General features: G+C 49.6%; 2 protein-coding genes across 2 annotated transcripts; one reads left to right on the top strand and one right to left on the bottom strand.

Moving 5' to 3' along the window:
* Positions 1-22,682: 22,682 nt before the first annotated feature.
* Positions 22,683-26,049, top strand: LOC123079520 (vacuolar protein sorting-associated protein 36). Its single transcript, XM_044502293.1, has 8 exons — positions 22,683-23,379; positions 23,525-23,725; positions 24,365-24,458; positions 24,539-24,596; positions 24,795-24,864; positions 25,165-25,300; positions 25,383-25,467; positions 25,608-26,049. Exons 1-8 carry the CDS (start codon positions 22,738-22,740, stop codon positions 25,663-25,665), a joined length of 1,344 nt encoding a protein of 447 aa, XP_044358228.1. The 5' UTR covers positions 22,683-22,737; the 3' UTR covers positions 25,666-26,049.
* A 7,144-nt stretch (positions 26,050-33,193) lies between these two features.
* LOC543336 (ADP-ribosylation factor 2) lies at positions 33,194-36,289 on the bottom strand. The gene is made up of 7 exons (XM_044502292.1): positions 36,048-36,289; positions 35,439-35,594; positions 35,049-35,119; positions 34,736-34,855; positions 34,350-34,468; positions 33,859-33,940; positions 33,194-33,491 (listed from the first exon to the last, which is right to left on the bottom strand). Exons 1-7 carry the CDS (start codon positions 36,280-36,282, stop codon positions 33,486-33,488), a joined length of 789 nt encoding a protein of 262 aa, XP_044358227.1. The 5' UTR covers positions 36,283-36,289; the 3' UTR covers positions 33,194-33,485.
* Positions 36,290-71,438: the final 35,149 nt, after the last annotated feature.

Below are 71,438 nucleotides of genomic sequence, written 5' to 3'. Positions count from 1 at the left end.
AGTCGTGTGCTGTGTGGATGTGCAATTTGATTCCTTTTTTGGTGCCTCTTTTTCTTGGAATTGGTTCTTCATCTAACGGTTAATTAAGTAGTTGCACGTTTCAAAAACTGTGTGCAACCGTAGGCTTGATGGTATTCTTTTATCTAGACCATATTGCCCTGAAAAATCAATGGTTGGTTGAGACTTATATTACTCTCCTCCTCTGATGATAGTAAAATGTACAGTAAAAAAGCTCATGCAAAAAATAAGGCTAGCCAAGATGTTGTCAGCGGCGTCGTACTAATGATAAATTGCAGTGTTCAAGATATCTTCCGATATTCCGATAAATCGCTTACCGGTGTCTGACCAATAAGATAAATCGGCCGATAAATCAGCCGATATGGCGATAAATCGGCTGATATGCCGATAAACCGTCTGATTTACCCCTTATTACCCCTTATCATGGGTCGAATGATAAGTTCTCGATAAGCGATATCCCCAACATTAATTGGTAGGACAAACCGGCTAGCAACCTTTGCAGATTCACCAATCATGTAAATTGTGTATTTCTCTGAGTGAAACATGTTTTGTTAGTGCACTACATTACACAATGTATGCTACTTGTTCACCGCATTCTGCAGTAGTGTAACAGAAAAGAGCTGAGTGTACTGTTCTAACTAGTGATTCCTTTGTATGATGCAGGTTCTAGGACAGACCCACCACTTAGTCCGGTAACAAAAATTATGTCATCGATGTTTTCTGCAAAGAAGTTGCTGAAAAATGAAGTTATTTTGGCCATTCACCATACATCTATTGTGTTATACTATGTTCTGAACTTGATCAAAGATAATCTTTCTTTATCGGACTGCAGAGTGCCCCACCAAATGTCCCAAGTGATCCCAAAGGGTTGCAGCTTGTATTGGAGTATCTGAAGGAAACCTACGCGATTCCGGTCTATGTCCAAGAGAATGGCAAGCATATTCCCAACCAGAAGCAAAAGTCTCCGCTGAAGAAGAAAGGTGCATCGTTACTCATGTAAGTAGTCATGTGGTTTGTTTCAGGTATGGGATCTGCCGATGACGGCCTAGATGACGCCGACAGGATCGGTTACCTGAGCAGCTACATGGAGAGCACACTAAACGCGATGAGGTGTGTATTTCAGCACTGACTTTCGAAATAGTAGGACAGCCAGCAGCTCTGCCCGATCGTTCATTCATGTCTCAGAAGTTACAGATTTCTAGCCTGCGTACGGTTCTTTGGGACAAAAGAAAATACTATTCCACCATTCGATGTGTGATTCTCTGTTTGTTGTGCAGGGACGGAGCCGACGTGAGGGGCTACTTCGCGTGGGCGTTCATGGACGTGTTCGAGCTCCTGTCCGGGTACCAGTCGAGGTACGGGCTGTGCCGCGTCGACTTCGCCAACGGGAGCCGGCCGCGGCAAGCCAGGCTCTCGGCTCGCTGGTTGTCGGGTGGTTAGTGCGACATATGCCAAAGGATGGCTTATCATTGTGGGAGCCAATAAAACATCGCCGGTGCCTGGAAACGGGATGAGGCGAAGACATGCACGCCGGCGAATCTTACCCAGGTTCAGGGCTCTCCGAGGAGATAACACCCCTAGTCCTGCTCTGCGGGGTCTCCGCATGATCACTAGCTCGATAAAGAGTAGCTACAATCGCTCCTAGAGCTGTTGGGATCAAGGGAGAAGAAGAACAAGGCTAGCTCTTGCTTCTCTCTATCTATGGTGTGTGTGCGTGTGCTATGCTTGGAAGCCAAACGTGCCGAGGTGCCCCCCTTTGCATGGGTGCTCCGGGGGGTTTATATAGGCCTACCCCCCGGGGGTACAATGGTAATCCGACTGGGAACTGGCCCCAGCCGTCAGTGTCTACGCCTGCCGGCTCCTCCGCCGGCTGCTGGGTCCCGCCGGCTGCCGGCTACTCGGTCGGCAGGCCGGCCCCACCGCCTAGGGTCTTGTCGGCGGCTGCTTACTGTAGCCGCGCCTCTGATGATGAGGGCTTTGTCGAGGTAAGCGTGGCTACAGTGATCCGCGTCGGGGGCTATCACTGTAGCCTCACCTCGTCTTGTCTCCTTAAATGGGCTCCTGCTTCGAGGAAGGGAGTCGCCGGCTTCTGGAGGCCGGCTATGCTCCTGGCCGACTAGGAAAGGCCGGGCCGCCTTCACGCCTCCCTCTGGCTGAAGGGGCCCGCAGTCCTTGGGCCGTGCAGGAGTGGGTCGTGGATGACGTCGTAGCTGGCGTGGCTACAGTGCTCGGCCGCACGGGAGACATCCCTCCCGTACGGCCTCCTGTAACCATGCCTGCCTCGGGCTTCGGGGGTCGTGGGCCGCACTGTGGCCATGCCCCGTCAGGTCGTCGTTATGTAGGGGCGGTTGTGGTCTCGGCCGGCTTCTAGGAGTCGGCGTTCTTCTTGGCCGGCTTCTTGGAGTCGGTGAGGCTGGGTCGCCTTCTGGGAGTCGGCTTTAGTGGTAGCCGGCCGGGGAAGGCGGCCCAAATGCTTGGAGTGCTTGAAGGCCCAAAGGCCTGATAAATTTTCTGAAGAACCAGGGGTAGTCGGTTAGGCTACCCGTGGTCGTTTACCCCGACAGTAGTCCCCGAAGCTGATTGGGCTTCGAGGTGGAGTGGGGTTCGAGAAGCTCGGTCAGCTTCCTATCGTGACAAGCCGGCAGCTGGGAGCCGGCCTTGGTGCAGGCGCGCCGCCCTTAGTCGAATTCTTCTGGAGTCGGGAGGCGGGAACCAGCGGGCTTGTGCACCGGGCCGCGGGCCGGCCTCGGGCCGTGGCGTGCCACGTGGCCGGAAAGCCTGCCACCCCACGCGCGTGACGGGACGTCGCCGCAGGGAGGGGGCCCGCCACGTCCGCGCCCCGGCCCAGGCGCGGATCCTTTGTATCCCGAAACCGCCCGCACGTTCCGTGCGGCAGTTTCGGCTCGCACTTTATGCGCAATAAACGCGAGTCATGGGGAGTGAGCGCAGTTAATCCCACGTCTCCCCCCCCCACGTCCGGCCTCTTCGGCCGCGTGAGGCTATAAGTAGGGGGAGGTGGAGGGCGGCAGACCCTCGCACGCTCCTCCTACTCCCTTTGTCTTCTCGCCTTGCTCGTTCCTGCGACAGCGCCTCGCCGCCGCGCTCTTCCTTCGCACGCTCCTCCGCCGCCGTGCCAGCCTCCGCTATGCCTCCCCACGTAGAGCAGCTCGGCGGGGATTGGGATGGCTCCATCGTCCACAATGACCACATCGACTTCCTCCACGACACCCGGCGTCTGCCCAGCGCGGACAAAGTGGAGGTCCGCCTCGCGCCGGAGAAGGAGGTCAGGCCGGCGCCGCAGGAGGGCGAGCGGGTGGTCTTCCGCTCGCACTTCCTGCGCGGCTTCGGACTGCCAGTGAGCGCCTTCTTCCGCTCCTGGCTGGACTACTATCAGCTCCAGCCGCACCACCTCACCCCCAACGCGGTGGTGCTGCTGTCGGCCTTCGTCACCCTGTGCGAGGGCTATCTCGGCGTCCTCCCCACCCTCGAGCTCTGGGGGGAATTCTTCCAGTCGAAGCTGGGTACGCGCAGCAAGGGCGTGCCGGCCCACACTGGCGCCTTCATCGCGTCGCGGAGATCGGGCGCCGACAACCCCTTCCCCGTCATCACGCTGATCCAATCGGTGAAGAAGTGGCAGAAATCATACTTCTACGTGCGGAACATCGCTTCCCGGGGCGACTACATCAACCTGCCGGTTTACGTAGCCGGCCCACCGGCGGGGAGGCTGCCCCAGTGGTCCTTCCGGGCGGTGACGCTATCGCAGGGAGGGAACGCCGCCATCGCCCGCCTGCGGGTGATGGTCCAGTCGGAGGGCCTGACGGGGCCCGACCTTCTGGCCGCGTTCGTCACGCGTCGGGTCCTCCCGCTCCAGAGCCGGCCTCATCTGATCTGTCAGATGAGCGGCCAGCTCGATCCGAGCCGGATGTGCACCAAGGAGATGCCGCAGGCTGACGCGGCCGACATGGTGAACTACCTCGCCAACTGCCAGCTTCCCGACGACTGGCAATTCGACAAGGAGCCATATAGCCGCGCCAATCCTCCGCCTACGGTACGCTCCCCTTCTCTTTTTCTCTCTTTCTCTCTCAGCTTTGTCGCCGATTCCTCTGGGCCGACTCTAATTCAGTCGGCTCGCTTTTTGACAGAATCCTCTGCTTCGGCCGGCCGGCGGAGCGGACGTGGAGCGCCGCTTCGTCCCCAACCGGACCGAGCACGACCAGGAGGACCCCGATCTGGGGGCGGTCCATATGGAGGATGCCACCGAACCGGCCGGCGGCCAAGCCGGCAGCGAAGCAGGCGGCGCCGGGTTCTCCGCGACCTTCGACGACTGGCCGGACGAGGATGAAGCCGAAGCCGTCCCGCCCCGTCAGCCGGCCTCCGGACGCGGCGCGGGCTCCTCCGGCGCGCAGCCTGCTCGGGGTAGAGGCCAGAAACGTCGCGCCACCCAGGGCATGTTCGGTAGCCGGTCGAAGAAGCCCAGGGGTGGGGCGGCGGCCACCAGGCGGGAAGAGGCGGCCGCGAAGGCGGCTCGCTTCCGCAGAGTGGTGAAGCAGCCGCAGGCTGTGTCAGCGTAAGCTTTCTCTCTTTCTGCGTATTCTCCTTCTTTCTTTTCTTGGGTGGTTTTCTGAACCTTTGTCTTCTTTTCTTTGATCAGAGCTCCACTGTCACTCGAGCGGGCGGCTGCCGGCTCCGTTGTCGAGTCGCCAGGGGGCTCTAGGAGCACCACCCGCCGCGTAGATCCCCGCGCCGCCCTCCTGGAGGCGACGGAAAGGAACGCGCGGGAGGTGCGGGAGGAGCAGGAAGTGCGGGAGGCGGAGGCACGGAGGGCATCCGCCGCCCAGGCAGCTCGGGAGGAGGAGGCGGCGAAGGCGCTTGCCGAGGCCGCAGCCAAGGCCCAGGCAGAGGCCGAGGCCGAAGCGGCGGCAGGGGAGGCCTTGATGGTCACCCCCCTGCGCACCATGGCGCCCGGGGGCGCGGATCCCTCGCCAGGGGGAGCCAGTGGTTCCCAGCTGGATCTGGGAGGGAGCGGCGACGACGTCATCTTATTGAGGGAGGCGCCGGGGCCGACTCCTCCGACTGGGGCGGCCCAAGGCGGCCAGACTGAGCATGCGCCCGCACAGTCGGCGGAAGGCGAGCCGGCCGCGGGAGCTGCGGTGGCGGTCCGGGTTCCGCCAAGCCGGCGCGCAGGGAAGGCCGCGTCGGAGCCGCAGAAAGCGGCGTCGGAGCCACGGCCGGCCGTGGGCTCCAGCTCGTCGGCCCGAGACGCGGAGGCGGCCAGCGCTACCTCAGGGTGGACGCCAGGCGGAGGGACAGCCGTGGTGAACATCGCTGCGCAAGACGTCCGGACCCAGCTCCAGGGCCAAGCCGCGGCGCTGAGGCAGTTCACCGACGAATTCCTCGCCACGCGGGCTGCCATCCGGGTTAGTATTCTCATCTTCTTCTTGATTTCTCTCGTGGGGGCGCGTCAGCGCACCCACTGGGTGTAGTCCCCGAGATTCGGGCCGACTGCTGAGCAGTCGGCTCGGATCTTCCTTGATGATTTCTCATCGTTGCTTTTGTTCTCACGTCGATCTTCTGTCCATCTTGCAGGACTATCACAACCTCCGAGCGGCCGCCTTTAACTCCCAGGCTCGGGAGCTGACGCAGAAGACCGCCGATCTCACTGAAAGCCGAGGTATGTAACTTGATCTTTATCTCATGTGGGGGCGCGTCAGCGCACCCACTGGGTGTAGTCCCTGAGATTCGGGCCGACTGCTGAGCAGTCGGCTAAGATCTTCCTTGATGATTTCTCATCGTTCTCCTTGTTCTTCTATCTCTGCAGCGGCCAACGCCAGTCTGAGGGCACAGCTGGGGGAGTCCCAGACTGCTCTTCGTGCCAGGGACGCGGAGCTCGCCGCCTTGGTGCAGGAGCGCGACCGCCTGGTCAAGAAGCTGGCCGACCAGGAGGAAGGCCACAAGGCTGCGCTGAAGGCTGCGCAGGATCGCGAAGCCACCCTCCAGGCCGAGTTCGAGACGGAGGCGGCCGGCTGGGCAGAGGCCAGGCAGACTCTGGTCTCCGGCTATGGCCAGATTGAGGATCTGGTTGACGGTAAGTCGTCTGCCCCTTCATCCTCTCGTGCCATCTGCTATTTCGACTTGTTTTTCTGATTTGGGGTTCTTCTTTTCTTTCTTCTTCGCGCAGAGTACTTCCCTGGCTACTCAATTGCTGCCAACCAGGCCATCGAAGCTCGTCGCCAGGCGAAGAGGCAAGCCGGCTTCGAGATCTCGCCGACCGCCGGCCGCTCGCTGGAGGAGCAGCTCCTGGCGATCCAGGCTCGTATCCAGCCGGCTCACAGGCTGCTCCGCCGGCTTCAGCGTGCCGGGTCGCAGGTCTTGGCCGCCCTCTGGCCCGGCCAAGTGGTCCCGCGCACTCCCAGCCGGACCGCCGACTGGCTGGAGGTGGCCGTCGGCCGCTTCGAGGCTTGGAAGGCGTCAGCGGCTCGCTCCGGCGCCAGGCGGGCGCTGGAGTTCGTCAAGGCCTGGTATCCCGGCCTGAACTTGGACCAGCTGGCGACCTGGCGGCAGCAAGCCGACACGGAGCTCGAGCCGGCGCGGCCGGCCATCATTCGGCGAGCTTCGGCGATCGCCGACTACACCGACACCAACGTCTTCGCCCCCGAGGTGGACGACAATGGAGTCGCCCAGCCGGAAGATTGGTTCGGGCTGGACCCGGCGTACGGCGAGGACTCGGCAGAGGAGATCGACTCCAGCGACGAGGGTGAGGAGGAGGAGGAGGAGGGTGAAGGCGCCGAGCCGGCTGGTGGAGAAGCCGGCCAGCCTGACCGCGCCTCCAGCACTACATCGCGTGCGAGTGCGTCTCCTGCCGCGGGAGGCGGTCAAGCCGGGACCAGCTAGGCGGCCACTCCCTCAGCCGGCGAGCTGCCTTCACCGACCAGCTCGGCCTCCAAGTCATGCCTTAGTCTTCTTTCTTTGTTTTCCTGTCTTGTTACTTTGAACAATGTTCGGTTAAGTCTGCGCAATTCCACCCACTGGGTGTATTCAAACTTAATTCTGTTGCCAGCCTTTAGGCGGCTTTATGTATATAAGTTATGCAATCGGCTTTTCCTTGTACTTTTGCTTTTTGTCCTTTTGCTTTTTTCCTTTGCCGCCCTCCCTTGGTTGCCGTCCCCCTAGTCGAACAGTTATTCTACAAACTGCAGCCGGGGAGTGCCTGGCCGATTGGGGAGGGGGAAGTACTTTTAGCTCTGCCAGACTTAAGCTAAGTTTTTTAGGAAGCCGGCCAGCCGGCTGTTGTGACAGTCGGCAGGCGTATATAGAGGCCGTCTTTTTGCTATATAGGTTAGTTGTTCCTTAGCCGTTTTCGTGTGGGCGTCCTTTCTGTCTTCTCTCTTGCTAGTCGGACAGTCAGTTCTTTGAGTTGCGACTTTCAACAAGAGAGGACTGGGGAGCCGGCGCACTACTTTGCTGACTTCGGGGAAGAACTTATAAATAAGCTTAAGGCGGCCAGTCCCCGGCCGACTAGTCGGACCCGCGTGCGGACAAGAATTCAAAATGTAATAAGACATTCATGGATATGACACTCGTCATCCATAGATAAATAAAGGCAGTCCCCCGAGTACTGTTCGGGGGGCCTGTTGGTTTGTAAACTTAATACAAAAGGGGTAGCGTGATACATACTGCTTTTCAGCTGTAAAATCGTCTTAGGAGGTTTGCGTTCCATGGTCGCTCCGACTCCTTGCCGGAGTCGTCTCTCTTGCGTGCTCTTGGCTTTTGCGCGTCGATCAAGTAGCAGGAGTCGTTGCCGAGTGCCTTGCTGACGACGAAGGGGCCTTCCCAAGGGGCCGAGAGCTTGTGCTGGCCGGCTGTTCGCTGGATCAGCCGGAGCACAAGGTCGCCCTCTTGAAGGATCTTGGCTTGACCTTGCGGTTGTAGTAGCGGCGCAGGCTTTGCTGGTAGATGGCGGACCGGCTGAGGGCTAACAGCCGGCCTTCTTCCAGTAGGTCGACGTCGTCTTCTCTTGCTTCTTTGGCTTCCTCCTCCGTGTACATGGTGATCCGAGGCGAGTCGAACTCGATGTCTGTTGGGATGACAGCCTCGGCACCGTACACAAGAAAGAATGGAGTGAAGCCGGTTGACTTGTTGGGTTGTAGTGCGCAGACTCCAGAGGACAGCCGGCAGTTCTTCAAGCCAGCAGCCGGCCGATCGCTCTAGTGGTACAACCAGTCGGGGCTTGATGCCGGAGAGGATAAGTCCATTTGCTCGCTCGACTTGGCCGTTTGACTGCGGGTGGGCAACGGATGCTAAGTCCAGTCGTATGCCCTGTGTCGCGCAGAAAACGTGCCAGTGCGCCTTTGGCGAAGTTCGTGCCGTTGTCGGTGATGATGCTGTGCGGCACGCCGTACCGAGTAGTGATGTCGGTGATGAATGTCACGGCAGTCGGCCCGTTCAGCTTCTTAGTCGGCTTTGCTTCGATCCACTTTGTGAACTTGTCCACAGCAACGAGTAGATGTGTCAAGCCACCGCGGGCCGTCTTGAAAGGGCCCACCATGTCCAGTCCCCAGACGGCGAAAGGCCAGGTGAGGGGAATGGTCTTGAGGGCAGAAGCCGGCAGGTGTTGTTTGGAACTGAAGACTTGACATCCTCTGCAGGTCTTGACTATTTCTTTAGCATCTTCCAAGGCAGTCGGCCAGAAGAACCCATGGCGGAAAGCCTTGGCCACGAGGGATCTTGAGGCGGCGTGATGGCCGCATTCGCCTTGGTGGATGTCTTTGAGGATTGCCACTCCTTTTTCTGGCTCGACGCAACGCTAGAAGACTCCAGTAACGTTGCGCTTCACCAGCTCCCTGTTGATTTTGTGTATGCTGTGGCTCGTCGTTGGACTAGTCTTGCTGCGATCTTCGTCAGCCGGCAGCTCTCTGCTGACTAGGAACTTGAGGATGGGCAGGGCCCATGAGGGAGCTGTGACTTCTTCTGCTGTTAATGTAGCCACCATGACTCGGGTGGGTGGGTTGGGTGTTGCGTTGGGGTCGACCACCACTTCTTGCGTCGTTGCAGTCCTCGGGCCGACTGCTGCAGTCCCCGGGCCGGGCTCTGAGGTCCCCTGGGCCGGGTGCGACTACGTCAGTTCCCGGGGCAGTCGTCGAAGTCCCCGTGCCGCCTGCGGGATTTCTTGAGCCGAATCCGGCTGTTTCTGGCGCAGGCGGTACGAAGATGGAATCCGACTCTGGAGACGGCTTGATGGACGGCTTGAGGAGGCGCTGGAGGGAGACGCCAGTCGGTATGGCTTGTCGGGTGGAGCCGATCCGTGCTAGGGCATCTGCTTGGTCGTTGTCGGCCCTTGGCACGTGAAGGAACTCGCACTCTTCGAAGTATCCGCTCATCTGCTGGACGAGGAATCGGTAGTTGCCATGTTTGCGTCCTTGGCGTCCCAGTCGCCTGATGATTGCTGGACCACCAAGTCTGAGTCGCCGTAGCATAGGATCCGGCGTATGCCGAGCTCTTTGGCTAGCCGGAGCCCATGTACGAGCGCCTCGTACTCGGCCACGTTGTTGGAGGCGGCGAAGTGGATCTGCAGCGTGTACTTGAGCTTGTCGCCTTTGGGAGAGGTGAGGACGACGCCGGCTCCCAAGCCGGTGCGCATCTTGGACCCGTCAAAGTGCATCCGCCAATGGGTAGAGTCGGGAGCCGGCGGTAAGTACTGGGTCTCGGCCCAGTCGACGAGGAAGTCGGCCAATGCTTGCGACTTGATGGCGGTGCGGGGTTGATAGAAGATCGTGTAGGGCGCCAAGGCAATGGCCCATTTGGCCACCCGGCCGGATGCATCCCGGCTGCCTATGATCTCGGCGAGCGGGGCAGTGCACACGACCGTGATGGGGTGCTCTTGGAAGTAGGGCTTCAATTTCTTGGCAGCGAAGTACACCCCATAGCACATCTTCTGGTAGTGCGGGTAGTTTTGCTTCGAGCTAGATAGTACTTCGCTGAGATAGTAGACCGGCCTCTGGACAAGCTGGGCTCGGCCTGCTTCCGGGCGCTGGACCACAACAACGGTGCTGACAACCCGGCTTGTCGCGGCGATGTAGAGGAGCAGGGGCTCCTTCTCAGTCGGCGCGGCCAGGACAGGCGGAGTGGTCAACATTTTCTTCAACTCATGGAAGGCTTGGTCGGCTTGATCATTCCACTCAAAGTGAGTGGACTTCTTCATGAGTCGGTACAGGGGGAGAGCCTTCTCTCCTAGTCGGCTGATAAAACGGTTCAGGGAGGCTAAGCAGCCAGTGAACTTCTGCACATCTCGCAGCTTGGTGGGAATCTCCATCCTCTCGATGGCTTTGATCTTGGCAGGGTTGCACTCAATGCCGCGTTCGGAGACCAGGAAGCCTAGCAGCTGGCCGGCTGGCACTCCGAACACGCACTTCTCGGGGTTGAGCTTGATCTGGAATCGGCGCAAGTTGGCGAATGTTTCCTTCAGGTCTTCCAGCAAGGTACCGCGCTTCTCTGTCTTCACCACAATGTCGTCTACGTAGACGTGGGCATTTCTGCCGAGTTGTTTCAAGAGACATTTCTGCATGCAACGCTGAAAAGTGGCACCGGCGTTTCTCAAGCCGAATGTCATTGTCAGGTAGCAGAAAGAACCAAAGGGTGTGATGAAGGCAGTCTTCAGGCGGTCAGCTGGGTCCAACTTGATCTGATGATACCCTGAGTATGCATCCAAAAAACACAACAGCTCGCATCCGGCTGTAGAGTCTATCACTTGGTCAATCCGTGGCAAAGCAAACGGATCCTTTGGGCAGGCCTTGTTCAAGCTTGTGTAGTCTATACACATGCGCCACTTGTTATTCTTCTTCAAACCAGAACTGGATTGGCAAGCCATTCTGGAAAGAACACTTCCATGATGAAGCCGGCTGCGAGGAGCCGGGCTATCTCTTCTCCCACGATCCTTCGCTTCTCTTCTGATAGTCGGCGGAGGGGTTGCCTGACCGGCTTCGCATCAGCTCGGACATGTAACTTGTGCTCGGCGAAATCCTTCGGGACGCCCGGCATGTCCTTTGGGGACCATGCAAAGATGTCTCGATTCTCACGGAGGAAGTCGGCGAGCTCGCCTTCCTATTTGCTGTCCAAGTTCGCCCCAATCACGGCGAACCTCTCCGGGTGCTCCGGGTCTAGAGGTATCTTCTTCGTCTCTTTGGCAGGCTGGAAGGAGCCCTGCGCATCACAGTCCTTGGGGTTGGGGGACAAGGTCGGCTGCTCGCCGGCCATGGCCACAACCCGTTCCAGCATCTTCTTCTCTTCCGCCACCACGAGGGACTCGGCCAGCCGGCTGCTGGCCATGGCACACTCGATGGACTTCTTGTAGTCGCCGGCTACCGTGATGATCCCCTTCGAGCTCGGCATCTTCATCTTCAGATAGGCATAATGGGGCACAGCCATGAACTTGGCCAAAGCAGGTCGGCCAAGTAGCGCATGATAGGGGCTCTCCAGGTCCACCACCTCGAACCATATTGCTTCCCGGCGGAAGTGATCTTTGTCTCCGAAGAGAACATCCATTTTGATCTTGCCGATTGGAGAGCAAGATAGGCCGGGTACGATACCATGGAAGACAGTGCGGCTCGGCATGAGCTGCTTTGCTTTGATGTTCAGCTTGTCCATGGTGTCGCGGTACAGTATGTTGATACTGCTTCCGCCGTCTATCAGGACGCGGGAAAATCTGGCAGCTCGCCTCTCCGTCGCAAGGGTGACGTCCAAGACCATAGCATAGGAGCCAGGCGAAGGCATCACCTCTGGGTGGTCGGCCTGGCTCCAGCTGATGGGCTTTTCCGACCAATGCATGAACTCGGCGGTGCTAGAGGCGACTGTGTTTACTTCTTGGCGTTGCCGGCGTCGGCCGCGCTTGTCGTCGACTTGACTCGTGAAGACGACGTAGGCGTCGTGCGCTTCGGGGAACTCGTCTTGGATGGCACCGACTGCCGGCCGGGCCGCCGGCTGCTGGGGAGCTGGAGGCGGCGGGCCGGGAGGCGGAGGCGGCACTATCCCTTCGCCCTTGGTGATGCGGGTGAGCCAGTGGCATTTCCGTGTTGTATGGTTAGACGGCTTCGCGCCGCTGTGGAACTTGCAGGGGGCATCGAGTGCTTGTTCGTAGGAGAAGGACGGCTGCCAGGGCGGCCGGCCTCCCTTCTTCTTGGGAGCGGGCCGCTCCTCGGGCTGCTCGTCTTCAACTGTGGCCACCTGCCGACTGGAGGAAGTCGGCATGGGGCCCTTGCGCTTGTGGTCATTCTGGTAGGGGCGCCGGTTTGGGTCGCCAGCCGGCGTCTTGGGAGCCGGAGCGACTACCTTCCCCGAGGCGTCCACTCGGAGCTCGGTCTTCATGGAGGAGTCGGCAGTGGCGTACTTGTCGGCGGTGACCAGCAACTCATCGAGGGTAGCCGGCTCGTCGCAGAGGAGTCGGGGCTTGAGGAGGGTGCCCTCTCGGCACCCGGCAGTGAAGTACTCGATGGCCTGGACCTCATGCACTCCCTCGCAGGAGTTGCGGAGCTCGGCCCATCGCGTGAGGTAGTCGCGGGTCGACTCGTTGGGCCCTTGGACGCAGAGGGAGAGCTGGCGAGGCTTGGGAGGCCGCTTGTAGGTGCTAGTGAAGTTGCGTACGAAAACCTCGGTGAAGTCCAGCCAGCTGTTGATGCTGTATGGCTTGAGGCTGTTGAGCCACGTGCGCGCCGTCCCTTGCAGCATCAAGGGGACGTACTTCACGGCGACGCGCCGATTGCTGTTGGCGATGCTGACGGCCGTGGAGTAGTCGATGAGCCAATCTTCCGGCTTCACCGAGCCGTTGTACTTGGGCGTGTCTCTGGGGAGCGAGAACCCTTTGGGGAAGGGCTCGTCGCGGATGCGGGGGCCAAAGCATGGCGGGCCGACATCGTCTTCTTCTTCTAACGCCAAGGACCGAGCAAGGCGGTCGATCCTGTGGCGGGCGTCACTCTCGCCGACTCCTTCTCGGCGGCCGAGTCGGTCGCCAAGAGTCGGATGCGTGATGGGCGGCGGAGTGAGGCGTCTTTATCTTCGAGGCGGGGGAGGCGGCAGGTTTCCTTGGTGTTCGACCGCCCGAGGGCGGCCATCCGCGTCGCGCTCGATAGCAGCCGGCTCCTTGTCTTTCTTCTGGCGCGTGCCGCTCGCAGTCGGCGAGCGGGACGTCGCGGCGTGCTCCCGGCGCGGGGGATGGCTATCAGCTCGGGCGCCGGCTTCGTGCCGTTCTGCAGCCGCGTCGATCAGCTGCTGGATCCGTCTTGTCATGTAGGGGAGCTCATCGGCTCCCAGCCCATTGAGCTCCTCTGCTGCCGCCTGAGCGGCTCGCAGATTCTCGAGCGGGGTGGCGTAGACGGGGCGATCTGCACCCAGCATGCTGGCAACGGCTGCGCCGCGCTTCTGGACGAAGCCGGCTCGGCTCGGGCCGCTCGGCGGCGGCGTCCCGAAGACGGCGCGGTCGACTTCGCGCTGGTGGGCCTCGGTGAGGCGTCTCATCGAGGCTATCTTCTCGCTCTCCGTGATGAGGGCAAGACGGCGTGCCTCCAAGGTCTCGGCGTCGGCGTCGGCCGGGAGGGGGATGGAGAGGTCGCGCATCGCTGCTTGCTGAGCGTCGCGGGCGCTCCCGCCCGAGTTGGGGACGTGGCTGATGACCAGCACTTCGGTGACAGCGCTGCTGCCGCTGTCAGCTCGAGGGAGTGGGTCGTCGAAGACCACCACGTCGGAGAGGTAGGCGTCGAGCGACGCGCTGTCGGAGTCGATGAGCATCGGGTCGGTGGAGCCGACAGACTCCATGTCCGCAGCAGGCTCGCTGGAGACGTGAAGTTGGTCGAGGAGGCTGACGAGGCGGCTCTCGGGGTAGTCGGTGCCTGCGTCGGACGCAGGCTCGTCGGAGATGCGAGTCTCGCCGAGCAGATCGGCGAGGCGGCTCGCTGCGCAGGCGTCTCGACGCCTTGCAGCGCGTCGGGGCAAACGCCATCGGGCGCAGCAGGCTGGCTGCGCTCGCCGGGAAAGAAGAGGGTTCCCGTCCAGAACAGGTCTCCGGACGACGGTGCACCTGGCCCCACGGTGGGCGCCAAATGTCGGGTGGTTAGTGCGACATATGCCAAAGGATGGCTTATCATTGTGGGAGCCAATTATTTGTAACTCCGACTCTTGCCATTTCCGGCTATGTGATATGTTTTTCCCTCCGTTGTTGGGTTTTGTCTTTCGTTTTGTATTTTGTCATGTCATGCATTTTCATATCATGTCATCACGTGCATTGCATTCGCATACGTGTTCGTCTCATGCATCCGAGCATTTTTCCCGTTGTCCGTTTTCCAATCCGGCGCTCCTATCTCCTCCGGTGCACCCCTCTAGTTTTCTTTCGTGTGCGTGTGTCAAACTTTCTCGGAATGGACCGAGGCTTGTCAAGTGGCTTTATTATACCACCCGGAGACTACCGGTCAAGTTTCGTTCCATTCGGAGGTCGTTTGGTACTCCTACGGTTAACCGGGCCTCCGCAATGTCCATTTGAGTATCCAGCAAAAACCCCCTCCAAAACCAGCCCAAAGCCCACCAAACTCTCTTCCATGCTCTAGGTCGTTCGATCACGATCGTGTGGGCGAAAACCGCACCTCATTTAGAGTCTCCTAGCTCCCTCTACCTATAAATGGGTGGGCATCCCGAAAAACGAAATCTCAGACGAACCCTAACCCTCTCCCTCCGCGCCGCGCCGGACGCGTCCGCCCGCGCCGGACACGTCCGCCGCGCCGCCCGGCCAACCCGCGAGTGCCACGTGTCCCGCCGGCCTCTCCCTCCGCGCCGGCCCACGAGCCCGCCGCGGGCCCGCCAGAGCCCGCCGCCGCCTCCTCCGCGCCCGCGCGCGCCCGCCATCGCCGCCGGCCGAGCTCCGCCCGCCGCCCGACGTCCGCCGGCCGCCGCCGCGCCGCGGGCCCCACCACCGACCGCCGCCGCGCCGGCCCCCGCCTCCTCCGGCGCCCTCCTCCGCCGTCGGGCCCTCCTCCAACCGCCGCCGCCGGCCCCTGCCTCGCCTCCCTCGCCGGAGCCGAGCCCGAGCTCCTGTAGCCCGGCCAGATCTCGATCGGTACTGTAGCTCCCGTTGACTTCGCGCTCCCCCTCTATTTCTCTAAGTCTGGAGATTCCATCAGCATGTGCTCCTGTTCCCGATGCCGTAACTTTGTGCATGAAGCTCCGATTCGCGCGTATAATATGTCAAATTGTTCGTCTCGTGATGCTCTTCATTTTGTTCAATTGCACCATCATTAGAGGTCATCTTGATGCCCAAATCTTCGTTGGAAGAGGGCTAGTTGCTGTTAATCTCTGGTTCTTGTCAGAACTTGGAGATTTGTCATTTTTGTATCATTTATTCTGTGCATCTTTTGATCATGAGCTCTACATGTGTTTTGAAGTATGCCATGCCATCTTTCCAGTGGTATAGTCCATGTATTTTTGTGATCTTTGTGGTGACTAGCACAAGCATGCAAAGTAGGCCCCGTAATATTTCTGATTTTAGGGACTTAGTGATTTCTCTAAGTCTTTGTCTGCTGTAATTTTGTTGCCATGTAAACTTGATGCTAGAGAGAGATCCATGCATATTTTGGAGATGTTCAGTAAGGATGTTTTGTAGCTATAGTTGTAATTGATCCATTCCTGCAATTGTTTGCAATTTTAGAGTACCTTAGCATGACTCAATCTTGCTCTACTTTTGCTATAAAATATTTCTGGCAGATTCTTAACATGATATGCATTTCTGCCAAGCTTATTGTAGTTGATCCACACATGCTATGCAATTGTTCTTGCTATGGATAGCTTCATAAACATGCCATATTTCTGTAGGTATGCTTGGTTTGTCATGCATTGCTCTGTAGTGAGTGCATCAAGCTCACAAAGAGGCCTACATATTAATATTTCTGCCATGCTCTGTTTTCTGCTAAGTCTGAAACCTGTTAACGAAACTTGCTATGTTTACATGCTTGCCATTATATCTTATGGTCCTTTTTGGCTTATGGTCAGTAAGGGACTTTTGTCATGTGAATTTAGTAGAACACTACCATGCCTTGTTTTGCTATGTTAAGTTTCTGTAGCATATTGATTTCGTGCTCTGAACATTGCTACCTGATGCTGATTTCTGCCATGTCCAGTTTTTCACTAAGTCTGTGAACCTGTAATCTTTTGCACTTTTGCCATGCTTGTTTGAGCTTGATATGTTGTGAACTAGCCGTAGCCCAGTGTTCATCTTTTGTCAAGCATCTCCTGTAGATTACTGCCATGTGCTTTGTTGCTATGTTGGGGTGCTGTAGCATTGCTACTTGTTGCATTTTAAGTGCTATCTTGCTGTTTATCGCAGATTAGTGTCATTCTTGTTTTGCTTGCCATTTGCAAACCGTGCATCCGATTCCGGCGATCTTTATATCGATTTCGACCAAAGTCATCTCATATTTCCAGTGGCATGCTTGGTTTGCCAAGTTACTGCCATGTTCATCATTTTCCTTCCGGAGCACGCATACGCATCGCATATCACATCTTGCATATCATACATGTTTTGCATCATGTTGCTTGTGCATTTCTCGTGATTGATTGTGGTTCCGTTTGCTTGTGTTCTTGTCTTGGGTAGAGCCGGGAGACGAGTTCGTGAACGAGGAACCTGTCGAGTACGCTTACGAGGATCAAGCTTTCGACAACTCTGAGAATCTTGCAGGCAAGATGACCACCCCTCGAAATCACTTCTATCTTTGCTATGCTAGTTGTTCGCTCTATTGCCATGCTCCGCTACCTATCACTTGCTATATCATGTCTCCTATTTTAGCCATGTCAGCCCCTAACCATCCTTTCCTAGCAAACCGTTGTTTGGCTATGTTACCGCTTTTGCTCAGCCCCTCTTATAGTGTTGCTAGTTGCAGGTGAAGTTGAAGTTTGTTCCATGTCGGAACATGGATATGTTGGATATCACAATATTTCTTATTTAATTAATGTATCTATATATTTTGGTAAAGGGTGGAAGGCTCGGCCTTATGCCTGGTGTTTTGTTCCACTCTTGCCGCCCTAGTTACTGTTATACCGGGATTATGTTCCTTGAGTTTGCGTTCCTTACACGGTCGGGTGATTTATGGGACCCCCTTGACAGTTCGCCTTGAATAAAACTCCTCCAGCATGGCCCAACCTTGGTTTTACCAGTTGCTACCTAAGCCTTTTCCCCCGGGTTTTCGCGAGCCCGGGGGTCATCTTATTTTAACCCCCCCCCCCCCCCCCCCCGGGCCAGTGCTCCTTCGAGTGTTGGTCCAAACCGAGCAGACTGCGGGGCCCCCTCCTGGAAACTCGAGGTCTGGTTTTACTCGTAGGATGTCTCATCCGGTGTGCCCTGAGAACGAGATATGTGCAGCTCCTATCGGGATTTGTCGGCACATTCGGGCGGCTTTGCTGGTCTTGTTTTACCATTGTCGAGATGTCTTGTAAACCGGGATTCCGAGACTGATCGGGTCTTTCCGGGAGAAGGTTTATCCTTCGTTGACCGTGAGAGCTTATGATGGGCTAAGTTGGGACACCCCTGCAGGGTATTATCTTTCGAAAGCCGTGCCCGCGGTTATGAGGCAGATGGGAATTTGTTAATATCCGGTTGTAGATAACTTGTCACTTGACCCAATTAAAATACACCAAGTGCGTGTGTAGCCGTGATGGTCTCTTCTCGGCGGAGTCCGGGAAGTGAACACGGTCTGTGTTATTTATGACGTAAGTAGGTGTTCAGGACCTCTTCTTGGTCATTGCTAGATGACGTCCGTTCCATTGCTTCTCTTCTCGCTCTCATTTGCGTAAGTTAGCCACCATACATGCTTTTGCCGCTGCAGCTCCACCTCTTTGCACCTCTTTGTCCTACAAGCTTAAATAGTCTTGATCTCGTGGGCGTGAGATTGCTGAGTCCTCGTGACTCACAGATACTTCCAAACAGTTGCAGGTGCCGACGATGCAAGTGCAGACGATGGCGTCGATCTCAAGTGGGAGTTCGACGAGGAACGTGGTTGTTACTATGTGTCTTTTCCTGATGATCAGTAGTGGAGCCCAGTTGGGACGATCGGGGATCTAGCATTTGGGGTTGTCTTATTTTCATCTGGATTTTGGCCGTAGTCGGTCTATATGATTGTATTTTGGATGATGTATGAATAATATTTATGTATTGTGTGAAGTGGCGATTGTAAGCCAACTCTTTATCCCATTCTTGTTCATTACATGGGATTGTGTGAAGATGACCCTTCTTGCGACAAAACCACTATGCGGTTATGCCTCTAAGTCGTGCCTCGACACGTGGGAGATATAGCCGCATCATGGGCGTTACAACATGCACGCCGGCGAATCTTACCCAGGTTCGGGGCTCTCCGAGGAGATAACACCCCTAGTCCTGCTCTGCGGGGTCTCCGCATGATCACTAGCTCGATAAAGAGTAGCTACAATCGCTCCTAGAGCTGTTGGGATCAAGGGAGAAGAAGAACAAGGCTAGCTCTTGCTTCTCTCTATCTATGGTGTGTGTGCGTGTGCTATGCTTGGAAGCCAAACGTGCCGAGGTGCCCCCCTTTGCATGGGTGCTCCGGGGGGTTTATATAGGCCTACCCCCCGGGGGTACAATGGTAATCCGACTGGGAACTGGCCCCAGCCGTCAGTGTCTACGCCTGCCGGCTCCTCCGCCGGCTGCTGGGTCCCGCCGGCTGGTGGGTCCCGCCGGCTGCCGGCTACTCGGTCGGCAGGCCGGCCCCACCGCCTAGGGTCTTGTCGGCGGCTGCTTACTGTAGCCGCGCCTCTGATGATGAGGGCTTTGTCGAGGTAAGCGTGCCTACAGTGATCCGCGTCGGGGGCTATCACTGTAGCCTCACCTCGTCTTGTCTCCTTAAATGGGCTCCTGCTTCGAGGAAGGGAGTCGCCGGCTTCTGGAGGCCGGCTATGCTCCTGGCCGACTAGGAAAGGCCGGGCCGCCTTCACGCCTCCCTCTGGCTGAAGGGGCCCGCAGTCCTTGGGCCGTGCAGGAGTGGGTCGTGGATGACGTCGTAGCTGGCGTGGCTACAGTGCTCGGCCGCACGGGATACATCCCTCCCGTACGGCCTCCTGTAACCATGCCTGCCTCGGGCTTCGGGGGTCGTGGGCCGCACTGTGGCCATGCCCCGTCAGGTCGTCGTTATGTAGGGGCGGTTGTGGTCTCGGCCGGCTTCTAGGAGTAGGCGTTCTTCTTGGCCGGCTTCTTGGAGTCGGTGAGGCTGGGTCGCCTTCTGGGAGTCGGCTTTAGTGGTAGCCGGCCGGGGAAGGCGGCCCAAATGCTTGGAGTGCTTGAAGGCCCAAAGGCCTGATAAATTTTCTGAAGAACCAGGGGTAGTCGGTTAGGCTACCCGTGGTCGTTTACCCCGACACTGGTAGTCCGGCTTCCTCAAGCGCAACGGAACCACTGCGCTCGCGTCGAGAGCGCAGGAGAAACTAAACGGCGTGTCCTGACTCCCGAGCCTGGAGCGTGGAGCAACCGTGTGTGCCTGGTGCGGGCCTGGAAAATGAGGCGCGTGCCTGAGCCTAAGGAAAGGTTGCACCCAAGTTTGGTGAGCGTTGGCTTCTGCGCAGCTTTTTCATCAAGGGATCTGCAAGTTTCGATTGCATTTGTCTTCTCGTCGCGGATAGTTTTTTTGTACGACATACCCGTGTAAACAGAACCGGGGAACTGAGGTTAGCGCCCCTGGGGTGGAATCCGTAAGTACCAGCGAGCAGGTTTAGCATTTTCATTACAGATCAAAATCTTTGTTTGGCAGTTTCTCCGTGATCATCTCTCCTTGGGGACTGAGGTGGAGTTAAATTGATTCGCAAACAAAAAAAAGTGGAGTTAAATTGCCAAAAAAAAAAACACCACAATTGCGTCGCTTGGTGCGGAAATCTACCGTTTTCATTAAAGTTTGCCGAAAACATTGATTTTCAGTAATCGCATTACCGAAAATACTAACCGGTCGATTAGGAGCTGTTTGATGCGGAATATGACAGACGGGGCCCACTTTCAAGACTGACATGGCACCAAAATTTAACACCACCTGCTGAAACGTGAAGTTAACAACCGTGTGTGCCTGATGTGGCCATGCGGGCCTAGGGAGATGAGGCGTGCGCGTGGGCATATGCTCCTTCGTAGTTTTTTTAAGAAATGTACTGGTTTGGATATGTGGCTTGAGCACATGACGTCAAAACTCAACGTGCAACACTCTGTACCGCGAACGTGGAAAGTTCTTCTCATGACAACCTGTGTCTAGTTATACAATCATAGTGTGATGGTGGTCACAATGTAGAGAAGATCCAAGTCCATGTTACACGAGTTGCTGGAGCGGTGGTGGGGGGTGATGTAGCGGGGTAGAGCAACCCACAGATGGCGGAAGCAAATTAAGAAATCCGGCCGAAGAAGGGAGTATGCCTAGCGATGACACTAGCGTCAAAGGTGAAGGATGGGAGGCGGGATGCGTCACATGCAAAGGATGGACGGCGATCCCAAATTCCCTCCAAGCGGACAGCCCGGACATCGCTCAGACCGAAAAAATGCTATCCAATCTGGACTCTCAAATCATGTCCATATATTCGGGCTATCCGACATCCCTCATACTCGGTCCATATGTAGAATGGATATGTGGACGCCCGGACACGTCTGTCATGTTGAATCGACGGGCGGGATCCACGCGGAAACCCTTCGGTATGTTGGGAGAGGTTACCGGTTCGGTGATTGCATTCATCGTGTTGTCCCGCCACGCCGCTAGATGGGACTATTTGAACCGGACGATGAGGGAAAACCCTAGCCAACCCCATTTCCCTCCTTTCCCTCTAGTCCGCGCTGCCACCGGATCTCGCGTCTCCTTCCCCTTCCTCTCCAGTCTCGTTGTCCGCCATGGTCCGGCAGAAGATAACCTATTACAAAAGGCTAATGCTTGAGCGTCGTACGGAGATCGCGCGAGAGATGCGCATCATGGAGGAACTTCGTGCCGCTCGCCTTGTGTGGGGGGACAAGACAAAGGGGAATGAGGAGGTGCCGAAGCAAGAGGCAGAGGAAGAGGAGGCGTAGGAGGAGGAGTAGGTTTCATGTATTATGGAGTACGTACATGGAATGGACGTTGCATGGAGTAGTATGAAAATGAGGGTTTCCAAATGGGGAGTCTGGTTGAATGGTGGACAAATGAGGGGTCCGCAGACATATAAGGGGTCACATTTGGCAACTCCAGTTGTAGATGCTCTAAAGTCATGTGGAGGCGGGATTGGATGTTGTGGGGAAGCAGTGGGAGGTGATGTGCGTTGTTGTTGTTTTCGAGGGACAGAGGAATCGATTGCCACCTGTGACCTAGTGGACAGTGTCACGAAATTGGTACTTGTTGACAATGTGACGATGGCCGTGAAATAATTGTAAAGAGAAAGGATAGTTTCCAAAGGGATCTCATCAACGATGATGGTGACACAACAACGATGACGGTGACACAATGGTTTTACACTTTACCTAGATTCCGGCCTCTCGATGGTAAGAGGCCTACATTTTGCCGACCTATCTTTGTTGATGAATATAAATGACTATAATGGATTTTTCCTATCTACTGAGCCAGGATACATGTATGTGCTCATGCGTCTCTTCTTTCTTTGACGTGTGAGTGCTCTTTCATTTGGCGGATGCCAGCACCGTCCCTTTTGTAGGTAGTCTCTAGCCGGTAGTTTGGTACCTATCTTCGAGAGATACGGTATAAACAAAGATCCCACGGGTAGGGGGCACAAATCTCCCCGCAACCACAATATCCCTAAATTAGCGGGAGCGCTCATGATTATACCTTATGAATGCCTACATGGACGCAACAGGGCGCGGGACTCGGGAGCCCTTGACCACTTGGGTCGGGGAATAAGGTTCAGGTTTGCTTGTACTCTCTCTCCTCTCGTACTCTCTCTCTCTCTCCAAGTAGATATCCCGAACATTACTCGTTCTATAGAACCATGGCTAGAGGTGCGGTCTGGGGAGTGGTTGTTGTTGAGAAGCTTGCGGATGTTTCGACTGAGGTTGTTGACCCTTACATGCTAAGTGTGTCGGACACCACCCATTACTATTGCTATTGTTGTCACGGTCCATCAAGGTGGACATTGTTGGTGGAGGAGCGAAGTACTCCCTCCGTTCTGATTTACTCGTCGTCGTTTTAGTTCAAATTTGAACTAAAACCACTACGAGTAAATCGGAACGGAGGGTATGATATTGTTTTTCTTGCCATGTCAGTTTTATATTGTGTTTGATTTGTCAAGTTCGATGCCAACATGTTAACTTGTTAAAAATTGTTAAACCGGTATATTTATCTTGAAATGTTCCTGGCCAATTGTTATAAGTTGCATTTAAGTTGTGGCTTTACATAATCAACACTTTCGTCTTGTATTTCCTTCGCTTTAAATCAATTGAAATTCTAGTTTTGCCATAAGTCAAACTTGTTTAGGTTTGACTAACTAATCAAAAAACTGGGTTAAAATCTACAACCCCAAATATGCATAGTGCGAAAATATATTATATGACTTTTTATTTAGTGTTTTTAAATGTTAATATTTTTTATGAGCTTGATCAAACTTAAAGAGGTTTGACTTAGAACAGAATTAAAACTTCGGTTAAATTGACGAGGCCGAACAAACAACAACATTTTTGACACAAAAACACGGGGGGGGGGGGGGGGGAAACCTCCAAAGTCCAAACTCTCCACAACCATGTCCGTCGCCGCGGCCGACTGGCTCCCGTCCGCGGCCGTCACGGCGTCCGGCCGGCCGGTGCTGTCCGCCGGCGAGATCGAGCGGCAACTGCTTCCGCTCGTTGACCTCGAGCCCGAGGAGAACCCGCGCCTCGCGCCCCTCCGCGGGTGCCTCCTCGCGCTCACCTCCCACCGGCTCGTCTTCCTCCACGAGGCCTCCCTCTCCGCGCGCGCCCTCCCGCTCGCGTCCATCGTCCACCCGTACCCGCCCCACCGCAGGCACAACCATAACCCACTCCGCTCCCTCTTCTCCTCCTCGTCCTCCTCCTCCTCGTCGCATCACCCGCGCATCCGCATCCAGATCTCCCTGCCCCCGTCGCGGTCGGAGGTCGTCGCCGTCGTCGTCACCTGCAAGGCAGACGTGGATGTGTTCTACGGGAGGCTGCTCGAGGCCATCCGCGCGAGGGCCTGGGAGGCGGCCGCCGCGGCTGCTCCGGCCGGTGGCGCCCCGGTGGCCGAGGGAGCCGCCCCGGCAGAGGAGGATCTGGCGATCAGGATGCCCGTGGTTGGAGTGGCGGGGATACTGCGGAAGGAGCAGGAGACGTGGGAGAGCGCGGGGCAGAACTTGCAGGATGCCTTCCAGGATCTCAACGCCCTCATGGTTCGTTCCTCTTTCATGCTTCCTGCTTCAGATGGTGTTATCGTTTATAGAGTTCATAACGGAGTACAAGCATCTGAGATTGGATCACCAGGCTCTAAATGGCAATGAACCGGCCGTAATTTTGTGAAACATTCTTCCTGTACAGAGCAAAGCCAAGGAAATGATGGAATTGGCAGAGAAAATGAGGCAAAAGCTATTGACGAACTCATCTGCTCAATCGAATTCCAATGACGAAGAGATGGGTTCTAAGCAAGACATGCAGGATTTGCTATTGAGCGTAGGCATCGTGTCTCCTGTGACAAAGGAAACTGCTGGTGCTTTGTACCATCAGCAGCTCTCACGACAGGTAATTTGTGCTTGTTCATGGTTTTCCAGCACTTGTGGTGGAAAATCTCACTTAGTGTGCAGCTGAATAGCAATGGAAATAATAATGCATGTATTTGGAAAATCGCATGCCAATTACTAAATGTTTACCTGGGGGCTTTATCACCAAATAACGTCTGTGCTGGATGGAAACAGTCATTTTCCTTGCCTTTTATCCAAGGGGAACCTCTACCCATATTGAGTAATACTTGCTGGTCATTTGTATGCTTTCATATTTTCATTCTGCCTATGCATGAACTTAATCAAATTTGGACCCCTTTTAGACCTTGTTTAGCTAGTTGGGTAATAGCTTTCAGTTAACCTGGGCCAATGTTCGATCACCTTTCAGTTCCCTTCAAGCTAGTGAAACAATCCCTCCGAGAAAAACAAACCTGCCCTGTGTTTGGCGGGGTTAGGGTACTTCCCATCCATTAAAGATACAGGAAAAACCTCTTACATTTTTCTTGCATATTCAGTTGGTAGCAACACAGAAACTGTTCATGCCTTTATAGTTTTCTTCTAGTTTGAAAGCTGTTTGTTTTCATCTTCAGATTTTTCTTCTGTTACGCCACGTACTAAGAAATAGACTTACTGACGCTTCTTTTATCCTCTTCATAATCAGCTGGCTGACTTTGTAAGAGTACCAGTTGAGAGAGCAGGAGGTATGATGGCACTAGTAGATGTCTACTGTCTCTTCAACCGTGCTAGGGGAACAGGTCTGTGCTTTTGCTGATGAATATCTATACGAAATTCCCTTGTCACTTGTGTTCTGAAATTGATTTTTTGTTTGTTCTAGAGTTGATCTCACCAGAGGATCTTTTGCAAGCTTGCTCCCTTTGGGAGAAATTTGATGTGTATGTATATCATTTTCTTGAAAATTGCTGAAGCTTTTAATTGTCAGAATATGCAAATCCAAGATGATATAAAAAAAGAGTAATCTGATCCATAGTGGTTTTGTAAAAACAAAGAATTTGTCTTTTCAGCTGGTTTGTCGCCAGCCATTAATTATGGTTTTGATGTTTTGCTTATAGATGTTGATTTGTAATAAGCAGCCCAGTAATGCTCCGGAAATTTGATAGTGGAGTGAAGGTGATCCAGACCAAGACGCATAGTGATGATGAGGTATGCCATGGCAATGATAAGTCCAGATGTCATTTTATATTCATATCGAATAACGCTGCATGACATATAGCAGCCATACAAATACTGTGCCTTGATTCTGTCTCTTGACCTGGCAAATCTGATTCCTACCCAAATCATAGTTTTAACCAAAAGTATGAAATGAATGACTGGTTCTGGTTAATTGTTGTTAGTGTGTATCCACATGTTTCCATACACTTGTTGGCTTGTCGCCACTTGCATTGCACCTACCATCTTTAGTAGTAGCATAATCACATACTGATCTCCCCCTGATAAAAATAGGTATTTGCAAGAATATCATCACTCGCGCAAAAGCCGGATGCTCTTCTGAAAGGAATAAGCCCCAGCGACGCTGCATTTACACTGGGGATTGCACCAGCTTTAGCAAAGGAGCATCTTCTAAATGCAGAAAACAAAGGTGTCCTGCAATTGCTTCTTTCAAATATTGGCAAGACATGTATTTAGTTCCATGAACTAACCAATATAAAAAATATTCTCAGGTCTCCTCTGCAGGGATGTCAGTCCAGATGGATTCCGTTTCTACATCAATTTGTTTAACGAGATTGATCTCCAGAATATTCATTTGTGAGTAGATCGCTCCCCTGCCTCACCCAAAGTTTTTTGTTGTTGTTGAAAGAACTTATAGTTGTATTCCGTTTTTTCTCATGTTATTTTCCGAGCATGCATTAGTAAGGAAATGGTATGCGCTTTACTGTGTTTTCCAGGCCAAAAGCTCATGGACTATACCACACTTGGATCTCTCTGGCAACGGCAGCACATTGACACAGTTTTGGTAGAGATGGGGAGTTCAGCTGATTGAACTTTGATGTGGCTATTTTGCCTGAATACTCCCCTGTGTTGTATCTCATTTACTTCCTCTGTAAAGTAACATAAGAACGTTTAGATCACTAAAGTAGTGATCTAAACGCTCTTATATTACTTTGTGGAGGGAGTACAAATTACAAGACATAACGTTTTCACCATTTGGTTGATAAATGACTTTTGGTGTGCTGCATATGTAAGTTGAGTTGAGGATTTTGGATGGTTTTTACCGAGCCACAAACAGTTTCAACAAAGGCATGTAATGGGGGCAACATTTTTCTTTGCCAGTCATTATGTACTGCAAAGTTGGGAGTTAATATATCCTGATACAAGCTACTGCAGAAACCGGGTCTCTGTTTTGGCATCGTATCAAATGTATCACTGTATCCTATTTAGGCCGAGCATATGAACAGCATCCAAATACTTCAGCATCTTGTGCTGTCGAGACGCTCATCCGCTGATCCACCTCCCAGCTATCATCGCGTCGCTCCCCAATCTCATGTGCCGCACTCGAGGTCCTCCGCACGTGCTTGGCCTTCATATTTCTAAAACGATTTTTGCCGACCATTTTCCCTGACGACACTGTGCTTGGGTGCTCTACCGTCTGTGAGCTATGAGCATTGATTTTTTTTTTTTTTGCGGGTAATGACTATCTGCAACGTTGGAAAACAACCACTATTTTTCACCCAACTAGGTTTTTTAGCGCAAGGTCCTCATTGATTTCCAGCTAGGGTAGAAAGGACACAAAATTTGGGCCCTGGGGAGAGCAATCCAATCCAGAGAAAGCAGGCATGCGGATGAAACACATTGATTATAATCTGAGCATTACATGGCGAGCAAAGATCCAAATAGATGTACCATACGTCCATACTAAAAAATATTGATTTAATGCCAAAAAAGGCACTTGCTAAAATTCTCAATATGTTCATAAATGTTACAGTACTTGTAGTAGTATTTTGCTTGGGAGCTCTACTCTACTCTACTCGGTAGTATCATCATCAGACTTTGGCTCTCCGTCGCTCGCATCAATCGCGTTTTCACTTGTTCCACCGGGGCTTTCTTCTTCTTGTTCCTTTTCAGGCTCGGCAAAATCGGAGAGATAGTAGTATCCCAGAAACACATAGCCACGACATAACCGCCCGAAAGATTAGGATCGCACGAGGCGATCTAGGAGGCGACGAGGGTTCCCTGCGCGCCGCCGGTGACGCCGCCGGTTCCCTTTCTCTCCGTCGGCCGCTCCGGCGGTGGGAGGGAGGGGGAACCTCGGGTCTGTTCGCTAGGTGGGTGTGTGGTAGGATTAGGGTTGAGGGAGACGCTGCCGAGGCCGTTGCGGTGGTGTCACGTCAGAATAAGTTTCTCCGGGCTCCGTTCGCGGTCAGGCGAGGCTTTTGCCTTCGTCTAGGAGCCAGCGGGGTTGGGGATCCGCGGATCTCGTCGAGGTCGCGGGCTATGGTGGCTGGAGGTCCATCGGCACTGGCCGTTTGGGTCCTTAGATGGGCGATGGATGCAGGGAGACGAAGACCCTTCTTCTTCCTTGTTGGTATGATTTGCTGCTGCTGTTCTTCTCCTTCCTCTGCGCTGATGCTGGTGGGAGATCCTGCTTTGCCCGGGCGGATGGCCCAGCCGCGATGCTGGACCGGTCGGATGACTCGAGTTCTCTTCCTTCCGGAAGGGACACTTTTCGCGGTACTCAAAGCCAAAGATGGCGACGGCTGTTGCAGGTATGTTGGATTGATGTCCATGCCCTCTCAGCGCTGGTGTCAAGTGTTGGAGATATGCCCTAGAGGCAATCATGTGATGATGATATTTCCATATGTATTCATGAGTCCTTTGTATTGTCCTTGAACATCATCAATGATATGTATCAATAAGTATGTGACTTGTTTGTGGAACTATGTATTGTATGATGATTGTTTTAATGGTCCCTAGTTGATAAGATTATGCGGACACATATCCTTAACTAGTATACGACTCGGTTGATGACTATGTTTCACAAGTCATGTGCATGGAGATGCTAAACCAATAGTATGGGCTCGGGGATGGAGATCACCGAGCCGGACAGACCCACTTTGAGACGCAGCGAGATATAGTCATCTGTTAGTCTCAAGTGCAATGTCTATGACATGTCCTGGACCTGAGGTCCTCGCATGTTCTCGGGATGAGGATCGACTCACTTAGGGTCTATCAAACGCTACTCCATAACTGGGTAGTTATAAAGGTAGCTTTCGGGTGAGTCGTGAGACATGCCGCAAGACATGGTTGACCAAGATGGAATTTGCCCCTCCTATTTGGAGAGATATTCTCTGGGCCCTCTCGAGTGATCAGATTCGGAAAGCATGGACATGCGACTTGGGTTAAGTGTTAACCTAGTTCGGGAATCTGTATCATGGTTTCGAGAAGAGAAGTCGAGCTAACACAAGGGTGACAAGTACTCGCCTTGAGCTCGACAACAAATATCGTGAGGCAAAAGGAATGTTGCATATGCCACATTGTTGAGGTTCGTCAAACGACCTTACGCCCACATGGGAGTTGGCACGTTCTGCTAGAAGCCGCTACCAACTATCGACTCTGGTCGTGTCCATGTGTACGTGAACCTATAGGGTCGCACACTTAAGGGGCTGCAGCCCATTCGGATTGGATCTGAGTGGAAAATGGATGTGGACTCCTAGTGGGCTCAAGTGTTGAGCCCACCTCGGAGGTCTATATAAAAGGGAGTGGGCACACCACTTAGGGTTGATTGAATTGAACCCTGGTTAGCCACCGCCACTCCCCACGCCCATGCCGCGCGACCGGGCCTAGCAGTCCGCCGCTCGACGCTGCTCCCCGTACGTGTGGATACCTTGGAGGCATCGCATCTGCGGTGCTTGGATGAACCGTTCGAGGGAACCGTGAGGTGCCGTTCGCGGGAGATCACCGTTCACGGGTCTTCGCTGTTCGCGGGAGATCGGCAACGCGAGGAGGGGACGGCCCGGGAGATCGGCTACACGCATCATCAACTCTACTTCCGCTGCGGTGACTGCGCGTCTAGTGGTAAACCCGATCCCGTGATCTATTTCCAGCAGCATGATCTTGGGTGCACGGTAGAAAATTTTATTTGGCGCTAGCGTAGCGTACCGCGTGTTCCTACATCAAGAAAGGAGGAAGCAGCGTGGCAGCAATTGTACCGAGGTCGAAGATGATGACCTGCTTGCGACTGGTTGCAGATCCTTCTGTTGCAGGGGTCTTCTCTCAAAATTCAGGGATGATGACACAGGGCTCCAGAGATCTTCTTGTGTTACGGTTGTCTTAGGATACTCTAGGTGTTCATGGTCCTTTGTGTTTGCGTTTCAGTGTGCTTGTAAGGGTCAACTACTTCATACTGATTCGTGATATGAATGATAAAATTCTCGGGAAAAAAAACACATAGCCAAAGAGGATATCGTTGCTCCATCTTGCTCTGACGTAAGAGCGCCTGCATGCATGCATGCATGTTGGTCAGAGGCCAAAGATTAAAGGGTGCCCAAGATTAAAACTATGAACATGTACACTCGAGGGAGCCGTAAAACTGTATATGAGCAAAATGGAAGATTGTGTTTGAGGTTTATTTGAGAACAATATATACCAAAAGCGGTCATGGCGTTTAGGCTCAACTTGCACAGAAAGCATCCACAGCAGCCGCCTGTTTTGAACGTTCTCCGTGCTGAGAGTCTGGTACATACACGTTTCTCCATCGCAGCTCGGAGAGGAGACCGTACAGCTCCTCTTTCGCGTGCTGGGTTCGCCTTATCAGCTCATCGTGAGGTCCTGCAGCAGACTGAATTTGCATACGAAACAAAAGTTAATGACTGGATCGATATGCATATGCATACGAAACTAACTTCATATGAATTTACGTAAGCTGCCTAAAACAAAAATTCGTGGGTATCCTCATCATGGAGTACATGTAAGGGGGTGGCACGTGCACGTACGTAGTAGCCATTGCTGTAGTGTGGGTTTGTAGCGCCGGAGGCGGCAAGCCGGCGAGAAGAGAGAGCAGCAGGACCACCGCGGACGGCCGGTGAGAGCCTCCTTGCTGCCGTGCTCAGGAGCGCCGCCATCGCCGACTCGACTCGTACGTGCTCGCTCGGTCCTTACTTAGTTTCGGGAGTCCTTGGCTACGTACGTGTGTAGTTTTCGACTACTCCAGCTTATATATTCCACACGCGTGACTGCTTTAATGGCAGTTGGAAATTGGAGTAAATCAAATTAGGAGTGCAGACTTTCCAGAGCGAAAATACAAAGTGTTGAACAGGTATGTGCGCGCCACGAAGGCATATTGTAGCCGGAAAGGCGAATGATACGGCATGCGATCGGTCGATACATAAAAAAGGAAATAGGCAAGGCAAAATGGGAAGCAATTAATGGCGTATGTTTGGCTATCATGCATGCGTATTCCATAGAGATACATGTATATATACCATACCATACCATACCCCCATTTGAATGGCTTAGTTTGATCGGAAGTTGATTTGCACCAAACCACAGCTCAGCATGCATTTGGAATTGTTCACTTAGCAGATCCGGGCCAATATTTGGCACAGTACCTATTTAAGCCGATGCGGTGGACATTGGTTGGGTGTTCAGTTGGCCGGCCTGGCTTTGGTTTCCAAGGCCAACACACACACCAACGCCGGCCGGCCGGCCGGCCGACCATGGGGAATCGGCTGGCCAAATCAATAGGGGCGTCGGTGACGGAGGGGGTGATCAAGGGGGTGGCGGAGCCTCTCATCTCCAACAGCGACCAGAGCAGCGTCGTGCATCACGTGCACAACGGCGGCTGCCTCCAGGAGTTCCTGACGGCGACGGGCGAGTGCCACCCCAGGGAGGTCAAGCGGCGGGACGGCGTCGACGACGACGACGCCGAGGCCTGCGTCCTGGCCACGGCGGCGCTGCGCAAGTGCTTCGGCCGCAACCGCCGGTGGTTCGAGCACCAGTACATCGCCCGCATGGACCGCGGCCTCGACGAGGACCTCAAGCTGTCGCCGGAGCGGGTGGAGGAGGAGTCCGAGTACCGGTTTAGGTGGTGGACTGGCATGAGGAGGAGCCGGCACGCTAAGCTTAATTAGCATGCACTCCTGTATGTACCCGTGCATGGGCATGGCTTATAATGGCGATCGATCGATCGATCTCACATGCACGCATGTTAGCATGAAGTACAATATAGAGATTAGATCAATTAATTGAGGCACTGGATTTTCTATTTTGGGTACACTAGATTGTATTTCGTGTTATTAAGTTTTGTTAGGATGCCTACATACACTCTTCCCTATGAACGGGATACTGAGCTGACACAAGTCATCATATATACGCGTTTGTAGTCGACTAGAACAACTCATCTCACTAAACAAATATTGCTGAAAGATTGAAATAAATTCAGAAAAATGCGAGCACCAGTGCCAAGTCTAGAACTTAAACCCTGATCTGGTTCCATCACAAGGAACCTAACCATCTGAGCTATGCTTGGTTCATAGTTTCCTTTGTTCTCGAGTTCTCCATACGTACTTACTAATGAATCTCGTCTAGCTCATTTTTCATCCACTCTTCTTTACCTACATTCTTCTTCCCCTCCCTTTTTTGATTTTTTTTTGTCAACCTCTTTTTTCTTCTCACCGGCTTTTTTTCTCAAAACCGCCTCAACTGCCCCCCTCCCCTCCGGTTGTGCCCTCATATTAGCTTGCCAAGTAAAATCATGTTGTTTGGTAAAACAATAAATGCTTAAGTTAATTCTATCGAATGTGCCATATTCACAACCCAAAATCATTTTGGAGCGTGCTCCACAATGTTTTGGAAGTTGTCGAGGTGACGCTCATTTACCATTTACTCAGAGTTGTCAATATTCAAACTTCATATTTTTTTTGGATCCATCTGTCGACGAATATGTTCATTCTTCACAAAAAGCAATTGCACATTGGTTGAACATCACATTGAAATCAAAATTGACCTAGAACGACTAATTGAAACACAATGATTTTATTTCGCCAGCTTCCTCTGTTTGAAAGTGATCTCGCATCTCGGGGCGGATTTGGCTTCTTCCACTTGCATTTTGATGCGGTTGAGGTATCGGTAGGCTTCTTGGACGCGGACGAAGGCCACAACCTTGTAACCCTACTTGATCACAGCTTCTGCTAATACAATGGCAAGTGGCGGCAGGGAGGCGCTCGAACCCCACAATTGATTCAGCCTCGCATTGTATTGAACCCACTCGAAGTAATGCCAGCCCTCTCCCAGAAAGGGTCCACGAGGAGGGTCGGAACGTTGACATGACTCAAATGTGGTCAGCGCGGAGGAAGATAGTGGGTGGGGAAGAGGAAGATGATTGAGTGTGGTTGTGCAACATCGAGGAAAGTGTTGGCTTATACTCCTATAGCTGTAGTCCGATGAGAAAAAGGGCCCGGGATAGGGTGCGCTCTGATGAAAACAGGGCGGAAAAGGGCATGCGGAGGCGGAAAATGTGCGCAAATGGGCAGAACACGCGGCGATGGCATTTAAGGAAGCTTTGCCAATGAAAACCGTGCATGCAGGAGTCATACAGGCGGACGACTATGCCAAGGCAGGAGAGGGAGAAAGAGAGGGGCGGTGAACGGTTGGAGTTTCTCTCGTGCAGATGATTGGGTATGTAGTGCGCTACATATCAACGCCCCGAGCCTCCAAATGTGGAGGCTATGACCCACTACTGAAGCACGCTCTAAAAATTATGTAGGCAGAGGGCAATATGGCGATTATGTTAAGCCATTTTTGAACCACTAACTTCGTACGATGGGAGGATATGACAATATCTGTTAGAGTTGCTCTTATACTACCAAATAAAACATTTTCTACACAATCACATTTATTATCAACAAAATATCATTAAAACACGAACTAACTACTACAATATTTAGGAGTTGTTCTTATACTTAATAAATAAAAACTTTTTTACAAACCAATCCGTAGAAGGAAGTTAGGAAGACAGTGATATCCCCAATCTACTAGAATTCAAATCCTGGAGCATAGAGGGCAGTGGTACCTCACATCCCACTACAGTTCAAATTAGGTTTGACATTTTGATGTCACATTAATATGATATAGTAGAATACTCCTATTTACGTACCGTAGTAAATCACGGAATGACTACTATATAGAATATTCCCTAGTGTTATGGAAGTGACACTAACAAATACAAGTATACTCCATGCCCACCTGTACATACGCCGTATGCGGCAATGATGAACCCATAATGGCGTATGCACCCATCAGCCATTGCGTGAGGGGATCCGTGAATATTTGTGGCGTGCAACGATACCGACAGCCAAACCGGAAGTACTGGATTGGATAGTATAGAGAACTAGTGAAAATATCGCTCACCATAAGTACTTCCTCCGTCCCAAAATAAGTGTCTCAACTTTAGTACAACATTGTACTATTTTGGGACGGAGGGAGTAGTATGTTAGCAACATGTACCATCCACATCACTCAACTGAACCAACCAACATTGGCAACCACAATTCAATCTTGCTAAAACTCAAAACGATAGGGGTTCAGACACACATTGTCGACACATTAAACCTTGTAAAACCACCGAACAGCAACTGATAACATCCATGCAAAAAAAGACAACCTGACCTGATACTAGCTCACTTAAAGAAGGGAGCTTCTGCCTGTCACATACGCACACATACTATCTCTTGTACAGTGTATATATATCACAATATGTAAAATGGTAGCAGTGAGTTGTTGAGACATCCAGCACGTTTGTTTCTTGATGAAGCGCTTGTCGAGGCGCTTCAAGCCTGTGCAAACAAATGAAGAGGATCTGCCGTCAGTCATGGAGGATCATGGCATAAGGCGCAAGTGTTGGTGTGCGATGTTATGCTACTTGTTAAGTAAGGTATAGCATAATACATAGGAGTGCTTGTGTGAGACTGTTCAATTTCATTGTGTCATTGTGTGACTAATCTAAGCACAGATGCACCAAACTGTGTTTAATAGCTATAATAAATAGCAGCAGAAGTGTGTCATGGGCTAGTCTGTTTGTTTATTTCAGTCACAGCTGCTAAGGGCCATATCATTTAAGCAAGTGCAGCAGTCTTTAGAAGCATTCAGCAGAGCACAGAGAAGATATTCAATGGAAAACGATCAGTTGAGGCTATAACATACCTTGTTGGCAATGTTGTTGGAGAGCCAGTCAAGACCCTCGTACAACCCTTCGCCAGACGTCGCGCAAGTGCTCTGAATGTACCTGCACCAGAGGAAATAACTTATTTTAGCACCAGCACCAACAACTATTTTAGACAGGATAAGTAGTGTAGCAACAACATGGACTTCAATTAAGATCAAGACACATTCATGATCCCCAGGTACGCCCTATGAACTACTATATCGTTCGACCATGTGGCTTTATCTATAAAACAGGGCGATGGTCTATTTTCAGAGTTACACCCTATGTGATTGAAATAAGTATGGTTATACTAGATTTGTTTTGGGGATACACTACATGTACTTTCAAATAACTCTTATTACAAATTAAAGTTCGCAATTACAAATATCTGCAGCATATAGAATCTGAGAAACAGCAGAACACCAGGGAAATTTTGACCAAGCTATTCGAAGGTAAATAGCTTCTGAACTATGTGTGTGGAGTTCCTTACCAGTGCCGCTGGCGCAGGGAGTGCAGACCAAGCTTGTCGGTGATTTCAGCAGCATTCATGGCATTAGGAAGATCTTGTTTGTTTGCAAATACAAGCAACACAGCATCACGCAGCTCATCCTATATCACAGAAAGATCTTACATTAATTATGAATTTCAATATCGAATGGAAAGAGAAGCTAAAATTTTAATTAGTTAATTCTCAATAAAACACAGACTAAGCATATAAGAAAATGGATATTGACTTGACAGTTCAGCTTTCTTCACATATTTATTGGTTATTGAACAAAAATTCACATTACCATATATGGAAACTCAGACAGGATATTTGCAAATTGGGAAACTTCAGAACAACTACAACAACACCAGTCACTAGTGGTGCAGTACCTCATTCAGCATTCTGTGGAGCTCATCTCTAGCCTCAACAACACGTTCCCTATCATTGCTGTCAACAACAAAAATGAGCCCTTGGGTATTCTGGAAGTAGTGCCTCCACAGGGGCCTGATCTGTTTCAATCAGAAAACAATAAAATAGTAAGTCAAAGGCACCAGGCTAAATTTTGTGACACATAAGCTTAACAACATCAGTGTAAAAACAGATCTGATTTTCTTTCACCCAATGGAAAGGAACAGATTCACAAAGGGATGACATGACTTCTTAGTCTGACACAATTAGCAAATCATGACTAGACTTCCTTACCTTGTCTTGGCCCCCCACATCCCAAACAGTGAAGCTGATGTTCTTGTATTCAACAGTTTCGACGTTGAATCCTGCAAATTTCCAAATTAGCCAGATTTTATTAATGAAAGTGAGACCCGGCCGGCTAGTAGTAAGTAGTGACTGGCTGTCCCTATTTTATTTACTCTTAAGTTCTGATCAATGTGAGATCGAATGATAACACCTAATTTTGCTACGGTGCCTTTTAAATTCACCTTCCTAGCAGTATATACCTACATTACAGATTTACAGTAGCAGTGCTCTCTCGATATGATTTAAATTTCTTTTTCTGTAAATACTGTGCTACGCAGCATCTTCCTACATTTGAGACATCACCAGACGTGGAAGCAGAGAATGCAGAAAGCAGCTTACCGATGGTTGGGATGGTGGTGACGATCTCTCCGAGCTTGAGCTTGTAGAGGATGGTGGTCTTACCAGCGGCATCGAGACCAACCATGAGAATCCTCATCTCCTTCTTGGCGAAGAGGCGGCTGAACAGCTTGGTGAACGTGAGCCCCATCTCTGCTCCTGCACCACAAAGAACAGTCGAAGAAGTTTTAGACAAGATCCAAAGATCTACACAGATCCACTCTGATCCACCCGCATCTCCCCCCACACACACACCCCTACGCCCAAGCAAATGGAGCACAGCCCACATAATTCAGCAGCAATGGATGTAGTCCCTCCCAGCTACGAGATCCGCAAAATTCTCAACCTCTCGGCTCGCCGATCTGCCAAAGGGGCGGAATCGGATCGGATTCGAGAGAGGGAAAGCAAACGGCAACGAACAGATTCGCCAATACTGGCGTGGAAGCACCGCGGGGGCGGAAACAGCCCAGCCCGGACTCCATGGAGTCGACGGGCAGATTCGCGTGATCCGCCGAACAAAACGCGGCGCGCATCGACGGAATCCGCAGGACCGATCAGATCCGGGGGCTACGAGGCGGAATTATGGGGGAGGCTGAAGGCAGCGGCGCTCACCGAGGTGGAGACGAAGGCTTCGAGGTCTCGGCGCTCCGGTGCGGCGTGCTCCTCCTGATCTAGGGGGAGACGGGCGTGGGAGTTGGAGCTTGGAACCGCACGGAGGATGATGGCTGTCGTGCAGTGCGGTGCGGTGCAGACCGGGCGGCCCGATGGCGGCTATATAGAAGGGCGCGAGGCCCATTCCCACGTGGCCTTTACACCGCGCCCAGTCCGCCCGCGGCCCGCGCCGCATGGACACCCGCGGCCAGATCCGGGTGCTTCCACTGGCGTGCGGGCCTCGTCGGCTCCACTCAGGGTAAGGCTCGATTTTGCTCGTATACGCTTTTTAATAAAAATATTAAGAACAAGCAACAACTCTCTCAAAAATGTTTAAAAAAAAACCTCTCAAAAAAAAGAACAAGCAACAACATATTGCATTTTCATGAAGCAGAAGAGAGAGTTTTTTTAGGGGAGCAGAAGAGAGAGTTGATTACAAGTTGTCGGGGTCAACTGGAACAAGCAATGGTCGAGAGAGAGCATAATCTTGCCCGATGACAATTTCAGTACTACGAAAGAATGGTGGCTCAAAACTAGACAGGGGATCCCCGAAGCGCTGCGCCGCAACTTCAACCCCGTGGCTATAATGATGCACTGGAGGATCGGGAAGGAACGTGCCGCTAGGGGTTTCTTATCAAGTGGGCAGCAGTGCCAACAGGGTTTTGGACCTAGTCAGGGAGGAAATCAAAACATCAAGGGCTGCCGGTTGCATCTCAATATGTGCCTCTTGAAACACACGTGCTATCGATGTGGTTCTGTAGTTTTCTATTGCCTGGCTTCGGGCAATGGGCCTGGCTAGCGGCTTTCGGTCCTAGTTCGACTAGACTGCTTGCCTGTTTGTAAAAGTTCTTCTTTCTATCCAATAAAAGATCAGCCAATGGCCCTTCGAAGAACATGCTCTTGTTCCCAACACAACACCTACAGAGGTAGGCCCAACCCACCAACACACACTGGTGATATTCCTCCCTAGAGCCTGTCTGATACTATCGTGCCTTCTTCTGAAGTTTTAGCGCTTCGACCGCCAACGTGACCACCCTCTTTTTTTGCGAGAACGTGATCACCCTTTGCACAGACGAAACCTTTCCATCAAAGACCCTAGCTCCAATCATAGTTTATATAAACCCACGATCATGATTGTTGCAAGTCAGAGGAGTTGACCTGAGCTCTTGGACCGTCCATTGAGCACCACGAGTCCTTCACCTTATCACTCATGGTTAGAGTAAGCCTTTGAATTCCAAAGCCGCGCAATAAGAGGAACCACAAAATCTTAGGGCCTCTTTGATTCGCAGATTCTCAAAACACGGGAACAGGAAAAATGTAGGAATAGAGTGTCATGTCCTCTTGTATCCTATGGGATTTAGAGAAATGTTTGATAGCATAGGAAAAGCAAAGGGATTCTACAAAGAAGTTTGAGTGGATGGAAAGTTTCCTCCAAAATATAGTACAAATTAATGGATCCTATGGAAAAAATCCTAAGGATTCCAATCCTACAAATCAAACGAACATCACAGGAAAAAATCCTAAAGATCCAAATCTTGTAAAAATCCTATGAAATTCCTTTGTATCAAAGGAGCCCTTAGTGTAGATGCATTGTACCATAATATGGTCAATGGTTTCAGGCGCCTGATCACACAAGGAGCAATAGACGGATGTTGCATTCCCCTTCTCGCAAGGCGGTCCTATGTTCAACATCAATCATGCATGACCAGCCATGTGAAATATCTCCCTTTTGGGGATGCATGGTTTTTCCATAGGAGCTTGGCACAATCTGTGTGCTCAGTGCTTAAGAAAAAGGCATCATATGCTGAACCAGCCGATTAGATATCATTTGCAGTCAATCTTCAAGTGAAGCAATCTTCTTAATTTGTGAGGGGAGGCACTTGTATGCTAGAGATCCATGTATTCGAGGATCGCTTGCAGTGACAAGGTCCCACGGATGTCATCAATCCACTGATTATCTGCCAAAGCAGCTGCCACCATTCTACTCTTTCCTCCTCTAGCCTTGATGTGAGGGTATAGGCTTGGGGCAATCTCAAAAGAGTTGTGCCCGTTGATCCATCGATCATGCCAGAAGTGTTGGGAAAGGTAGTAAAAAACAAAAACAAAATCGCCCTATGATCAAGGTCCCGGATCACTATGAAGATGCATACAAGGTTAGATCGTCGTTACCAAATTTGAGTTGTAGTGGAAGAAGAGCTGGTGTAGACCGTTCTTGAAGTCCCTCGAACCGTTCACGATGAGCCCTCGAATAAAAGATCGAAAGCACAACGTCTCTACGGATTGCACGCGTACGGGCTTCTTGATCCAGCAGAGCTTCGCTGTCTAGAGCTTAGCATCGACGGAGAATTAGAAGAGGGAGGAAGAGAAACACACAAGATTTCTCTATTATGAGGATTAGAGAGATTTAATCTAGATCAAAAATAACTAGATGAATTAGAGAGGAGGGGGTGCCTGGAACGAGGACTTGATGTGTTCTCTAGGGGGCGCCCCCTCTCTCATATATAAGGGTGTGGGAGAGGAGGAGGTCTCCCTCCCTTGGTGCGCCAACCAGGGAGGAGGAGTCCTCCTCCAACTGGATACGACCCCCCAAGCTTGCCACACCCTTACTGGGCCCATAGGGCCCATTAACCTTCACCTATGTGGCCTTTAGCTATTTCCTTTAGCCCATAGCCCCTAAATAAATCCTAGGTGCCTCTTAATAAACATTAGAGCCCTATATTATTTATATTAGGTCCTCAAAAACTATTTTTGCATATATATATATATATATCATTTTTTTGGTATTACCCGGTATTCCCCAAAACACTTCTGGTAAACCCGTAACGCTTTCGGTTTCTCTCAAATTATTTCTTTCATTCTCGAAACTATTCCGAGAATATTTTATCATATTCCTCACTCCAATAGAAATCAACAGATCTTAATTCCCTTAAGCGCGTAACATGTAGGATCGATGGAATATAGTCATGAACAAAACTTCCTTTCGTTTAATGATCAACAGCGGAATCGTGGACATCCATGTTGACCCCTATATCCACACAAATGATATTTGAGTGAACCTTTAGTTATCATATTCTATTCCCTTCTCTTCGCGATATATTAAAAAAAACCGAGGTGAGATATATTGGTATCCTCTTGAGTCATTCTCATGCTCATTATACCGATCTCCTCATTATCGGGTTTTTTCTTCTTTCTCGTTGACATGTTCCGGCATCCCTATGGCGTAGTCTCACCTGTGTCTGGGCAGACGATGGTGGTGAAGGAAATATGCCCTAGAGGCAATAATAAAGTTGTTATTTTATATTTCCTTACATCATGATAAATGTTTATTATTCATGCTAGAATTGTATTAACCGGAAACTTGATACATGTGTGGATACATAGACAAAACACCGTGTCCCTAGTAAGCCTCTACTAGACTAGCTCGTTAATCAAAGATGGTTAAGTTTTGTAACCATAGACATGTGTTGTCATTTGATGAACGGGATCCCATCATTAGGGAATGATGTGATGGACAAGACCCATCCATTAGCTTAGCATAATGATCGTTCAGTTTTATTGCTATAGCTTTCTTCATGTCATATACATATTCCTTTGACTATGAGATTATGCAACTCCCGGATACCGGAGGAATGCCTTGTGTGCTATCAAATGTCACAATATAACTGGGTGATTATAAAGATGCTCTATAGGTATCTCCAAAGGTGTTTGTTGGGTTGGCATAGATCGAGATTAGGATTTGTCACTCCGAGTATCGGAGAGGTATCTCTGGGCCCTCTCGGTAATGCACATCATAATAAGCCTTGCAAGCAATGTGACGAATGAGTTAGTTGTGGGCTGATGCATTACGGAACGAGTAAAGAGACTTGCTGGTAATGAGGTTGAACTAGGTATGAAGATACCGACGATCGAATCTCGGGCAAAGTAACATACCGATGACAAAGGGAATAACGTATGTTGTCACTGCGGTTTGAACGATAAAGATCTTCGTAGAATATGTAGGAACCAATATGAGCATCCAGGTTCCGCTATTGGTTATTAACCAGAGATGTGTCTCGGTCATGTCTACATAGTTCTTGAACCCGTAGAGTCTGCACGCTTAACGTTCGATGACGATTTGTATTATGTTTTTGGTGACCGAAGATTGTTCGGAGTCCCGGATGAGATCGCGGACATGACGAGGAGTCTCAAAATGGTCAAGAGGTAAAGATTGATATATTGGACGAATGTATTCGGACACCGAAATGGTCTTGGGACGTTTCGGATATTTATCGGAGTACCGAGGGTTACCGGAACCCCCCGGGGAAGTAATGGGCCAACATGGGACATAGGGGAGAGAGAGGGGAGCCCACAAGGGGTGGTGCGTGCCCCCACCCCATGGGCTATCCGAATTGGACAAGGGGAAGGGGGCGCGGCCCCCCTTTCCTTTCCCCCTCTCCCTCTCCTTCCCTCTTCCCCCCTCCACGAGAAGGAAAAAAGGGGGGTGTTGGGGATATTACTACTAGGTGTAAACCGGCCAAGGAAGCCAGGTTATCCCCATAATGGATTGTTTATACTTAAAAGCCCATGAAGACAGGGAATAAAGCGGCTTACTACAGAGACTCGAAGGCCCGAGGCCCAAAGGTAGATTAAGGCCTGTAGTTATAAACCGCCATATAGTACATAGCTTGTATTGTAAGATATGACAAAGTAGAGACCGAGCTGGTATGTGTATAAACCGGCATCGGGACTCTGTAAGCCGGCGGGCGTCGACCTGTGTATATAAAGGCACGACCTGGCGGCGGTTCAGGGACAACAGATAACAACTCGAGACTCAGGCAAGGCATATTTGCTCCCTGATCATCGAAACCACAGCAATTCCATCACAACTAGACGTAGGCTTTTACCTGTTGGAAAATATGCCCTAGAGGCAATAATAAATTGGTTATTATTATATTTCCTTGTTCATGATAATCGTTTATTATCCATGCTAGAATTGTATTGATAGGAAACTCAGATACATGTGTGGATACATAGACAACACCATGTCCCTAGTAAGCCTCTAGTTGACTAGCTCGTTGATCAATAGATGGTTACGGTTTCCTGACCATGGACATTGGATGTCGTTGATAACGGGATCACATCATTAGGAGAATGATGTGATGGACAAGACCCAATCCTAAGCCTAGCACAAGATCGTGTAGTTCGTTTGCTAAGAGCTTTTCTAATGTCAAGTATCATTTCCTTAGACCATGAGATTGTGCAACTCCCGGATACCGTAGGAATGCTTTGGGTGTACCAAACGTCACAACGTAACTGGGTGGCTATAAAGGTGCACTACAGGTATCTCCGAAAGTGTCTGTTGGGTTGGCACGAATCGAGACTGGGATTTGTCACTCCGTGTAAACGGAGAGGTATCTCTGGGCCCACTCGGTAGGACATCATCATAATGTGCACAATGTGACCAAGGAGTTGATCACGGGATGATGTGTTACGGAACGAGTAAAGAGACTTGCCGGTAACGAGATTGAACAAGGTATCGGGATACCGACGATCGAATCTCGGGCAAGTAACATACCGATAGACAAAGGGAATTGTATACGGGATTGATTGAATCCTCGACATCGTGGTTCATCCGATGAGATCATCGAGGAGCATGTGGGAGCCAACATGGGTATCCAGATCCCGCTGTTGGTTATTGACCGGAGAGTCGTCTCGGTCATGTCTGCGTGTCTCCCGAACCCGTAGGGTCTACACACTTAAGGTTCGGTGACGCTAGGGTTGTAGAGATATTAGTATGCGGTAACCCGAAAGTTGTTCGGAGTCCCGGATGAGATCCCGGACGTCACGAGGAGTTCCGGAATGGTCCGGAGGTAAAGATTTATATATGGGAAGTCTTATTTTGGTCGCCGGAAAAGTTTCGCGCATTATCGGTATTGTACCGGGAGTGCCGAAAGGGGTCCGGGGGTCCACCAAGGGGTCCACCAGCCCCGGGGGGCCACATGGGCTGTGGGGTGTGCGCCTTGGCCTATATGGGCCAAGGGAACCAGCCCCAAGAGGCCCATGCGCCAAGAGATAAGATAAAGGGAGAGTCCTAAAGGGGGAAGGCACCTCCGAGGTGCCTTGGGGAGGATGGACTCCTCCCTGGCCGCACCCTTCCTTGGAGGAAGGGCCAAGGCTGCGCCCCCCTCTCCCTTGGCCCTATATATAGTGGGGGGAGGGAGGGCAGCAATACCTAAGCCCTGGCGCCTCCCTCTCCCTCCCGTGACACATCTCCCTCCTCCCGCAGCGCTTGGCGAAGCCCTGTTGGAATCCCGCTACTTCCACCACCACGCCGTCGTGCTGCTGGATCTCCATCAACCTCTCCTCCCCCCTTGCTGGATCAAGAAGGAGGAGACGTCGCTGCTCCGTACGTGTGTTGAACGCGGAGGTGCCGTCCGTTCGGCGCTAGGATCATCGGTGATTTGGATCACGACGAGTACGACTCCATCAACCCCGTTCTCTTGAACGCTTCCGCTCGCGATCTACAAGGGTATGTAGATGCACTCCTTCCCTCTCGTTGCTAGTAAACTCCATAGATTGATCTTGGTGATGCGTAGAAAATTTTGAATTTCTGCTACGTTCCCCAACAGTGGCATCATGAGCTAGGTCTATGCGTAGTTTCTATGCACGAGTAGAACACAAAGTAGTTGTGGGCGTCGATTTTGTCAATTTACTTGCCGTTACTAGTCTTATCTTGATTCGGCGGCATCGTGGGATGAAGCGGCCCGGACCGACCTTACACGTACTCTTACGTGAGACAGGTTCCACCGACTGACATGCACTAGTTGCATAAGGTGGCTAGCGGGTGTCTGTCTCTCCCACTTTAGTCGGATCGGATTCGATGAAAAGGGTCCTTATGAAGGGTAAATAGAAATTGGCATATCACGTTGTGGCTTTTGCGTAGGTAAGAAACGTTCTTGCTAGAATCCCATAGCAGCCACGTAAAACATGCAACAACAATTAGAGGACGTCTAACTTGTTTTTGCAGGGTATGCTATGTGATGTGATATGGCCAAAAGGATGTGATGAATGATATATGTGATGTATGAGATTGATCATGTTCTTGTAATAGGAATCACGACTTGCATGTCGATGAGTATGACAACCGGCAGGAGCCATAGGAGTTGTCTTAATTTATTGTATGACCTGCGTGTCAATGAAAACGCCATGTAATTACTTTACTTTATTGCTAACCGTTAGCCATAGTAGTAGAAGTAATAGTTGGCGAGACAACTTCATGAAGACACATGATGGAATGATGGAGATCATGGTGTCATGCCGGTGACGAAGGTGATCATGCCGCGCCTCGAAGATGGAGATCAAAGGCGCAAGATGATATTGGCCATATCACGTCACTTTATGATTTGCATGTGATGTTTATCATGTTTACATCTTATTTGCTTAGAACGACGGTAGCATAAATAAGATGATCCCTCACTAAAATTTCAAGAGACGTGTTCCCCCTAACTGTGCACCGTTGCGAAGGTTCGTTGTTTCGAAGCACCACGTGATGATCGGGTGTGATAGATTCTAACGTTCGAATACAACGGGTGTTGACGAGCCTAGCATGTACAGACATGGCCTCGGAACACATGCGAAACACTTAGGTTGACTTGACGAGCCTAGCATGTACAGACATGGCCTCGGAACACAAGAGACCGAAAGGTCGAACATGAGTCGTATAGTAGATACGATCAACATGGAGATGTTCACCGATGATGACTAGTCCGTCTCACGTGATGATCGGACACGGCCTAGTTTGACTCGGATCATGTATCACTTAGATGACTAGAGGGATGTCTATCTGAGTGGGAGTTCATTAAAATCAGATGAACTTAATTATCATGAACATAGTCAAAAGGTCTTTGCAAATTATGTCATAGCTTACGCTTTAGTTCTACTGTTTAAGATATGTTCCTAGAGAAAATTTAGTTGAAAGTTGATAGTAGCAATTATGCGGACTGGGTCCGTGAACTGAGGATTGTCCTCATTGCTGCACAGAAGGCTTATGTCCTTAATGCACCGCTCGGTGTGCTGAACCTCAGCGTCGTCTGTAGATGTTGCGAAACATCTGACATACACGTTTTGATGACTACGTGATAGTTCAGTGCGTAATGCTAACGGTTTAGAATTGTGGCACCAAAGACGTTTTTGAAACGTCGCAGAACATATGAGATGTTCCGAAGACTGAAATTGGGATTTCAGACTAGTGCCCACGTCAAGAGGTATGAGACCTCTGACAAGTTTCTTAAGCCTGCAAACTAAGGGAGAAAAGCTCAATCGTTGAGCATGTGCTCAGATTGTCTGAGTACCACAATCGCTTGAATCGAGTGGGAGTTAATCTTCCAGATGAGATAGTGATGGTTCTCCATAGTCACTGCCACCAAGCTATTAGAGCTTCGTGATGAACTATAACATATCAGGGATAGACATGATGATCCTTGAGCAACTCGCGATGTTTGACACCGCGAAAGTAGAAATCAAGAAGGAGCATCAATTGTTGATGGTTAGTAAAACCACTAGTTTCTAGAAGGGCAAGGGCAAAAGGGATACTTCATGAAACAGCAAATCATTTGCTGCTCTAGTGAAGAATCCCAAGGTTGAACCCAAACCCGAGACTAAGTGCTTCTGTAATGAGGGGAACGGTCACTGAAGCAGAACTACCCTAGATACTTGGTAGATGAGAAGGCAGGCAAGGTCGACAGAAGTATATTGGATATACATTATATGAATGTGTACTTTACTAGTACTCCTAGCAGCACCAGGGTATTAGATACCGGTTCGGTTGCTAAGTGTTAGTAACTCGAAATAAAAGCTGCGGAATAAACGGAGACTAGCTAAAGGTGAGATGACGATATGTGTTGGAAGTGTTTCCAAGGTTGATGTGATCAAGCATCGCATGCTCCCTCTACCATCGAGATTTGGTGTTTGCGTTGAGCAATGATTGGATTATGTTTATCGCAATACGGTTATTCATTTAAGGAGAATAATGGTTACTCTGTTTATTTGAATAATACCTTCAATGGTCTTGCACCTAAAATGAATCTCGATCGCAGTGATACACATGTTCGTGCCAAAAGATATAAAATAGTAATGATAGTACCACATACTTGTGGCACTGCCATTTGAGTCATATTGGTATAGAACGCATGAAGAAGCTCCATGTAGATGGATCTTTGGACTCACTCGTTTTTGAAAAGATTGAGACATGCGAACCATGTCTATTGGTATATATGCATGAAGAAACTCCATGCAGATGGATCGTTTGGACTCACTTGATTTTGAATCACTTGAGACATGCAAATCATACCACATGGGCAAGATGACTGAAAGGCCTCGTTTTCAGTAAGATGGAACAAGAGAGCAACTTGTTGGAAGTAATACATTTGATGTGTGCAGTCCAATGAGTGCTGAGGCACGCAGTGGATATCGTTATGTTCTTACTTCACAGATGATTTGAGTAGATGCTGAGTGTATTTACTTGATGAAACACAAGTCTGAATTATTGAAAGGTTCAAGTAATTTCAGAGTGAAGTTGAAGATCGTCGTGACAAGAGGATAAAATGTCTATGATATGATCATAGAGATATCTGAGTTACGAGTTTGGCACACAATTAAGACATTGTGGAAAGTGTTTCACAATTAATACCGCCTGGAACACCACAGTGTGATGGTGTGTCCGAACATCATAACTGCACCCTATTGGATATGGTGCATACCATGATGTCTCTTATCGAATTACCACTATCGTTTATGGGTTAGGCATTAGAGACAACCGCATTCACTTTAAATAGGGCACCACGCAATTCCGTTGAGACGACACCGTTTAGAGAAACCTAAGTTGTCGTTTCTTAAAAGTTTGGGGCTGCGATGCTTATGTGAAAAAGTTTCAGGCTGATAAGCTCGAACCCAAAGCGGATAAATGCATCTTCATAGAATACCCAAAACAGTTGGGTATACCTCCTATTTCAGATCTGGAAGCAAAAGTAATTGCTTCTAGAAACGAGTCCTTTCTCGAGGAAAAGTTTCTCTCGAAAGAATTGAGTGGGAGGATGGTGGAGACTTGATAAGGTTATTGAACCGTCACTTCAACTAGTGTGTAGCAGGGCACAGGAAGTTGTTCCTGTGGCACCTACACCAATTGAAGTGGAAGCTTATGATAGTGATCATGAAACTTCGGATCAAGTCACTACCAAACCTCGTAGGTCGACAAGGATATGTACTACTCCTGAGTGGTACGGTAATCCTGTCTTAGATATCATGTTGTTAGACAATACTGAACCTACGAGCTATGGAGAAGCGATGGTGGGCCCATATTCCGACAAATGGTTAGAAGCCATGAAATCCGAGATAGGATCCATGTATCAGAACAAAGCATGGACTTTGGTGAACTTGCCCGATGATCGGCAAGCCATTGAGATAAATGGATCTTTAAGAAGAAGACGGACGTGGACGGTAATGTTACCGTCTATGAAGCTCGACTTGTGGCAAAGAGTATTTTCACAAGTTCAAGGAGTTGACTACGATGAGATTTTCTCATCCGTAGCGATGCTTAAGTCCGTCGGAATCATGTTAGCATTAGCTGCATTTATGAAATCTGGCAGATGGATGTCAAAACAAGTTTCCTTACCAGTTTTCGTAAGGAAAGGTTGTATGTGATACAATCAGAAAGGTTTTGTCGATCCTAAGGATGCTAAAAGGTATGCTAGCTCCAGCGATCCTTCCATGGACTAGAGCAAGCATCTCGGAGTCAGAATATACGCTTTGATGGAGTGATCAAAGTTTTTGGGTTTATACAAAGTTTGTTAGAAACTTGTATTTACAATAAAGTGAGTGGGAGCGCTACAACATTTCTGATAAGTATATGTGAATGACATATTGTTGATCCGAAATGATGTAAAATTTCTGGAAAGCATAAAGGGTTGTTTGAAAGGAGTTTTTCAAAGGAAGACCTGGATAAAGCTGCTTACATATTGGGCATCAAGATCTATAGAGATAGATCAAGACGCCTGATGATACTTTCAAAGAACGCACACCTTGACATGATTTTGAAAGAGTTCAAAATAGATCAGCAAAGAAGGAGTTCTTGGCTGTGTTACAAGGTGTGAGTATTGAGTAAGACTCAAGACCTGACCACAGCAGAAGAGAGAGAAAGGACGAAGGTCGTCCCCTATGCTTTAGACGTAGGCTCTACAGTATGCTATGCTGTGTACCGCACATGAAGTGTGCCTTGCCATGAGTTGGTCAAGGGGTACAATAGTGATCCGGGAATGGATCACATGACAGCGGTCGAACTTATCCTTAGTATCTAGTGGACTAAGGAATTTTCTCGATTATGGAGGTGAAAAGGAGTTCGTCGTAAAGGGTTACGTCGATGCGAACTTTGACACTAATCCGGATGACTCTGAGTAGTAAACCGGATTCGTATAGTAGAGCAGTTATTTGAAATGGCTCCAAGTAGCGCGTGGTAGCATCCACAAGATGACATAGATATTCGTAAAGCACACACGGATCTGAAAGGTTCAGACCCGTTGACTAATAACCTCTCTCACAAGCATAACATGATCAAACCAGAACTCATTGAGTGTTAATCACATAGTGATGTGAACTAGATTGTTGACTCTAGTAAACTCTTTGGATGTTGGTCACATGGTGATGTGACCTGTGAGTGTTAATCACATGGTGATGTGAACTAGATTATTGACTCTAGTGCAAGTGGGAGACTGTTGGAAATATGCCCTAGAGGCAATAATAAATTGGTTATTATTATATTTCCTTGTTCATGATAATCGTTTATTATCCATGCTAGAATTGTATTGATAGGAAACTCAGATACATGTGTGGATACATAGACAACACCATGTCCCTAGTAAGCCTCTAGTTGACTAGCTCGTTGATCAATAGATGGTTACGGTTTCCTGACCATGGACATTGGATGTCGTTGATAACGGGATCACATCATTAGGAGAATGATGTGATGGACAAGACCCAATCCTAAGCCTAGCACAAGATCGTGTAGTTCGTTTGCTAAGAGCTTTTCTAATGTCAAGTATCATTTCCTTAGACCATGAGATTGTGCAACTCCCGGATACCGTAGGAATGCTTTGGGTGTACCAAACGTCACAACGTAACTGGGTGGCTATAAAGGTGCACTACAGGTATCTCCGAAAGTGTCTGTTGGGTTGGCACGAATCGAGACTGGGATTTGTCACTCCGTGTAAACGGAGAGGTATCTCTGGGCCCACTCGGTAGGACATCATCATAATGTGCACAATGTGACCAAGGAGTTGATCACGGGATGATGTGTTACGGAACGAGTAAAGAGACTTGCCGGTAACGAGATTGAACAAGGTATCGGGATACCGACGATCGAATCTCGGGCAAGTAACATACCGATAGACAAAGGGAATTGTATACGGGATTGATTGAATCCTCGACATCGTGGTTCATCCGATGAGATCATCGAGGAGCATGTGGGAGCCAACATGGGTATCCAGATCCCGCTGTTGGTTATTGACCGGAGAGTCGTCTCGGTCATGTCTGCGTGTCTCCCGAACCCGTAGGGTCTACACACTTAAGGTTCGGTGACGCTAGGGTTGTAGAGATATTAGTATGCGGTAACCCGAAAGTTGTTCGGAGTCCCGGATGAGATCCCGGACGTCACGAGGAGTTCCGGAATGGTCCGGAGGTAAAGATTTATATATGGGAAGTCTTGTTTTGGTCGCCGGAAAGGTTTCGCGCATTATCGGTATTGTACCGGGAGTGCCGAAAGGGGTCCGGGGGTCCACCAAGGGGTCCACATGCCCCGGGGGGCCACATGGGCTGTGGGGTGTGCGCCTTGGCCTATATGGGCCAAGGGAACCAGCCCCAAGAGGCCCATGCGCCAAGAGATAAGATAAAGGGAGAGTCCTAAAGGGGGAAGGCACCTCCTAGGTGCCTTGGGGAGGATGGACTCCTCCCTGGCCGCACCCTTCCTTGGAGGAAGGGCCAAGGCTGCGCCCCCCTCTCCCTTGGCCCTATATATAGTGGGGGGAGGGAGGGCAGCAATACCCTAAGCCCTGGCGCCTCCCTCTCCCTCCCGTGACACATCTCCCTCCTCCCGCAGCGCTTGGCGAAGCCCTGTTGGAATCCCGCTACTTCCACCACCACGCCATTGTGCTGCTGGATCTCCATCAACCTCTCCTCGCCCCTTGCTGGATCAAGAAGGAGGAGACGTCGCTGCTCCGTACGTGTGTTGAACGCGGAGGTGCCGTCCGTTCGGCGCTAGGATCATCGGTGATTTGGATCACGACGAGTACGACTCCATCAACCCCGTTCTCTTGAACGCTTCCGCTCGCGATCTACAAGGGTATGTAGATGCACTCCTTCCCTCTTGTTGCTAGTAAACTCCATAGATTGATCTTGGTGATGCGTAGAAAATTTTGAATTTCTGCTATGTTCCCCAACATTACCTTCATCGTAAGGGGCCGAACTAGTATAAAACTCTCGTGTCCCTTGTCCGGTTTAACCCCTTTATGCTAACCCATTGCGATGGCTCCACGACTAAGTCCTTTCGCTAGGACATCTGCCATGACAATTCCACGACAGTTGGCGCCCACCGTGGGGCTATCGCGCGATGGTTTCGAGTTCTTGAAGGGCAATTTCGAAGGGCTTAAGGGATACGCCGTGGGCCGGATGACCAAGAGTCGTCGCGGCAAGCTCTACATTGCCGACGTAGGCTGGGGCCCCGAGGCCAGCTCAATCGAGTACGGGTACCGGGTCCCCTTTGGAGGAATTCATGTCTTCATCGGCAAGATCGGCGAATCGGGCCCTGAGCCGGACATCTGCACCGACCTCGTCGAGACGGCTCAGCGTGCAAGCCCTGCCCGGGTTCAGCCCGCCGTGAAGCGTGCGTTCATAGGCTTCATCAATGGTGCGGAACTTGAACCGGCGTCCGATGGCGTGACCGTCGTCCACTCAGATGACGAGTCGTCCACCGAGGAGACCGAGTCACTGTACTGAAGGAAATATGCCCTAGAGGCAATAACAAAGTTATTATTTATTTCCTTATATCATGATAAATGTTTATTATTCATGCTAGAATTGTATTAACCGGAAACATAATACATGTGTGAATACATAGACAAACAGAGTGTCACTAGTATGCCTCTACTTGACTAGCTCATTGATCAAAGATGGTTATGTTTCCTAGCCATAGACATGAGTTGTTATTTGATTAACGGGATCACATCATTAGGAGAATGATGTGATTGACTTGACCCATTTCATTAGCTTAGCACTCGATCGTTTAGTATGTTGCTATTGCTTTTTTCATGACTTATACATGTTCCTATGACTATGAGATTATGCAACTCCCGTTTACCAGAGGAACACTTTGTGTGCTACCAAACGTCACAACGTAACTGGGTGATTATAAAGGTGCTCTACAGGTGTCTCCAAAGGTACTTGTTGGGTTGGCGTATTTCGAGATTAGGATTTGTCACTCCGATTGTCGGAGAGGTATCTCTGGGCCCACTCAGTAATACACATCACTATAAGCCTTGCAAGCATTGTGACTAATGAGTTAGTTGCGGGATGATGTATTACGGAACGAGTAAAGAGACTTGCCGGTAACGAGATTGAACTAGGTATCGAGATACCGACGATCGAATCTCGGGCAAGTAACATACCGATGACAAAGGGAACAACGTATGTTGTTATGCGGTCTGACCGATAAAGATCTTCGTAGAATATGTGGGAACCAATATGAGCATCCAGGTTCCGCTATTGGTTATTGACCGGAGAGGTGTCTCGGTCATGTCTACATAGTTCTCGAACCCGTAGGGTCCGCACGCTTAACGTTACGATGACAGTTATATTATGAGTTTATATGTTTTGATGTACCGAAGGTTGTTCGGAGTCCCGGATGTGATTACGGACATGACGAGGAGTCTCGAAATGGTCGAGACGTAAAGATTGATATATTGGAAGCCTATGTTTGGACATCGGAAGTGTTCCGGGTGAAATCGGGATTTTTCCGGAGTACCGAGAGGTTACCGGAACCCCCCGGTAACTTAATGGGCCTTAGTGGCCTAGGTGGAAGAGAGGAGAGGAGGCCAGGGCAGGGCCGCGCGCCCCTCCCCCCCAGTCCGAATAGGACAAGGAGAGGGGGGCGGCGCGCCCCCTTTCCTTCCTCCCCTCCACCTCTTCCCCCTTTCTCTCCTAGTCCAACATGGAAAAGGGGGGAGTTCTACTCCCGGTAGGAGTAGGACTCCTCCTGGCGCGCCTCTCCCTTAGGCCGGCCGAACCCCCTTGCACCTTTATATACGGGGGCAGGGGGGCACCTCTAGACACACAATTGATCATTGATCTCTTAGCCGTGTGCGGTGCCCCCCTCCACCATATTACACCTCAATAATATCGTAGCGGTGCTTAGGCGAAGCCCTGCGTCGGTAGAACATCATCATTGTCACCACGCCGTCGTGCTGACGAAACTCTCCCTCAACACTCGGCTGGATCGGAGTTCGAGGGACGTCATCGAGCTGAACGTGTGCTGAACTCGAAGGTGCCGTACGTTCGGTACTTGATCGGTCGGATCGTGAAGACGTACGACTACATCAACCGCGTTGTGTTAACGCTTCCGCTTTCGGTCTACGAGGGTACGTGGACACACTCTCCCTCTCGTTGCTATGCATCACCATGATCTTGCGTGTGCGTAGGAATTTTTTTGAAATTACTACGTTCCCTAACAGTGGCATCCGAGCCTGGTTTTATGCGTTGATGTTATATGCACGAGTAGAACACAAGTGAGTTGTGGGCGATATAAGTCATACTGCTTACTAGCATGTCATACTTTGGTTCGGCGGTATTGTGAGATGAAGCGGCCCGGACCGATATTACGCGTACGCTTACGCGAGACTGGTTTCACCGTTGCGAGCACTCGATGCTTAAAGGTGACTGGCGGGTGTCTGTCTCTCTCACTTTAGTTGAACCGAGTGTGGCTACGCCCGGTCCTTGCGAAGGTTAAAACAGCACAAACTTGACAAACTATCATTGTGGTTTTGATGCGTAGGTAAGAACGGTTCTTACTAAGCCCGTAGCAGCCACGTAAAACTTGCAACAACAAAGTAGAGGACGTCTAACTTGTTTTTGCAGGGCATGTTGTGATGTGATATGGTCAAGACATGATGCTATATTTTATTGTATGAGATGATCATGTTTTGTAACCGAGTTATCGGCAACTGGCAGGAGCCATATGGTTGTCGCTTTATTGTATGAAATGCAATCGCCATGTAATTGTTTTACTTTATCACTAAGCGGTAGCGATAGTCGTAAAAGCAATAGTTGGCGAGACGACAACGATGCTACGATGGAGATCAAGGTGTCGCGCCGGTGACGATGGTGATCATGACGGTGCTTCGGAGATGGAGATCACAAGCATAAGATGATGATGGCTATATCATATCACTTATATTGATTGCATGTGATGTTTATCTTTTATGCATCTTATCTTGCTTTGATTGACGGTAGCATTATAAGATGATCTCTCACTAAAATTTCAAGATAAAAGTGTTATCCCTGAGTATGCACCATTGCGAAAGTTCTTCGTGCTGAGACACCATGTGATGATCGGGTGTGATAGGCTCTACGTTCAAATACAACGGGTGCAAAACAGTTGCACACGCGGAATACTCAGGTTAAACTTGACGTGCCTAGCATATGCAGATATGGCCTCGGAACACTGAGACCGAAAGGTCGAGCGTGAATCATATAGTAGATATGATCAACATAGTGATGTTCACCATTGAAAACTAATCCATTTCACGTGATGATCGGTTATGGTTTAGTTGATTTGGATCACGTAATCACTTTGATGATTAGAGAGATGTCTATCTAAGTGGGACTTCTTAAGTAATATGATTAATTGAACTTGAATTTATCATGAACTTAGTACCTAATAGTATCTTGCTTGTCTATGTTAATTGTAGATAGATGGCCCGTGCTGTTGTTCCGTTGAATTTTAATGCGTTCCTTGAGAAAGCAAAGTTGAAAGATGATGGTAGCAATTACACGGACTGGGTCCATAACTTGAGGATTATCCTCATTGCTGCACAGAAGAATTATATCCTGGAAGCACCGCTAGGTGCCAAACCTGCTGCAGGAGCAACACCAGATGTTATGAACGTCTGGCAGAGCAAAGCTGATGACTACTCGATAGTTCAGTGTGCCATGCTTTACGGCTTAGAACCGGGACTTCAACAACGTTTTGAACGTCATGGAGCATATGAGATGTTCCAGGAGTTTTAGTTAATATTTCAAGCAAATGCCCGGATTGAGAGATATGAAGTCTCCAATAAGTTCTGCAGCTGCAAGATGGAGGAGAATAGTTCTGTCAGTGAGCATATACTCAAAATGTCTGGGTATAACAATCACTTGATTCAACTGGGAGTTAATCTTCCGGATGATAGCGTCATTGACAGAATTCTTCAATCACTGCCACCAAGCTACATGAGCTTCGTGATGAACTATAACATGCAAGGGATGAATAAGACAATTCCCGAGCTCTTCGCAATGCTAAAGGCAGCGGAGGTAGAAATCAAAAAGGAGCATCAAGTGTTGATGGTCAATAAGACCACTAGTTTCAAGAAAAAGGGCAAAGGGAAGAAGAAGGGGAACTTCAAGAAGAACAGCAAGCAAGTTACTGTTCAGGAGAAGAAACCCAAGTCTGGACCTAAGCCTGAGACTGAGTGCTTCTACTGCAAGCAGACTGGTCACTTGAAGCGGAACTGCCCCAAGTATTTGGCGGATAAGAAGGATGGCAAGGTGAACAAAGGTATATGTGATATACATGTTATTGATGTGTACCTTACTAATGCTCGCAGTAGCACCTGGGTATTTGATATTGGTTCTGTTGCTAATATTTGCAACTCGAAACAGGGGCTACGGATTAAGCGAAGATTGGTTAAGGACGAGGTGACGATGCGCGTGGGAAATGGTTCCAAAGACGATGTGATCGCCGTCGGCACACTACCTCTACATCTACCTTCGGGATTAGTATTAGACCTAAATAATTGTTATTTGGTGCCAGCGTTGAGCATGAACATTATATCTGGATCTTGTTTGATGCGAGACGGTTATTCATTTAAATCAGAGAATAATGGTTGTTCTATTTATATGAATAATATCTTTTATGGTCATGCACCCTTGAAGAGTGGTCTATATGTCGGTAGTAGTGACACACACATTCATAATGTCGAAGCCAAAAGATGCAGAGTTGATAATGATAGTGCAACTTATTTGTGGCACTGCCGTTTAGGTCATATCGGTGTAAAGCGCATGAAGAAACTCCATAATGATGGACTTTTGGAATCACTTGATTATGAATCACTTGGTACTTGCGAACCGTGTCTCATGGGCAAGATGACTAAAACACCGTTCTCCGGTACTATGGAGAGAGCAACTAATTTGTTGGAAATCATACATACAGATGTATGTGGTCCGATGAATATTGAGGCTCGTGGCGGATATCGTTATTTTCTCACCTTCACAGATGATTTGAGCAGATATGGGTATATCTACTTAATGAAACATAAGTCTGAAACATTTGAAAAGTTCAAAGAATTTCAGAGCGAAGTTGAAAATCATCGTAACAAGAAAATAAAGTTTCTACGATCAGATCATGGAGGAGAATATTTGAGTTACGAGTTTGGCCTACATTTGAAACAATGCGGAATAGTTTCGCAACTCACGCCACCCGGAACACCACAACGTAATGGTGTGTCCGAACGTAGTAATCGTACTTTACTAGATATGGTGCGATCTATGATGTCTCTTACTGATTTACCGCTATCGTTTTGGGGTTATGCTTTAGAGACGGCTGCATTCACTCTAAATAGGGCACCATCAAAATCCGTTGAAACGACACCTTATGAACTATGGTTTGGCAAGAAACCAAAGTTGTCGTATCTTAAAGTTTGGGGTTGTGATGCTTATGTGAAGAAACTTCAACCTGATAAGCTCGAACCTAAATCGGAGAAATGTGTCTTCATAGGATACCCAAAGGAGACTGTTGGGTACACCTTCTATCACAGATCCGAAGGCAAGACATTCGTTGCTAAGAATGGATCCTTTCTAGAGAAGGAGTTTCTCTCGAAAGAAGTGAGTGGGAGGAAAGTAGAACTTGATGAGGTAACTGTACCTGCTCCCTTATTGGAAAGTAGATCATCACAGAAATCAGTTTCTGCGACACCTACACCAATTAGTGAGGAAGTTAATGATAATGATCATGAAACTTCAGATCAAGTTATTACTGAACCTCGTAGGTCAACCAGATTAAGATCCGCACCAGAGTGGTACGGTAATCCTGTTCTGGAGGTTATGTTACTAGACCATGACGAACCTACGAACTATGAAGAAGCGATGGTGAGCCCAGATTCCGCAAAATGGCTTGAGGCCATGAAATCCGAGATGGGATCCATGTATGAGAATAAAGTATGGACTTTGGTTGACTTGCCCGATGATCGGCAAGCCATTGAAAATAAATGGATCTTCAAGAAGAAGACTGACGCTGACGGTAATGTTACTGTCTACAAAGCTCGACTTGTTGCAAAAGGTTTTCGACAAGTTCAAGGAGTTGACTACGATGAGACCTTCTCACCCGTAGCGATGCTTAAGTCTGTCCGAATCATGTTAGCAATTGCTGCATTTTATGATTATAAAATTTGGCAAATGGATGTAAAAACTGCATTCCTGAATGGATTTCTGGAAGAAGAGTTGTATATGATGCAACCGGACGGTTTTGTTGATCCAAAGGGAGCTAACAAAGTGTGCAAGCTCCAGCGATCCATTTATGGACTGGTGCAAGCCTCTCGGAGTTGGAATAAACGCTTTGATAGTGTGATCAAAGCATTTGGTTTTATACAGACTTTTGGAGAAGCCTGTATTTACAAGAGAGTGAGTGGGAGCTGAGTAGCATTTCTGATATTATATGTGGATGACATATTGCTGATTGGAAATGATATAGAATTTCTGGATAGCATAAAGGGATACTTGAATAAGAGTTTTTCAATGAAAGACCTCGGTGAAGCTGCATATATATTGGGCATCAAGATCTATAGAGATAGATCAAGACGCTTAATTGGACTTTCACAAAGCACATACCTTGACAAAGTTTTGAAGAAGTTCAAAATGGATCAAGCAAAGAAAGGGTTCTTGCCTGTACTACAAGGTGAGAGATTGAGTAAGACTCAATGCCCGACCACTGCGGAAGATAGAGAGAAGATGAAAGATGTTCCCTATGCTTCAGCCATAGGCTCTATCATGTATGCAATGCTGTGTACCATACCTGATGTGTGCCTTGCTATAAGTTTAGCAGGGAGGTACCAAAGTAATCCAGGAGTGGATCACTGGACAGCGGTCAAGAACATCCTGAAATACCTGAAAAGGACTAAGGATATGTTTCTCGTTTATGGAGGTGACAAAGAGCTCATCGTAAATGGTTACGTTGATGCAAGCTTTGACACTGATCCGGACGATTCTAAATCGCAAACCGGATATGTGTTTACATTGAACGCTGGAGCTGTCAGTTGGTGCAGTTCTAAGCAAAGTGTCGTGGCGGGATCTACGTGTGAAGCGGAGTACATAGCTGCTTCAGAAGCAGCAAATGAAGGAGTCTGGATGAAGGAGTTCATATCCGATCTAGGTGTCATACCTAGTGCATCGGGACCAATGAAAATCTTTTGTGACAATACTGGTGCAATTACCTTAGCAAAGGAATCTAGATTTCACAAGAGAACCAAGCACATCAAAAGATGCTTCAATTCCATCCGGGATTTAGTCCAGGTGGGAGACATAGAAATTTGCAAGATATATACGGATCTGAATGTTGCAGACCCGTTGACTAAGCCTCTTCCACGAGCAAAACATGATCAGCACCAAGACTCCATGGGTGTAAGAATCATTACTGTTTAATCTAGATTATTGACTCTAGTGCAAGTGGGAGACTGAAGGAAATATGCCCTAGAGGCAATAATAAAGTTATTATTTATTTCCTTATATCATGATAAATGTTTATTATTCATGCTAGAATTGTATTAACCGGAAACATAATACATGTGTGAATACATAGACAAACAGAGTGTCACTAGTATGCCTCTACTTGACTAGCTCGTTGATCAAAGATGGTTATGTTTCCTAGCCATAGACATGAGTTGTTATTTGATTAACGGGATCACATCATTAGGAGAATGATGTGATTGACTTGACCCATTTCGTTAGCTTAGCACTCGATTGTTTAGTATGTTGCTATTGCTTTCTTCATGAATTATACATGTTCCTATGACTATGAGATTATGCAACTCTCGTTTACCAGAGGAACACTTTGTGTGCTACCAAACGTCACAACGTAACTGGGTGATTATAAAGGTGCTCTACAGGTGTCTCCAAAGGTACTTGTTGGGTTGGCGTATTTCGAGATTAGGATTTGTCACTCCGATTGTCGGAGAGGTATCTCTGGGCCCACTCAGTAATACACATCACTATAAGCCTTGCAAGCATTGTGACTAATGAGTTAGTTGCGGGATGATGTATTACGGAACGAGTAAAGAGACTTGCCGGTAACGAGATTGAACTAGGTATCGAGATACCGACGATCGAATCTCGGGCAAGTAACATACCGATGACAAAGGGAACAACGTATGTTGTTATGCGGTCTGACCGATAAAGATCTTCGTAGAATATGTGGGAACCAATATGAGCATCCAGGTTCCGCTATTGGTTATTGACCGGAGAGGTGTCGCGGTCATGTCTACATAGTTCTCGAACCCGTAGGGTCCGCACGCTTAACGTTACGATGACAGTTATATTATGAGTTTATATGTTTTGATGTACCGAAGGTTGTTCGGAGTCCCGGATGTGATCACGGACATGACGAGGAGTCTCGAAATGGTCGAGACGTAAAGATTGATATATTGGAAGCCTATGTTTGGACATCGGAAGTGTTCCGGGTGAAATCGGGATTTTTCCGGAGTACCGAGAGGTTACCGGAACCCCCCGGTAACTTAATGGGCCTTAGTGGGCCTAGGTGGAAGAGAGGAGAGGAGGCCAGGGCAGGGCCGCGCGCCCCTCCCCCCCAGTCCGAATAGGACAAGGAGAGGGGGGCGGCGCCCCCCTTTCCTTCCTCCCCTCCACCTCTTCCCCCTTTCTCTCCTAGTCCAACATGGAAAAGGGGGGGAGTCCTACTCCTGGTAGGAGTAGGACTCCTCCTGGCGCGCCTCTCCCTTAGGCCGGCCGAACCCCCCCTTGCACCTTTATATACGGGGGCAGGGAGGCACCTCTAGACACACAATTGATCATTGATCTCTTAGCCGTGTGCGGTGGCCCCCTCCACCATATTACACCTCGATAATATTGTAGCGGTGCTTAGGCGAAGCCCTGCGTCGGTAGAACATCATCATTGTCACCACGCCATCGTGCTGACGAAACTCTCCCTCAACACTCGGCTGGATCGGAGTTTGAGGGACGTCATCGAGCTGAACGTGTGCTGAACTCGGAGGTGCCGTACGTTCGGTACTTGATCGGTCGGATCGTGAAGACGTACGACTACATCAACCGCGTTGTGTTAACGCTTCTGCTTTCGGTCTACGAGGGTACGTGGACAACACTCTCCCCTCTCGTTGCTATGCATCACCATGATCTTGCGTGTGCGTAGGAATTTTTTTGAAATTACTACGTTCCCCAACATGTACCAACTGCAAGATGGCCAGTTTGGGGGCTATTCCGATGGCGACAGTATTCCGGACCCCTTTGAACCGGCAAACCAGGTTGCGATCTTCATGGCTGGAACTCAGCCCACGTTGCAATCTTCAATCGCGGCAGCAATAATTTCCGGATCGGCAGCTGGGGCGGGAGGCCCCGCGCGCCAGCCGGCCCAAATCTTGTCTGATTTATTGGACGCCTGGACGACCTTACTGACCACACAAGTTACCGCCGATACGCAAGATCAGCATAATGCGGAGGTGGCTAAGCTGCAGGATCAGATAACTCAAGCTAAGGAGGACTTAGCGGCTGAAGAAACCTGGATGGCTGAGGAGCGGGTTGCTTTAGAGGCACAAGCACAACGGATTCAGGCGGAAAATTATCGACTCCTGTTGGATCAGAATGCTTCAAACGACGTGTTAAGGAGAAGGCATCGGTCATGACTACCACCGGTTTATGAGGCAATGAATCTCTTTGGAACGCCAGGAGCAGGAACCAGTAATCCAGCAGCGGTGAACCGGATTGAGGCGCCGAGGACCGGAGCACCGGATCAGCCACAGATGACAGATCCCCCTCGACGGACCCATAACCCGCTGCAGATTGTACCGGCACCGCCGGGTCACTTCTCCACCCCTTTGGATAATATGATCGCGGCTGCATCACGATTGGCCGCTATCCCAATGGAGGGTGAATCCCCAGCGGCGTGCTAGGGATCTTCTTGAGACGGCTATGATGTAGCAGCAGGCTTATTCATACAGCCGAGACAGAATTCATTCAACCCCACGCCCGAGCCGGAGTTATAGCAGGCACATTGATGAACCGGCTGTGTCAAGCAGTGCACGGAACCGAGACGCTCCTCGAGGGCCTAATCCGGCGCGTGGTGGGGCACATGCTCAGGATGTGGTGAACAACGGAGCACGTCGTGAAGCCGAGTTAGCTGTGCAGGACCGTCAGCTCACTCCGGTTCGTCCGGTGGTTTCCGTAGAGCAAGGCCTTACTTTCAGCTCTTGGGGGTGCCTTGCCTCGTCCCGGCTTTGCGCAATGTACAGCTGCCCAAGGATTTCAAGGGCCCCCGTAAGGTGCCTAATTACACCGCTGATTTGCCTCCCGAATCATGGATCGAGAGTTATGAGATGGCTATGGAGATGTTTGATGTGGATGAAGCGGCCTGCGCGAAATATTTCGCTATGATGTTGGATGGAACAGCTCGCACGTGGTTGAAAGGCTTACCAGTTAATTCCATCGAGACATGGGCTGAGTTGAAAGCCCGGTTTATAGCAAACTTCAAAGACACGTGCAAGCAACCTATGTCAATTGTGGACTTAGCTGCATGCGTCCAGGGAGAAGGCGAGTCAACAACCCATTGGGTGCGCCGAGTTTCAGAGTACATTCTTCGGATCGCATCAAAGCCGACTCGGCGATTATAACATTGGAGGGGAATTGTCGGTTTCAGCCTTTAAAGTTGAAGTTGGGACGGCTCAAGCGTCACTGCAATGATATAGGAACACTTATGGCTGCTCTGGTTAAGTATGCTGATTCTGATAGTACCAAGGACCCCGAGTCTGACGATGACAAGCCGGGGAAGGGAAAGAAGAGCGGCAACGCCAAGGGGCAGCAGCATAATTCGACGGGCCACAATAATAATGGTAAGCGGAAAGCAGATCATAATTCAGATTTTGTGGCTAACACCAATACACAGGGTAATGGTCAGCGTCGTAAAGGAAAGCCGCCCCCGAGAAGGGCAGAGCCCAGTCTTAATCCGGAGCGCCTGAATTACCTGTTGAACTAGCCCTGCCCGAAGCATCCTGGAACGCAGGATAAACCGGTCACGCACCTCTGGAAAGATTGTTATATCATGCGAGAATTCAAAAATTCAGACCTCTTCCGGAATGATCATGGACCATCCGGCGGTTCAGGACCCGGGTCCTATGGGCCGGGTTATGGAGGAGGCAATCCCGGTTCAGGATTCCAAGGCAATCAGGGTGGACATGGCAATCAAGGCAATCAGAGCAACCAGGGTGGTTACAGCCAACAAGGACCGCAACAGCAACAGTCAGGGTACCAAAGTCACCCAAAGCAGTTGAATGGTGGACAGTACCACGTTTTCATCACCAGCTTATGCAAACGCGATCAGAAGCTTCATAAACGAGCGGTGAACTCGGTTGAACCGGCAGTGCCTCATTATTTACGATGGTCTGAGCAGCCTATCGTCTGGAGCCGAGAGGATCACCCGCCCCCGGTTGACAATCCGGGTCATTTGGCGTTGGTGGTGGCGCCTCAGGTTGGAGGTTATAAGTTCACTAAGGTGATCATGGACGGAGGCATCAGTATCAACATCTTATATTATGACACCTTTCGTCGTATGGGGTTGACAGATAAGAATCTTAAACCGTCGAACACTGTTTTCCATGGCGTGGTGCCCGGCAAATCAGCCTATCCGGTTGGTAAAATAGCTCTGGAAGTCGCTTTTGGAGACGAGTATGACTCAAGATCAGAGACATTGACTTTCGAAGTGGTGAAAATCCAAAGCCCGTATCATGCCCTGTTTGGACGGCCGGCTTATGCTAAGTTCATGGCACGACCCTGTTATGTTTATCCGCAGCTCAAGATGCTGGGTCATAAAGGGACTATCACAATACATGGAAGCCGCAAGATCGCTTTGGAGTGTGAGGAAGGTGATGCAGCCTATGCTGAGTCAGTTTGTGCAGCAGAGGAGTTGAAGTTCTATAAGGACAACGTTGATCCGGTGGACATGACTTCCTTGAAGAAACCAACCACGGAGCATGATCCGGCCTTGAAGTTTAAATCGGCTGATGAGACTAAGATGGTTGATTTTGTGCCCGGCGATTCATCCAAACAGTTCATCATCAGTGCAAATCTGGATCCGAAATAGGAAAGCGCGCTCATCGGGTTCATCCGTGAGAATCGGGATATCTTTGCATGGAAGCCTTCTGACATGCCAGGTGTACCGAGGGAACTCGCTGAGCACACCCTTAATATTGATCCCAAGTTTAAACCGGTCCGACAATTCCTTCGCCGGTTCAATGAAGAGAGGCGCAAGGCTATTGGTGAGGAGGTAGCCCGGCTCTTGGCGGCAGGGTTCATTGTTGAAGTTTTTCATCCGGAGTGGTTGGCTAATCCGGTGTTGGTGCTTAAGAAGAATGACACCTGGCGTATGTGTGTAGATTACACGGATTTGAACAAAGCATGTCCGACGGATCCTTTTGCCCTTCCCCGTATCGATCAAATCATTGATGCTACGGTGGGTTGTGAGCGTTTGAGTTTTCTGGATGCTTATTCAGGTTATCATCAGATTAAGATGGCAGTTAAGGACCAAGAGAAGACAACTTTTATAACTCCCTTTGGAGCCTTCTGCTATGTGTATATGCCCTTTGGGCTCAAGAGTGCCCAGGCAACTTATCAGCGCTGTGTTTAGAATTGTCTTCATAACCAGATTGGGCGCAACGTCCATGCTTATGTGGATGATATTGTGGTGAAGTCCAGGAAGGAGGAAACATTAATAGATGATTTAAAGGAGACCTTTGATAACCTCCGGGTTTATAAGATGATGCTCAACCCGGCCAAGTGTGTTTTTGGTGTGCCAGCAGGCAAGCTTTTGGGTTTTCTGGTATCTAACAGGGGCATTGAAGCTAATCCGGAGAAGATCAAGGCTATTACTTCACTGACTAAACCGAAGTGCATCAACGATGTTCAGCGACTTGCAGGCCGGATTGCAGCATTGAGCCGGTTTATAAGTCGTCTCGGGGAGAAGGCCATCCCTTTATATCAAATGCTAAAGAAAACAGACTACTTTGTCTGGAGTGATGCAGCTAATGAAGCGTTTGAGGCTCTGAAGCGGAAGCTTGCCGAACCACCTGTTCTTGCTGCTCCCATGGACAAGGAACCATTGCTGTTATATGTGGCTGCTAATGCTCGAGCTGTCAGCGTGGCTATTGTGGTGGAGCGCAAGGAGGCAGGAAAGGAGTATCCGGTTCAACGGCCGGTTTATTATATCAGTGAGGTGCTCATTGAGTCAAAATAGAGATATCCACATTGGCAGAAGCTTGTATATGGGGTTTTTATGGCGAGCCGGAAGCTGAAGCAATACTTTCAGGGCCATCCCATTACTGTGGTCAGTTCTGCTCCTTTGGGAGATATCATCCAGAACAGAGAAGCGACCGGCCAGGTTGCTAAGTGGGCTATTGAGCTGGGCCTCACGGATTAAAATATATGCCTCGCACGGCCGTCAAGTCTCAAGCACTCGTGGACTTCATCAATGACTGGACAGAGTTGCAGGTGCCGGAGGATAGACCGGATAACACATACTGGACGATTCATTTCAACGGATCCAGGCAATTGGAGGGCTCGGGGGCTGGAGTGGTTCTTACTTCCCCTCGAGGTGACAAATTTTGTTATGTTCTCCGCTTGATGTTTCCTTGTACTAATAATGCAGCTGAGTATGAGGCCCTGCTCCATGGTCTTCGGATGGCTAAGGAGATGAATCTGAGCCGGGTTAAATGTTTTGGTGACTCGGACCTAGTGGCTCAACAAGTTTCTGGTACTTGGGATTCCAAGGACCCCCTCATGGCAGCGTATCGTCGAGAGGTGGATATTGTTGCAGGTCATTTCAAGGGTTATCAGGTTGATCATGTAGACCGGTTAGGCTCCCAGCGTAAACCGGTGCCGCCCAATGTTTTTCTTGATGTTTTGCATAACCCGTCGGTCAAGCTACCCACGGAGGAAGACTTAGCTATTCCTGATCCGGAGGCTCAGTTGGTGGCGGCGCTTCATGTCACCCCGGATTGGATGATCCCATATTTGGCGTATATGAACCGGGGTGAATTACCAGAGGATGAAGTTCTGGCGAGGCAGATAATCCGGCGTTCCAAGTCCATGACTATTGTCAACGGCGAGCTACATCATTGCAGTATCTCAGGGGCTTTTCAACGTTGTGTTTCTCCTGAAGAAGGTCGTGAAATTTTACGCGAGATTCACGAAGGTGATTGTGGTCATCATGCCGGTTCAAAGTCCTTGGTGGCTAAGGCTTTTCGTCATGGTTTCTATTGGCTGACGGCTCATGCTGATGCTGAGGACTTAGTCAAAAGGTGCGATGGCTGTCAGAAGTTTGCACGCCGGGCTCATGTTCCGGCTCAGGAGCTGAGGATGATTCCAATTACCTGGCTGTTTGCAACCTGGGGGCTTGATATGGTTGGACCCTTTAAGAGATCTAAGGATAAGAAGACCCACCTCTTGGTGGCGGTTGATAAATTTACCAAGTGGGTGGAGGCAGACCCAGTTAGCAAATGTGATGCAGCCACAACGGTTCAATTTATGAAGAAGGTGATATTCCGTTTTGGTTATCCACACAGCATTATAACAGACAATGGCACGAATCTTTCCAAGGGTGCTATGGAGGAGTTCTGTCAAAGAGAGCACATCCGTCTTGATATGTCTTCAGTGGCCCACCCCTAGTCTAATGGTCAAGCGGAGAGAGCTAATCAGGAAATCTTGAAAGGGATCAAGCCCCGGCTTATGGTTCCTTTGCAGAGGACACCGGGTTGTTGGGTTGAGGAGCTGCCTTCCGTTTTATGGAGCATTAACACCACCCCAATAGATCTACAGGTTATACACCCTTCTTCATGGTTTATGGAGCGGAAGCTGTCCTTCCAAGTGATATTCGTCATGACTCACCTCGAGTGGCAGCTTATGTTGAAGCAGATAATGAAAGAGCACGCCAGGATGTGTTGGACCTGTTGGATGAGAAACGGGACGTAGCGGCGGCTCGCTCGGCGATTTATCAGCAAGACCTGCGGCGTTATCACAGTCGCCGGGTTAAAACCAGAACTTTTGAAGAAGGCGATCTAGTGCTCCGGCTTATCCAAGATCAGACCGATATGCACAAGTTATCCCCGCCTTGGGAAGGGCCCTTTGTGGTCAGCAAGAATCTGAACAACGGATCATATTACCTCATTGATGTTCGAGAGCATAAAGACTCACGCAAGTCAGAGGAGGAGACGATCCGGCTGTGGAACATAGCTCATCTACGGCCGTACTACACCTGAGCCATAGGCTCCTATCATGTACATATTTTGACGATGTATATATTATGATCAATGCAATAAACCGGAGCCCCAGCTAAAGCGGGGTATCTGTTGTTTTTCTCATATCATGAGTGGTTACACGGAGGATTCTGTTTGTGAAGCGACATCCGGTTTACCCTTTGATTCAGCTTTACAGCTATCTACTCAATATAAGTCACTTGGGGGCTTGGTCGTATTCGAACCATAGCTACACCTCTTGGCTGGCTCAAAAGCCACGAGAGTAAGTCACTTGGGGGCTTGGTCGTATTCGAACCATAGCTACACCTCTTGGCTGGCTCAAAGGCCATGACAGTAAGTCACTTGGGGGCTTGGTCGTATTCGAACCATAGCTACACCTCTTGGCTGGCTCAAAAGCCACGACATTAAGTCACTTGGGGGCTTGGTTGTGTTCAACCATAGCTACACCTTTTGGCTGGCGCAATGCCATTACTTAGGGGCCAAAGAGTGTTGTCAAGAACAACTCAAACATAGGCACCCGTTGAGCACAGCTAAAAATGTTGCTTGGGGATTCTTTGCTATCGCAATGAACAAAGAAATCTACACTTGCAATAGGCTATCAAGCCATGGCTTGGAAGCCTGGTATATATACCTAAAACCCCGGGTTAACCTGCCTTCATTAAGTAAGTCACTCTGCCCAGGTAAGCCTGGTATGACCCGCCAACTTGATAAGTCAATCGCATATGACCCTGAACTTGTCAATGATAGACTGGTGATTGGTTAAAGACTGAGGACCATCTTAAAAGGCTTTGTAAAACGGTTTAACTCAGTGGCCTGGCAGCCCTTGAAAAGCCTCGACTACAAGTTTTTCTTTATTCTCTGGTTTTTTATTGGTCAATTTTGTTTTTCTCCCTTGTTAAAGTTTTGAGCTAAACCGACGTCCAATGGCCCGGCCTGATTGTAAATCATCCGTATAAACTGGTGTTTATTTAACCCGGCCTGGAGTTAACTATAAGTTGCCAGGATGATCATCCGGTGTTTATCATAACCCGACATCGCTTGTTTTTTACCAGCATAACATGGTTTGAGTTATCAATACTCAATATTTGGGTTATCACCCTTATTACAAAAATGTTGGTAAACCAACAAGGTGATTCAATATCACAGATATGATATGTTTCATATTTCATTATTTAAAGCTATGGTAATCAACCTTGGCTATATATTGGGCATTATGACCCGTCCAGCGGTAAACCGCCAGGACAGTTTTCACTTTGTTTTATGCAGAAACAGGGCTGTATAAAACCGATAAAGATCATAAGCAAATATAGCATGATGGATTAGTAATATTGTGTGCAACAAGTATGCACAATGGCATATCAGATCAGCTGTTCAAGCTAGCCTATTACAAGGTGTTTCGACTGCCCATAAGAATGATTGTTTTTCACAAAGATGACAATAGGCACAAGTTAAACCGGCTTCCGGATTATGATTCTGCTTCAGGTTGATGTGAAGGTTGCGGATCTTCCTGCGCCGGTTCATCCTCCTTCTCTCCACCCAGTGGCTAGAAGTCAACAGTTGTCCAATCAATTCCTGTTAAGGCTTGAAAGACAGCTTCGTCGTGTATAAGATCAGACGGTTCAACATCAGGAGCGTAAGTGTGCTTACGGATCGGCGGGATCAGACTTTCCACGTCATAAGTCGGAGCACTTATTCGCTTGCCACTGGCGTCATATACATTCTGGTAAATTGACAAGTTAGTGTCTTCAGGCAACTTACTTGCCAGTGGACGCATCTCTCTTGTGATAGCCCGGAGATCGTCATTGTTAAATTCTGAACCGTCCTCTTTTTGGCTTGGGTAACCATTTCCAACATCTTCCGGATCAAGGTCAGAGATCCAGGCCTTGACGCGCGTCAGTGCAGTAAGGGCACTGGACCTAGCAGCGGATTTCTTCAATTCCACAATCCGGGCAGGCATCATAGACAATTTTTCCAGTGTTTCCTTGATTCGCGACGGGGGCAGATGGTTATTGGAAGCTGTGCAGATAGCTCGTTGCGCGCTGGTATAAAGCTGTTCTACCAAAGTATAGACTGCCTTCAATTTTTTGCGCATATCTGCGCCAAGATGAGTAACACAGCTACCTGCACAAGGATCTTATTATTATTAAACCGGAAGTTTTTATAGCTGGTGTTGTTACATATTGGTGAAGAGATTGTTACCAATGATGGCAGAGGTCATAGCATCAATCTGCCGCTTTAGGCTGCTCAGCTCTTCTGTGGCCGGTTTAAGGGCGTTCTCCGCATCTTCTGCCCGCTTTAACAAGGTGGTCTTTTCAGTTGCCCAATCTGCCCGTTCACCTTTGAAGAATTCCTTCAGCTGCTCCATGGTTGTTAAAGCGGTGGTCAGCTTGCTCTTAACCTTGCAAGTTTCGTCCACCCGAGACTTGATGTTTCCTTGGAGATTAGTGATTTGGGAGTCTTTTTTGGACAACTCAGCCTGCAAGCATACAGTTAATAAGTTAGCATTACAACATTGAAGTCTCAAACACATAACAAGTTATCTGCTTGACACTTGGGGGCTAATGCGTATTCGTTCAGATTCAGATGGGTTGTCATTATTCTAAGTGGTGAGATTAGTAGGATGTACCGGTTCATTCTAAAAGGATATAAGCCGGTTCATGGGGGCTACACCAGCAAAATGCAAATATCGATTCAAGATCCGGTTCAAACCAATGTTATGCACCGGCCCTTGGGGGCTGCTAGAGTTTATACGTTAGACCAGTTATAACAAAGGGACCTTTGGAATATTTATGCAAAGGGAACGTGACATTTACCACATACCGCTCCTTCATCAGGCCTACTAAACCGGCTTCAAAGTCGCGGCTTGTATACAGGTGGTTTAAAAAACCAGAATGAAGGTCTTCAGCGCTGAGGTTGGTATAATTGGATAACTCGGACTTCCATTTCCCCTTATTGATAGCAGAAATGTCTTCTTTGGCGCTATGCTTTGATAACGCGACAAGACGACCAGGGGAGCTGAAACCAAGGCCAGTTACGACAACATCATCGTCCGTAGTTTTGGCAGGGCTTGGCGGTTTATCGGATGCTTTAGCCGGACTCGGCGGATCAACAATTGGACTTAATGGATCAGCTGACTGGCTTGTCGAATTATTATCCACCGGTTCAACAAGTGTGTCGGTTGCTTGAGGTTCCAGATTATCAGTAACAGTGTCAGCCTCCGGGTCAATAGCCTCTGGGGTTTTCTCCGGCTCGGTAGCCGGTTCATGGTCGGTTGGCTTGTTCAATCTAGCCTTCTTGCTTGGTCTGGCTTTAGCACTGAAAAAGAGCAGACAAGAAGATCGATATGACAATATGATGCAAGACCAAAAAGTTAAAAGTATGTTATGCTTACCCAGGGACGGTTTTCAGAGGAAGAAGTTGTGTCGCTGACGACTCGCCGGACGATGATTGGGAAGTTCCCTGATAATTTGAGTTAGACGGATTAAGAGGATATCGGATGTAACCCGCCTTAGGGTAAAGGGTGTCAGGAGTATAAGCAACCTCTTGGCGGCGTTTGCGAACCAGCGAATTTGGTAAATTGGAGGAGGTCACCACTTGGCCACTATGTCGAGTTGTGTGGCGAGCTTCATGCTGCTGCGTCTTTAAAAGAAAGTGCGGGTCCGAATAAGAAAGAGGGCATGAAAATTTTACTTTCCGAATGGCTCGACGGATTCTTGGTACTGGCACAGGATCAGAATCAGAAGAAAGAATAGTTACCTCATCAGCATGGCTGGCTTCCGCTTCATCCTGATAATGATCATTGTCAATAAGTTGTATAAAAAATGAACCGAGAGAGTCAAGTTCTACCTCTGAATCCGGAATTTCCAGATCATCATCAATAATGGGCTCTGACGGTTCAACATTCCTTCTTTTTGTAGGCTTTTTTGTAGCCTTGGTCTTAAGCCGAGGATTCTTTACCGGTTTATCTTGTGACTTTTTCTTCCAGAATGGATCATCGGCCTGCATAGACAAATAGTAAGTCATCAAAGGAGAAATTTAACAAAGGAGGGATAAAGGCAGAAATATGATAGACGATACCTTTGGCGGTTTATTGGCAGCATAGAAAGGACTGAGCCCGGTTTTGCTGCACACATCTATTGGCTCATTAAGCATCTTTTTAACAGCTTCGGTGACTTCATCATCAGTCAGCTGGATGTCAACATGGTGTTGCGGGTCTTTCAGATCCCCTGTGTATTCACACATTAAACCGGGCCGCCGGCTTAAAGGTAAAATGCTCCATGAAACCCAGCATCGGACAAAATCCACGCCTGTCAGCCCATTTGCAGTAAAGGCTCTAAGCTTTGCCAGTTGAGGGGCATATTTGCTCGCTCTTGGGCTGTCAACTGTTGAGGAAAGGGATGAGCTTGGGTAAGCCGGTGTGGACGGTAACCCGGCAAAGGATTTTCATTGGCTGGGGCTGTGTTGCGGCAGTAGAACCAGGTCTGATTCCAGTCCTTAGGATGACTATGAAGCTTGGCATGAGGGAAATCAACATCTCTCCTCTTCTGAATTGAAACCCCACCTAGTTCAGTATTGGGGCCATCCGTAAACTCAGTACAACGGTTTAGATAAAAGAAATCCCGGAACAGATCAACAGTAGGATCCTCTTGCAGGTATACCTCACAGAATACTTGCCAGTCACAAATATTGGATATGGAGTTTGGACCGATGTCTTGGGGATGGATTTGAAAGTCGGCGAGCATGTCACGGAAGAATTTTGATCCGGGAGGAGTGAAACCTCGGCTCAGGTGATCAAAAAATACAATAACTTCTCCGTCTTGGGGTTTGGGAGGAAATTCTGGACCGGGGACTCGCCAGTGGATAGCGTCCTTATTTGCTAAAGCGCCCGTTGCAACACAACCAGCCAGTTGCGCTTACGTAACCCGGGAAGGAACCCAATTACAGGAACATAATTGTTTGGCCATTTCTAGTGACAAGTTGGAAAAAAGTACGATATCCGGGTTAAAATTCATGGTTACAACTTACAAACCGGCGCAATGATGGAAGACGATGATATTTCAAGCATTTGGGTGTACTAAATCGGATTTTAGCATTTAAAGCAGGTTGGCGGTTTAACAGAGGGCTAATGGTATATGATGAGTTATCAAAGTTTAAAGGATAAACCGCCCACAATGGTATAGAGGCTACAGATTCACAAAAATTTCTAAGTATGGCGCAAACAGATTTTACAGGTCGGTGGTATAAATTTGGATCTGCCACAGTTCTAAAAAGAGGAAATAAAATTAACCTACAATGGTGGCAGTGGAAGAACACGTCTGTTTGGTTGGATCTCAGGCAGTAGAAGGGTTTTTTTTTTCTGAGATTGGTAAAGGACACTAGACTATCATCGCCTGCTTCTGCTATCAGTTGCAAATCAAGCTATGAGATCTAAGAATAGAAAGAAGATGAAACAGGGAAGAACACCGACGAACGGCGGAACCCTAATACAGATCTGAGGTTGAAAAAGGAAAGGAACTCACCGGTGCTGCGGAACAGCGGAGGAGCGCCGCGTTGTTCTAGTTCAATCAGGTTGATGTGGTGGCCTTGGTTGATGCAGTTACGAAGGTCGACGGCGGCGGCAGAGCTCGGGTTCTGAGACGTCGCGAGGAAGAAGAAGGAGACGAAGAGAAGGGGGGAAAAGTGAAGGGCCCTCGGCCGTATTTATAAAGACGAAAGGATAAGGGTCAAGCGCAAGAATCGAGGAGCCTAACAAACGGATATGTGACAGATTTGTTGCCTCGATTGTCGGAGGCTCACTAATGAAGGTGAGGAATATACTATTTAAAATGACAAATGACGTCATGGCGGTTTATGATGATTCTGGATGATGACGTCATGGCGGTTTACAAGATTTATGCGAAGTTATGGAAGAAATTTTCTCAAGGTTTCGGAGACTGACATGAACCAGTTCAAATCAATCTGGGGCCTAATGTTGGGGATATTACTACTAGGTGTAAACCGGCCAAGGAAGCCGGGTTATCCCCATAATGGATTGTTTATACTTAAAAGCCCATGAAGACAGGGAATAAAGCGGCTTACTACAGAGACTCGAAGGCCCGAGGCCCAAAGGTAGATTAAGGCCTGTAGTTATAAACCGCCATATAGTACATAGCTTGTATTGTAAGATATGACAAAGTAGAGACCGAGCCAGTATATGTATAAACCGGCATCGGGACTCTGTAAGCCAGCGGGCGTCGACCTGTGTATATAAAGGCACGACCCGGCGGCGGTTCAGGGACAACAGATAACAACTCGAGACTCAGGCAAGGCATATTTGCTCCCTGATCATCGAAACCACAACAATTCCATCACAACTAGGCGTAGGCTTTTACCTTCATCGTAAGGGGTCGAACTAGTATAAAACTCTCGTGTCCCTTGTCCGGTTTAACCCCTTTAAGCTAACCCGTTGCGATGGCTCCATGACTAAGTCCTTTCGCTAGGACATCTGCCGTGACAATTCCACGACGGGGGGTGAATCCTACCAGGAGTGGAGTCCTAGAAG

Source organism: Triticum aestivum, chromosome 3D (assembly GCF_018294505.1).
Source record: "Triticum aestivum cultivar Chinese Spring chromosome 3D, IWGSC CS RefSeq v2.1, whole genome shotgun sequence".
NCBI lineage: Eukaryota > Viridiplantae > Streptophyta > Magnoliopsida > Poales > Poaceae > Triticum > Triticum aestivum.
The sequence above is the reverse complement of the archived record's forward strand: the minus strand, read 5'-3'. Positions and strand labels throughout refer to the sequence as shown.

Excerpts from the sequence above, each read along its gene's own strand:
- LOC123079520 (XM_044502293.1), top strand. The coding sequence starts at position 22,738 with ATGTCCGTCGCCGCGGCCGACTGGCTCCCGTCCGCGGCCGTCACGGCG. Across the intron at positions 23,380-23,524 it reads AGGATCTCAACGCCCTCATG|AGCAAAGCCAAGGAAATGAT; the intron begins GTTCGTTCCTCT and ends CTTCCTGTACAG. Across the intron at positions 23,726-24,364 it reads ATCAGCAGCTCTCACGACAG|CTGGCTGACTTTGTAAGAGT; the intron begins GTAATTTGTGCT and ends CTTCATAATCAG.
- LOC543336 (XM_044502292.1), bottom strand. The coding sequence starts at position 36,282 with ATGCGGCGCGGGCCGCGGGCGGACTGGGCGCGGTGTAAAGGCCACGTG. Across the intron at positions 35,120-35,438 it reads CACCACCATCCCAACCATCG|GATTCAACGTCGAAACTGTT; the intron begins GTAAGCTGCTTT and ends GGAAATTTGCAG. Across the intron at positions 34,856-35,048 it reads ATGTGGGGGGCCAAGACAAG|ATCAGGCCCCTGTGGAGGCA; the intron begins GTAAGGAAGTCT and ends TGATTGAAACAG.